The sequence below is a fragment of the Notolepis coatsorum genome, assembly GCF_963971535.1.
Source record: "Notolepis coatsorum genome assembly, chromosome: 8".
NCBI classification, from domain to species: domain Eukaryota; kingdom Metazoa; phylum Chordata; class Actinopteri; order Aulopiformes; family Paralepididae; genus Notolepis; species Notolepis coatsorum.
In genome coordinates this window covers 144212333-144284421 of record NC_140172.1, presented here as the reverse complement: position 1 = coordinate 144284421, position 72089 = coordinate 144212333, and the positions used below count along the sequence as shown (strand labels likewise).

Here is a 72089-nt window from a genome sequence, read left to right as displayed (position 1 = left end):
ATGTAAAATAGACCCAAAATGCTGATACTAAATTCACTTTGTCCTAAATAATGCACGTTATATATACCGTGGCGCTCGCTCGGTGCGATGTACACATTATGTGGTTATTTTAATTGTAACTGGGATTAAGATGTCTGATGAGATGCGCTGTTTGACGGATTTGAGAAATTGAATGAGCCGTTGACGTCACATTAATGAATGAGGATAAAGAGAGAAAACTTCATTCAAAATAAAGAATATTCTAAACACGGGTCTCTCGTTCATTAATGTATAAACAATGAATTTATCCCATCTGGCACAGTGGCGCAGCGGTAGTGCTCAATCCTGCCAACCCAGCGACCGGTGTTCAAAATCCTGTGTTTCCAATATAATTTTTTGGAATATAATATTAATGATTATACGCCAAAGTAGCCTAGTTGTAAGTTAAAATATTATAAATCTACATGCATTAAGGATGTCATTCTTTATATAGCTCTCAACGTGCACCAAATTGAATTATTCCTACATCGCAAAAAGAAGGAAAAGACCGGGTTTCGAACCCCGGTCGTCTGCGTGAAAGTCAAAAGAAGAACCCGTTAGACCACAGTGGATGTTGTGAAGGATCAGATTAAACCGAATATGTATATTTATTTATATATATATATTTAATTGTATTTGTATATAGTTTGATATCCCCTGTATATTCCTTGTACAATATGCATTGAATATCCCCGTTTCTACTAAACAGCCCATAATAGTTTCATTCTACCATTGGACGAGAACCTGGCGCCAGGTTGCCATACCCCTAGGTCCAAGTTCAATCGTGCCGCCTAACATGTCGAGGCAACCCCCGGTTCCGCGCAGTAATATGCCGGGCGAAATACGAATGGTACTATTTGTTCATAGCGCATATATATATGGCGCTCGTAAAGTAGAACTTTCTTTTAGTCCAGTTCTTTACCCTCCAACAGAGTGATAGACGCAAAAGCCTCCCCACGACGCACGTGCGGTGTAGTAAGGCCTACTTGGCCCAGAATAGGCATTGAGATATCGTGTAGATTAATAGTTGAATGGTCATAGTTTGGCACCATACCGTCGAGTTGGACGTATTCTATTAAGCTAATAATAGTCTATTTATGTATGGTGCATCGTTCGGTTAGAGTTCTACAGTTATCAGCACCCCCATCGTTCCTGACGTTATCTGGACGCTTAACCAGGCTGGTCAGACCCCTAGTGGTGATTGCATCCGAGGAGCTCCGGGTCAAGAGCGACTGGACCTGTATATTGGATTACTCTACCCTGACGACGGCGAGCCTTCCACGGCTCTTGGATTATGCTTTGTGTGCTTTGATTATTCCATGGATAAAGGCCAACACTGCCGAGTGTTGGAATTAACCCCCGGAGAGGACTCCAGGTGAGGCGGCGCTCTACACGTGAGGTCGCACCACGTCTCTCCGTTGTGGACCGGCAGATACCGTTCCACAGAGGGTCCAGCTGTATTCGTCTGCGGCCCGAGGTTCTGTGGGCACCGTGTCCAAGACTTTGGATTCTCCCAAGACACCGTCGGCCAGATGGGATACCGCCAGCGGCTTCTCTAACCCCCCCCTCCTACTGTCTTACAACCAGCGGGACCCCCCCCCCCCCTTAGTGTATCCAGCTATAATCATTTAAGTACCATCGCTATCGTTTCCTAAATATTCCAGGTTGTATACTTACTCCCTGCGCAACCAGAGATTGGACATTCAATGTTGATTTACCTACGAATACTCATTTGCCATAAAAGTGCATATTCAATATTTCAAATCATAAATGTAATTAAGTGAATGTTGTATACACCTTTTGCTGTATTAAATATTCGATTTGGTACATTTGTGTTGGTTCGTTTCATCAGGTGGGAAAGTGTTCATCATACTTATATCTTGTACTGGGTGGCCAGAAGTTAAAGTACATGAGGTAGTGGTATTAAATATCATATCTAACAATACAGTCAGGGAATTGTACCCCTCAGTTACAATTGGTCCTTCGAGCCGGAGGGTAACTAGTGTAATATTAATATAGTGTTATTAATATCGAAATGGCCTATGATGAACACTCCACGAAACGATCCTCCTAACCTAGAACGCCCGCGGCGCAGACGACAGACACCTCAGTACTTAGAGGCTTACACTGTCAGTCAACTACCTAGCGTTCGACAAACGGTAAACGTGGTAAAAGTAGAAAGTAAAATTATGTCTGACCTTAACAACCAGGTTTCCCCGACCACAGAGGCCCTAGTAGGTCCTAATGTAACTGACCAAGCCCACGGTGGGGACCAGGAGGGAATTGACATGCCTTTACCCCCCGCCACTACTAGAGAAGTAGTCCCCGACAAGCCCCGGGAGGAAGACAACCCTACAGAGAGAGAACTCTGCACGGAGGAAGAGGAGGAGAGCGCCGAGGAACTAGAGCTCCAGGACTCCCCAACGAGTACCCCCAGGAGCGGCTCACGCAGGAGCGGCTCACCTCCACTACCGCCTTCCCCCAACGAAGCGGAGAGGACACTACAACAGGCGTTCCTCGTCAGCCTGACAGCCTCCGCCGAGCGCGATCGGCTCCAAGCACAGATGCTTGGCGAGCGCGAACACCTCCAAGCGCAGCAACGGAGCGAAGAACAGCGCACATGTCTGGAGATGAGACGCTTCCAGATGGAAGAGAATATGGCAAGAGACCGGGCCGACGCCCAGCGCACCGCTGCCGGTGCCCAAAGAGACGCAGAGCGCGACAGACTACAAGCGCAACTAATAGAGCAGCTGATCAAAAGGACAACTCCCTCTCCCTCCGCCAGGGGCTCAAGGAACTCGTCGAGACAGCAGTCAAGAGCAGCGTCACCGCAACGAGCAAGCGACCCTGAACTTGACCAACAGACCGAGTCTAGACCCCCCGCAGACCCCCTTCCCATACCGGTCCAAGCGAGACCCAGCTACAAGGAAGGAGCGGCCTACACTGCGGAGAAGCTAAATAAACGATTACAGGATCTGGAAGATTTGATAGAAGAAGAAGAGGGAGAAGAGGAGAACCAAGCCCGACGACAGCACAGTACTCCACCGGACCAGGAGGTCCCATACAGTCCAGGCTATACCCCCGCGGCGCTGCGCTACAGACCCCCGACTCTATTTACGGGTGAGCACGACGCACGACCAGCCCCGAGGAACAGTACCTGGACCAGCGGGCCATGGTACCCTGCCAGTACCAGCCCACAGCGAGGCGCAAGAGGGGACTCGCCCAGGAGGTCTCTCCCCCAACGCTCGCCGATGTATCAGCCATCCACGGCGTCATACAACGCCACGCCGTCATTCCCAGACTTCGCCTATGAGAGTCGAGCACAGTACACGGAGCTCCGGATGTGCTTAGAGACAATGATGGTGGATGTCGCTGATGAACGCCACAAGTATGCAATATTATTGAAGCACCTGAAAGTACCGCGAGCGCACAATATAGCGCTAGCCTATGCTACCTCCTCGACCCCATACACAGCGGCCCTTGCAGCGCTGGATCAGAGATATGGACGTATATGGGATTACGTAATCCAGGAGATAAGGCATATTGACCGCCTACCCCCAGCCACAGACAATCGCTCACTAGACGACCTGTCAATCAAAGTGCAGTCCCTGGTGGGGATGCTGGGAGCTCAACGGGAGAAGGGCATGCATGAGCTGTACGCCAACTCTAACGTTGAGAGGATTTTGGAGAAGCTGCCACCCGCAAGACAGGAGCGCTTTCGGCGGCAGAGGGACTACCGAGATCCCGACGGCCCCGAGCCATCCCTCCTTGATCTGGCCGACTTCCTGGCGAGAGAGGTCAGCAGCTTACGACTGGACACCTTCGGGCGGAGCACGCCAAGCTCCAGAGAGGGACCCAGGAGAATAAGTGATGGAAGAAGATCGGTGACTGTCATGCACCAATCAGAGTCAGTACCGAGCAGTAAGAGTCACAGCACCCCCTCGAGAAAGGAGAAGTGGAAGATAGCGTGTCCCTACTGTGAGAAAGAACACTGGCTGTCACAATGTGACTCATTCACAAAGATGAATGCAGAAGAAGTGAGCCAATGGATAAAGTCCAACCGGCGCTGTTATCGATGTGCGCGGCCCCACATGGCAGCCGAATGCCGCCTAAAGAAAAGGTGCAGCCGGTGCGATGGAGCCCATCTAGATATACTACACGATAGTAACGGAAGACGGCCTATACCTGCACCACGGAGTGGCACCAAGGCAAGTGTCATGTACATTGACCCCGCCAGCAGCAACGGAGCTCAAGTGCTCTTAAAGGTAGTCCGTGTGACATTGAGCTACCAGGATAAAGTCATGGACACTTACGCCGTCCTTGATGACGGGTCAGAGAAGACCCTTCTGCTCGCCTCCGCTGCGACTCAGCTGGGACTGCGGGGGAGCAAGAACGAAATGACGATTCGGACAATAAGAAGAGATTTAAAGACGATAAAGGGCGAGAATGTCTCCTTCACTATCGCAGCCAACGGGCAGCCAGAGCGACGGTACAAGATCACAAATGCTTTCACCAGCCAAGAAATAGGACTATCGCAGTACACCTACCCTGTCACCAAGTTGATGGATAAATATGTGCACCTGCGTCAATTACCTATCCCGCTCATAGACGGCGCTACCCCGACCCTGTTGATAGGCTCCGACCATGCAGAACTCATAGTCCCGATTGACCGGGTCCATACAGGCCCCCGAGGCTGTCCTGCAGCAGTCGAGACCCGCCTAGGATGGACATTGCAAGGCCCCCTCGCTAAATCTCTCAACCGAACAGCAGCCACTAGCTGCTTCCACTCCAGAACGACAGAAGAAGACACCACTCTCCTGCAGCATGTCGAGAGGCTATGGACCCTAGAGACAATGCCCTTTAAGAACGAAAAGAAAGACATTCGCTCTAAAGAAGACATTTACGCCATCAACCTACTCGAGCAGGGGACAAAGAGAGTCACAGTCGGCGGAGTGATGAGATACGCAACTCCACTCCTGAGGCGAGAGGGAATGCCCCCCTTTCACGCAAAGAAAGACGCCACGGAGCGCTATCTACTGAACACAGAGCGGCGCCTAGCCAAAGACCCCGCTCAACAGAGTGTGTACCGAGCTGAGATTGAGAAGCTAATCACAGCGGGACACGTAACAAAGATTGACATTAAAGAGGCCGATCAGACGACCGAATCATGGTACGTGCCGCATCACAAGGTTCATCACAATGGCAAGGATCGCATTGTGTTTAACTGCAGCTACCAGATCGGATCCCAAAATCTGAATAAAGAGCTCTTGCCCGGCCCCACACTCGGCCCCTCCCTACTAGGCGTGCTACTGCGCTTCCGCCAGGACAAGGTAGCTATAAGCGGGGATATCAAAGGGATGTTCTTGCAGGTGAGACTAGTAGAGGAGGACAAGCCTCTGCTACGGTTCCTATGGAGAGAGAAGATCGGAGATGAGAACCCATCCATCTACCAGTGGGAAGTACTCCCCTTCGGAACCACATGCAGCCCGTGCTGTGCTACCTTTGCACTACAGAAACACGTCACAGAGGACCCAGCAGCAGATGAAGAGGTCCAACACAGTGTGAAGAACAGTTTCTACGTGGACAACTGTCTACAAAGCGTCTCGACTCAAGAAGAAGCCGAGGCTCTCCTAATCAAGTTACGCGCCTCCCTAATCAAAGGAGGCTTTGATCTCAGGCAGTGGGCCAGCAGTGACCCGCACGTATTGCGCAGCCTCTCCTCCGCAGACAAGGCTGCCAGCAGCGAGACCTGGATGGCGACAATCCCAGGAGAAGCCCAAGAAATGACACTAGGATTAGTCTGGCGCTTCAAAACAGACTCGCTCCACTATAGACACAAACCCTTGGCTCCAGAGCAAGGAAGGTCGGCGGCGATACCGACCACCAGACGGAGTGTGTACAGAACACTCGCCAGACAATATGACCCGTTGGGATGTATTCTACCTTACACCACCAGGGCAAAGATGATTGTACGAGCACTATGGGACAAGGACCAGGGCTGGGACGACCCAATACCCGCACACCTTGCCTCAACATGGAGAGAGTGGGAGACGGAACTCCGCTCACTCCCAGGTGTCAATATACGCCGCAGCTACTTCCCATCTACAGTGAGGCCAGAGACATGCGAGATTGAGCTACACGTCTTCAGCGACGCCTCCGAAGTAGCCTACGGATCGGTTGCCTATTTGCGTGCCCAAGAGATGGGAGGAGAGATACACACTGCTTTCATACTGGCCCGCTCAAGAATAGCCCCACGTAAGCAACAATCTATCCCACGTCTAGAGCTCTGCGCAGCCCTCGCAGGAGCGCATCTAGCCACGTTAATCCAACGTGAACTCACCATTCCGGTGCATAGAACAATCTTGTGGTCAGATTCCACGACAGTACTCACATGGATTAAGTCTGATTCATGCAGATACAAAGTCTTCGTGGGAGTCAGAGTCACCGAGATTCAAGAATTAACAGAAGAAGCAAGCTGGAGGTATGTGGATACCAAACACAACCCAGCTGACGTCATCACCCGGGGAATGTCCCTGGATGACCTAACCCGTCGCAACATCTACAGTGACGGACCAGCATTCCTCCAGCTCCCGGAAGGAGATTGGCCTACGCCCACCCCGAGGGAAGCAAGTAACGAGGAGGCTGAGAACAAGAAGCCTATGTTCTGTGGACTGAGCACTGTCGCCTCCACAGACCCCAACATAGATGATTGCATTACCCTAGAGAGTGCGCAACAAAGAACATTCCTGCGGCACCACCCAGAGATTCAGTCCACCACTGACATGTCAGCAGCTGACTACGAAGAAGCAGAACTTCTTCTACTACAACGAGCCCAGAGAGACTCGTTCCCCGATGAGCTAGACTGTCTACAGGGAGGAAACCCCGTCCCATCAGACAGCAGACTGATTCACCTGGCACCAGAGAGTGACGCACATAATCTCATCAGAGTGGGTGGTCGCCTGCGGAGAGCCCCCGATCTACCAGATGACATTAAGCACCCGATCGTCTTGAACAGCCGACACAAGGTCACAGAGCTGATCATAAAGAAATACGACGAGGATGTGCACCACGCAGGAGCAGAGAGAGTCTTCGCGGAGATCAGACGTCGTTATTGGATATTGCAAGGGAGAGAAGCAGTACGGCGCTTCCAGCGAACCTGTCTAGACTGCCGTAAGTGACGCACGCAGCCCAGCATACCACGGATGGCTGACCTACCCCCCTGTCGCCTCCGAATCGGCGACAAGCCATTCCACTCCACAGGCATGGACTGTTTTGGCCCGTTGTATATAAAGAGAGGAAGAGGCACCGAGAAGCGGTGGGGTATTGTATTCAAATGCATGACCACCAGAGCGATACATATCGAGCTCCTTCCGACCATGAGCACAGACTCATTCCTTATGGCCTTCCGGAGATTCATATCACGGAAAGGAAAACCGTCTACATTGTTGTCTGATCACGGGACCAACTTCAAAGGCGGAGAAAGAGAGCTGAGAGAGAGCTTCCAAGCTATGGGCCCAGAACTTAAGACCCACCTCGCTCCAGCCCAGGTTGACTTCCAGTTTAATCCCCCGAACGCACCCCACTTCGGTGGAACCTGGGAACGAGAAGTACGTTCTATAAAGACAGCCCTGTATGCCGTACTCGGAGCCCAGACTGTGGCAGAGGAAGTCCTAATGACAGTCCTCACGGAGATCGAGGGAGTATTGAACTCAAAGCCCCTCGGTTACGTCTCCAGTGATGTAGCAGACGTCGACCCAGTCACCCCCAACACACTCCTAATGGGGCGGCTGGACCCCGTGCTACCCCAGACAATGTACAGGCCCGAAGAAGCGAACGGCCGAAGAATGTGGAGGTACAGCCAAGTACTAGCTGACAAGTTTTGGAGCAGCTTCCTACTTCACTACCTACCGTCTCTACAGACCCGCCAGAAGTGGGTAAAAGAGAGAGACAATTTGACAGAAGGAACAGTCGTCATGATTATTGACCAGTCACTCCCCAGAGCTATGTGGCCGGCTGGCCGCGTAAGCAAAGTGATCACCGGTGCCGATGGCAAGGTCCGAGCAGCTGAAGTACTCGTCCAAGGGCGCACTTACACACGTCCCGTGGCGAGGCTCATAGAACTGCCCCGACTCCCAGATACTATCGATGATGACCATGACCCTATGACTTTGGGAGTTGACTGACCCTTACAGCGGACCTTGAGTGGAAGACAGTGCGGTTAATCTGTCTCTGCTTAGCTAATTAGGTGGGACTAATTAGGGGGCGGCTGTTGTGAAGGATCAGATTAAACCGAATATGTATATTTATTTATATATATATATTTAATTGTATTTGTATATCGTTTGATATCCCCTGTATATTCCTTGTACAATATGCATTGAATATCCCCGTTTCTACTAAACAGCCCATAATAGTTTCATTCTACCATTGGACGAGAACCTGGCGCCAGGTTGCCATACCCCTAGGTCCAAGTTCAATCGTGCCGCCTAACATGTCGAGGCAACCCCCGGTTCCGCGCAGTAATATGCCGGGCGAAATACGAATGGTACTATTTGTTCATAGCGCATATATATATGGCGCTCGTAAAGTAGAACTTTCTTTTAGTCCAGTTCTTTACCCTCCAACAGAGTGACAGACGCAAAAGCCTCCCCACGACGCACGTGCGGTGTAGTAAGGCCTACTTGGCCCAGAATAGGCATTGAGATATCGTGTAGATTAATAGTTGAATGGTCATAGTTTGGCACCATACCGTCGAGTTGGACGTATTCTATTAAGCTAATAATAGTCTATTTATGTATGGTGCATCGTTCGGTTAGAGTTCTACAGTTATCAGCACCCCCATCGTTCCTGACGTTATCTGGACGCTTAACCAGGCTGGTCAGACCCCTAGTGGTGATTGCATCCGAGGAGCTCCGGGTCAAGAGCGACTGGACCTGTATATTGGATTACTCTACCCTGACGACGGCGAGCCTTCCACGGCTCTTGGATTATGCTTTGTGTGCTTTGATTATTCCATGGATAAAGGCCAACACTGCCGAGTGTTGGAATTACCCCCCGGAGAGGACTCCAGGTGAGGCGGCGCTCTACACGTGAGGTCGCACCACGTCTCTCCGTTGTGGACCGGCAGATACCGTTCCACAGAGGGTCCAGCTGTATTCGTCTGCGGCCCGAGGTTCTGTGGGCACCGTGTCCAAGACTTTGGATTCTCCCAAGACACCGTCGGCCAGATGGGATACCGCCAGCGGCTTCTCTAACCCCCCCCTCCTACTGTCTTACAACCAGCGGGACCCCCCCCCCCCTTAGTGTATCCAGCTATAATCATTTAAGTACCATCGCTATCGTTTCCTAAATATTCCAGGTTGTATACTTACTCCCTGCGCAACCAGAGATTGGACATTCAATGTTGATTTACCTACGAATACTCATTTGCCATAAAAGTGCATATTCAATATTTCAAATCATAAATGTAATTAAGTGAATGTTGTATACACCTTTTGCTGTATTAAATATTCGATTTGGTACATTTGTGTTGGTTCGTTTCATCAGGTGGGAAAGTGTTCATCATACTTATATCTTGTACTGGGTGGCCAGAAGTTAAAGTACATGAGGTAGTGGTATTAAATATCATATCTAACAATACAGTCAGGGAATTGTACCCCTCAGTTACAGTGGAGATAAGTAAAAGATCGACCATACATCAATCAATGGGAAGAGAGCCGTATCGTTATTCTGTATAACAGTTCAACTAATTATTTTCGCTAGCAAGATCTCATTTGATTATTCAATCCAGCAGGCAAGTTTAAAGAAATATAATCTGATTGATTGAGGTAATGAGGGACTTAAAATTAGCCTATAGATAACGCATTTAACTTGTCGGCGAGGCGATTGAGCCGTACTGCAATATGTTACTAAAGTTTTAAATCAATTAATCAATCAATGCCGCTAGAGAATCAGGATCTCTGCTCTCGACACTTGCTGCCTTCTCGGCTGAGGCGGGCATGCGCACTTATCCTGGGTCTCAAGTCTGGCTTGAGTTAACGAGACTGAATCCACCTTCGAGGAACAGGAAAATCCCGGCTTCAAACATCGGGTTAACTGAATCTGGATAATGACATCTTGATCGACTTAGTTGAACCAGGTACGGGGAACGGGCCTGGTCTATATGACCAAAGAAAAGAGCATAAACATTTCTTCATTGTTTAGCCACAGTTTCTATAGGCTACTATCACCAAGCCTTTCACCCCAGGCATTACAGAGCACTGCTCGATCTAGCTAGCTAACGTTATACCAAGATGCAAACCGAATTTGCCTGGTGCCATTACCTTTCCTTTATTCTACTGTATTTCAATAATTTTATCTAATAGGTATTGTTTTCATATGCAGTTGAATGTGTTGGATCAGCTATAATGCATTGCATTCCAAATATATTGCCTTCATGTATTATGAATAATAATTAATGCTGTCAGGCGATTAAAAAAATGTATCTAATTAATTACAGGATTTTAAATTAATTAATCAAATTAATCGCATTTGAATCGCATAACCATTTTAGGCCTGATATTTTATCATTTGTAAATGTTTATTCTACGTTCTTATGGAATGAATGAGATAAAAAAAAAATTATAATAATTTTATAAATTGTTTTATTTTCTTTTAATACATTTTGAGTTTGCTGCTTTGCTGAATTAAACCAACAACCAACCAAGGAGACATTTACTCTGACCTGTTGTCCAAGAATACTTCTCTTCCCATGGAACTATTTCTTCTTATGAAATCTACAACAATAGCAACATAAGGATAGCAATAGAATGATAGCAACCCACGGGGTCATCCATCAGCCAATCAACATGCAGACCACCCACGGGGTCAACCATCAGCCAATCAACATGCAGACCACCCACAGGGTCATCCATCAGCCAATCAACATGCAGACCACCCACAGGGTCATCCATCAGCCAATCAACATGCAGACCACCCACAGGGTCATCCATCAGCCAATCAACATGCAGACCACCCACGGGGTCATCCATCAGCCAATCAACATGCAGACCACCCACGGGGTCATCCATCAGCCAATCAACATGCAGACCACCCACGGGGTCATCCATCAGCCAATCAACATGCAGACCACCCACGGGGTCATCCATCAGCCAATCAACATGCAGACCACCCACGGGGTCATCCATCAGCCAATCAACATGCAGACCACCCACGGGGTCATCCATCAGCCAATCAACATGCAGACCACCCACGGGGTCATCCATCAGCCAAGTTGTCAACTGGAGAGGTAAATGATTCTTAACTAGGGATGTTCGATGTTGGCTTTTTTACCGATATCCGATATACCGATATTGTCCAACTCTTAATTTCCCGATACCGATATCAACCGATACCGATATATGCGGGGTCCCCCCCCCCCCAAAAAAAAAGGAATAATTTCAGGTAATTAACATTACATATCTCTTGTTGATGAATTAAAACAACATTATGCATATTTTGACAATAAATAAAATAAGAATGTGTTACTTGCTTGCCTGGGTAAATAAAGGTAAAATAAATGTAACATTTTTTTTTTTTTTTTTTTTTTTTTTTAACGATACAGATATTTTCCGATATTACATTTTAATGCCAATATCGGCCGATAATATCGGTAGGCCGATAATATCGGACATCCCTATTTTTTAACCCTTTCACTACCACACTATAGGAGGTTAACCTTTCACTACCACACTACAGACGGTTAACCCTTTGGTAGTGTGGTAGTGATGGGGTTAACTAGGACAGTTTGGCATGGCCACATGTTTTCCCACTGTCTCTAGAGTCTAAAGCCATAATATGTGTGGTTCCAAAAGAGATGGTTTGCCTTCTTTTGGCTGTTCCTTTTCTTTTTCTTTTGGTGGTGAACTAGGCTATCATGTTCGAGAAAATGGGCATGTAGTAGAAAAAGTGTCCAGTCACCAAACACAAAACGTGTCACCACCAGGGAGGAAGGCAAACAAGTGAGAAAAGAGGTTTGTATGCAAAACATTGTGAAAATTACATCCAGAACCGTCCACATGTTCAGCAGATGTTTTCCCCCCTAAAAGGAACCACTTATTTTGCAGCCATGAGGCAATATGTTGACCGAATCTCGGTCGTTAAAGAACCCTCGTAAAGAGTAGGAGGCTCCCCGACGTTCCTGGCCAAATTCCCAATCAGGTCTCTGACATCAAGGCCACCTAATCATCCCTCCCCCCTTAATTGGCTGATATCAATCCCTGTCTCCTGAGCCGTTCAGCCATTGTGTATAGTGTGATGTGTGCCTGGTGCCAGTGTATGGTAGTCATTGTGTAGTGTGATGTGTGTCTGGTGCCAGTGTATGGTAGTCATTGTGTAGTGTCTTGTGTGTCTGGTGCCAGTGTATGGTAGTCATTATGTAGTGTGATGTGTGCCTGGTGCCAGTGTATGGTAGTCATTGTGTAGTGTCTTGTGTGTCTGGTGCCAGTGTATGGTAGTCATTGAGCCTGCGTGGCCCAAGGTTGGGTGCTACCAGTGGTGGTGAAGGAGGCAATTTACACCCTACATTGTGGGGGGAGCTTTGAGTGTCTAGAAAAGCGCTATATAAATGTAATGAATTATTATTATTATTATGTTGTCCATCAGTGTAATTGCATCGTTGGTCTGCAATCACGATACACAAATTTTTTTCTTCTTCAAATGTATTAATAGAAAAACAAATTAGTGACTCAATGCTGAAAATTGTGAATCACATGTTCTTCCAGCAAGTGCACAAGGACGAGGACGCACAAACCAGGGTTCCCACAGACATTGCAAAAGGAAATTCAAGGACTTTCACATACTTTTCCAATCACTATTTTTCATTTTAAAAGAGCATTTAAAATGATACAATTCACTTTTTTTTTATTGAAAGAAAATCGGATCCAATATTTATGGCTTAAAACCAATTTCCGACAATTAGTTAAATTTTTTCTTTTTAACGTAGTCTCACACCTTACACTTTACACCTACCCTCAGCCACCTGTACAAAAGATTATAAATACAAAAAGTGTGAGACATGAACTGAATTGTATTATATTATAATTGCATGTTCTATTCTATATTCTATTCTAAATGGCTTAATCTTCACTAATGATGAATTTATCTTAATATTTAGGTAATAGGGAGGTATATTAAAAACAACACGATGAGTGAAGTCTGGTGTCCTCTTTACTAATTTTAAACCATGCATTCGGAGCGTGCTCTGCTGGACAAACTGATGACGACATTTATAAATGTCCCCAAGCATTTGACTCTGCATCATGTTCTGTAAAAGAAAGTTGTAATATTGGCACCTATATCAGCCAACATATTGGCCGATACCGATATGTCTGATTAATCGGTCTTGCTCTACTGTCTGTATAGGTTTCCAATGTAATCAAGCCTGCTTCTTATTTTAAATACACAACTCACATTCATGCACATTATGATGGCACACTAAACACAGAAAACATAATATTATTGATTACGTAAAAGCACCACACAGTCGCCGCATAATGGTTAACACAAGGTCTCTCTACATGTGCCCACTCAGTACAACGAATTGGATTCACGTTTTCCCGAAAATGATCCTGTTTTTATTAAAATATACATCTAACAATCGCAGTCAACACTTTTCAAAACGGTGCTCAAAGCGATGGGACAAATCCCTACAAACGGCTTCCAACGCGTGCTCTAAAGAGAAGCACCTCACGCAGATATTCCAGTTGAGAGAGAGAGAGGGGTGTGAAAAGACAAAAGGCTAAAAACTGTTTAGACGCGGAGCGAGGAGAGAGAAAAACAGACACGGCAGCTGTGCTCCCGCTGACATACAGACCTGGGCCCTATTCCCCGTACCTGGTTCAACTAAGTCGATCAAGAGTCCCATTATCCAGATTCAATTAACCCAATGTTTGAAGCCGGGATTTTCCTGTTCCTCGAAGGTGGATTCAGTCTCGTTAACTCGAACCAGACTTGAGACTCTGGATAATTGCGCGCGGCCGCTTCAGTTGAAAAGACAGCAGGTGTCGATCACCGAAATCCTGATCTTTTAACGGCATTGATTGATTGATTGTTTTAAAACTTTATTAACAGATTGCAGGCGGCTCAATAGCCTCGCCGACAAGTTAAATGCATAATCTATAGGCTAATTTTAAATCCCTCATTACCCCAATCAATCAGATTATATTTCTTTAAACGTTCCTGCTGGCAGTAGGTTTATGGATTGAATAATCAAATGAGATCTTGCTAGCGAAAATAATTAGTTCAACTGTTTCAGAATAAGGATACGGCTCTCTTATCCATTGATTGATGTATGGTGGATGTTTTACTTATCTGCACTGTGGTGTGACGGTTTGTCCTTTTGCCTTTCACGCAGATAACCCGCGTTCGAATCCCCCTCCTTCTAGTCTTTTTCTTCTTTTTGCAATGTAAATACTTTGGTGCACGTTTAGAGCTATATAAATAATGACATCCTCAATGCATGTAGATTTATAATATTTTAACTTAAAACTAGGCTACTTTTGCGTATAATCATTAATATTATATTCCAAAAAATTTATATTGGAAACGCGGGGTTTCGAACTCGGGTCGTCGGGTTGACAGGATTGAGCACTAGCCGTTGGACCACTGTGGCAGACGGGATATATTCATTGTGTATCCATCAATGGACAAGAAACCCGTGTTTCGAATATTTTTCTTTTGAATTAAGTTTTATCTCTTTATTCTCAAATGCATTAATGTGACGTCAACGGCTCATTCAATTTCTCAAATCCGTCAAACAGCGCATCTCATCAGACATTTTAATCCCAGTTACAATATCACACAAAAACCACAATCCACGCATAGACACTTCAATTTTATGCTTGAATGAAACACAATCCGGGCGCTCCGTTAAGCAAATCTACAGCGGAGAATATATGAAACTAATCAGAGCCAAACGGCCGTTTCATTCATTAAAAATATCCCTGCGGGATTCACATTTGCAATGCGCCGTTATTAAAATAACCACATGCAGTGTGTATCGCGACTCCGAGCGCCGTATATGACGTGCATTATTTTATTTAGGACAAAGTAAATCTATAGGCTCAATATGATTTATTATCAGCATTTAGTTCTATTATTATACATTTCAAAAGCCCCCTCTAGGAAAACGAAGCACAAAAACATAATTCAGAATGGTATAATGGGATCTAGACTGTGAGAAATATTTCTGGAAGCGAGCTGGCATTTCTTTGCGGGGGCGTGGCCATAGTTCATCCAGCTAACTGAACTTAACCCTGCTCCCGACCAGGCTCAAACTTTTTGATCTGTTGTCATGGTGATTTAGACAATCGAGCATCGGGGAATGGAAAGGTCTGGCTTAAGTCAGGCTATGCTGGAAATTATCCGGCTAACTCAGTTAGCCAGGTACGGGGAACGGGGCCCTGCTGCACTGCCCTGGAAGGTCAGAGTCACATTGAGGCTGTGAGCCATGGCCCCTGTGGGCTGTGGCTAATCTCAAGTTCACCTCCTCAACCATAGCCTTATGTTAGTTATCAAGCTCATGTTTTTTTACTTTTCTTCTGTACTATAAATGTATTGCCTATATTTATGTCTTCTACTATTACCCTGCCCATACTTGTACCTGTGCACCCCCCCCCCCATGCTGCTTTGATGCCTGCATTTCCCCTAAGGGGATCAATAAAGGAATATCTTATCATCTCCACACATGACTAGAGTGTGGGTTGTGTGTGTGTGTGTGTGTGTGTGTGTGTGTGTGTGTGTGTGTGTGTGTGTGTGTGTGTGTGTGTGTGTGTGTGTGTGTGTGTGTGTGTGTGTGTGTGTGTGCATAGACGCCTACGTATAGGAGCAGACGATGCACGTGCTCCAGGACTATTGAACTTGGGGGAGCAAACTTGTCTCTTTGCTCCCTCACTTTTTGATCATATGATATATCCCCCCCCAATATATAAATATTATCTAACCATAACTACGTAATTTCAATCAAATTAATAATACGCAATGACACTTAATAGCAAGTTTTTAAGTTTCCAAAGATTGTGTGACCCCCCACTTTAATGGTTTGATCCAGTGCCCACGGGCCACGGTTCGTCGGCATGACGTATACGACATGTTGGGGGAGGCGGCTTTTTCGAAAGCCCTTGAAAAATTCAGGCTGGATATTGGATAACATTGTGAGGATTATTCTTCTGCGTTTACATCAAAATGGAGCAAATCATCACGTAAGTCGAACACTGTGACTGTATACTAAATGCGCAAACAGATTGAAACTGAATATTTCTCGTATGGTGAGCCTCGGCGCTGAACCGAGTGAATCCAGAGATACGGGATGGTGCGCACTGCGCAGGCGCTGTGATCACCCAACGGCGGAAATAATGCCGCTTTGAGCAGTTTATAAAAAAATATAAAAAATATTTATTAGCAACGCCGAGCTTTCAAACCATCCCGTATCTCTGTGCGAACCCCTCGTGCAACTGTGAGCACCTTTGTAATGTCTCTGTGATACTTGTATAACGAACGGTTCGGCCAGAACCAGTCCTTCATGGTAAATCTAGGTTGGTTTCCCATTGAGGAGCAAGTGACTGTGGATTCACTCGGTGCTGAGCACAGTCACGAAAGGGGACCCTGATGTAAACAAGACAAACGTCTTTCTCTGGTCTGCATCCCCTTAACAATTGTGTGTATTGAGCCGTACTGTATTGTACCCATTCTGCAATCTGTTAAATAAAGTTTTCATTCATTCAGCCGCCGCGCTCACTGGGGCTATTGATAGCGTCAATTAGTTGTTGTTGTTGTTTTGTACTGCCGCTGCGGATGAGAACGGGGCCGGAAGGGCTTTGGGAGGATGGGAAAGTTATTATTATTATAATAGTAATTGGCTATCATACGTGCCTAGCTAGCGTTAGCTAAAAGAGCCCTCGCAGTGAAGTTATTATTATTATAGCTATCATACTGCAATATAAACTGAGTTTTATAGTGAAAAGAGCAGCTTTATTTTGGTCAAGATTGAAGGCTCTATATTGCAGGAAATTGCACATACAGGTGTTCATTAAATGTAAAAAAATCTAGGTAAAAAAAAAGAATAAAAAAAAATCTTGCACCCCCACTTTCAACTATAACTAGGCGGCCATGTGTGTGTGTGTGTGTGTGTGTGAGAGAGCGTAAACCTTACAAACCTAGAGCCTATAGAAAATGGCATTTCTTCCAGAGATGTTCAGTTCAGAGTTTAGTTCAGTTCAGAGTTTTTATTTGCCACATGGAATCTTACAGTCAGAGTTTCTTCATTACACAATCATAAATATCATTCCATGGTCAAAAGGAGCAGGAAGAAGAATAAATCTTATAGTTACCTGCCCCTTATTCCTAAACTAAACAAGTATTTACTTAATGGTCGGCGTACAACCTAATTTACACAAATAATAATTTATACCATTATACAAGAAACACATAATCCACAGTTAAACAAGAAAAAATTAAATAATAATAAAGAATAAAGAATAAAAATCGCGTCCACAAGCTCCCCGGCAGGACACACGCAAGAACGGGGGCACACAAAGAGGAGAGAACCACTATAGCTCCGCAGGGACGGCGGAGCTATAGGCTAACGTCAGTGTAGTGGTCCCGACTGTAGCAGGGACGGCGGAGCTATAGGCTAACGTCAGTGTAGTGGTCCCGACTGTAGCAGGGACGGCGGAGCTATAGGCTAACTGTGATGCACCGAGTGGGCCACCATTGATCAACATGCAGCGACGTGTAGCTTGCATGATGCGTGTGCAGTGCTTTGCCACACAGGTCTGAGAAGAGGACCTGCACATGATTTTACTCGTTCCCCAAACTCCTCTACATGCCCCGATCTCAAATAGTTCACGACAGTAGACATAATGCTAACGTTAGCCAGCGCCATATATCGAGTAGTACTATGACCCGGACGGACATAAGGCATACGTTTTCCTGAAGTGACGTCACGGCCGTGCTAGCGTCTGATAAGCTTTTAGATTCGGCTCATTAATATGCACCTGTAGTGACGTCGGCGTTTGATAAGCTTTTTTGATTCGCGCGGGCATTTTATTCGTGCATGGACCTTTTTAACTCTTTCGGAGTAGCATTTCCGGTGTCAAATGGAAAAAAATAAATAATGAAATTATATACCAATGATGTAAACTACCCATAATTGATCAGTAGGGTTTAACCTGGATGTTGGGCTTTAAGCTCGCTATGGAGAGAATTCCTCATCATCATCATGTAGTTCTTCATCTGCGGACCTGTTGGGAGAACAGGTTCTGAAAAGTCATGTGTTATTAAAATACATTTGTTTTCAGACATATATGGCTGAATAATGGATCAACATGTAAACCTGAACGTCATGCGAGATCAACTGTTAATTAATTCCATACCTTTGTCTGCGATTCCGTGATACACCTGTGGGGACAAAAGCGTTTCAGTGTCTGTAATATCAAAACAGTTTAACAAAGGAGTTTATTGGATGTTATTGGATTGTTTGATTGAAATGAACACGTGAAAAAATAAAAATAAAAAAAATAACAAACAGTAAACTCTAAGAGATACTTACGTACCAACAACGTTATTGTGTCAATAAAGAAAAAAATAAATCAAGAAATTGGTTCAGAGGACAAAAGGTGGCAACGTGCCCATCACAAAAGAAACAACAACAACTAAGGATTATAATGGTCTGTGTTTTATAGACACAATGTATTTGATGGAGTGCTGAGCGCTCACGTCCGTAGACCTCTGTGGAGGACGTGCCTCAGGAAGCAGAGGACGACGCTCAGACACATTTCATTTATTTTTTCATTTCAACCTTTATTTAAAATCGTAAGCATCTGAGGTTTCCCTCATTTACAGAAACGACGATTGTACAGTACATAATAAAAACAATATTCACAGAAATGTAAACACCAGAGTAAAAAATTTTTTTTTAAACGTTTCAAAATAATTTAAAAATATCAACTAAAACAGTTACAGGTATAGTCACACAATGGTCTGAAATCATTTAAACATTCCAAGGGAAGGGAGAACCTCCTATTTCAGCGTGAGTTGAAGGACATTCCATGAGTTAGAGGCATCAAAGGAAAAGGCTGACTTCCCTAGCTCAGAACAAATTTGAGGAACCCTATAAGAGCTGTAAACCGCATGCGCACTAGCCCAAAACGGTGGGAACCGGTTGGAACCGGTTGGAACCAGCGGTGGGTGGGGTTCTCCGGCACTGCAGATACACCCTACCAGAGCCTTATAATGATTATTATAATAATATAATCTTTTAGAAGGCTCTGCACCCTCCTCCTGGGGTTTGGTGTCTGAACGAGTAGGGTATATCTGCAGAGCCGCAAGCCCAACGTCTGGGCGGGGCTTCGGGGCTTGTACTTGGTTTTACTGTGCGTGGGCGGAGCGTCGGGGCTTGTACCTTGTTTTGTTAGGCGGGGCTTCATAGTGCGCATGCCAAATGTACCTTAATGGTTGACTATAGAAACTGTGCCACTCTCTGTTAAGGGGAGAGACCCTCATTCATTGTTACACATTTATGTTCTGAGTTCCCAGACCACACAGGGTTTCTAATAAAAGAACAGGCGTACAACAGAGGTTCTGTATCGTTAGTGGCTTAGCTTGGCTTCGCCTTCTGCACTATCTCGCGTACGTGCACGCGTACTGAATAAACCACAAATGTACCTCTAATACCAGTATTAGTCTGACCACACCCCTCATCAGCTTACCTTCATAAGCAGGTGTGTGGTCACCTGCTCTCCTCCTTCTCGCTTTCACCACAAGGAAGAGGTGCCTCGGTAGATCCCCACACTTGACACCATGATGGAAGAAATTGGATTAGGAACAGCTTGGGAAACAAGGATACGTTGACATCATATCTTTATTTTCTCTCTCACTATTTTCGAGAAAATACGGCGATATTGTCTTCGTACTGGAGTGTCTAGAAGATGATGATCATTCTACAAACCCTCCACCGGTTTTCGTATTGGGAGCACGCCGCTGCATGCTTCTCAACTGCAGTTCCTTGCTGTGTTTGTTGGGGTGAAACCTGTCAGGCCACAGCTGAACTGTCGGACATGCCGCTGTTGTGAGGAGCGGTGCGTTCCAGGTTGGGTGAGTAGTGTTTGCTGGCGGGCTCCACTTGTCTGTTAGTGCTATGGGGGCTACTAGACAAAGTTTATGGAAACCGGCCCCAGGCTAGGGTCCTTTGTTTAGCCGTCTAGGCGACAGAAGGCCTTGGTCTGGCGACCATTATAGTTTTAACTAGTGGGCCGCGACCATTGACACTGGTGATCCCTGTGTGTTCTGGACGAGTGGATTCTCTCTGTCACCGTGTTAAGACCCCATCTTTCATATCCAAATGAGAGTATTCCTTCACGAGGGGATATGTGCATGTAATGTGCGATAGCGGCAGATTCATGTTCAAAGTCAGCTATACAGGCCAGTTGGTACTGTGCTGATTCCGCCGGACGTGTTAATGTCACCGTTGTGAAGCGGTGTTGACGTCTTGTTTTCTCTTTTCTCTTAAAAAGTGAGGAGGGTTCAGAACGGCGGCCTGTCTGGGTGAGTGTTATGTCATTGTTTACATGTTCATAGCTTACGGTTAGCCGGTCGGTGGCCTGGCGCGGGGTAGCTTAGGCTTCTCGCGCGCCGCCGGGAGCTCGCTCCTGATCGCGTGCGTCGTAGATCGGCGTCTCGCGAGCGGAAGCGATAGCACCAGAACGGTTGGAGCAGCCGTTAGCTTGATGCTATTCTGTTGAACGTGCTTTGATTTTTAACATGTTTTACACTCTTGACCACGACGTCATCTTTGACAGGGGATGTTCGTCAACCCTGCCTGAGCCTAGACGGGGATTGCGTCAACAAAGAGGGCTGTGTTCTACGGTGGCTTATGACTGCACTTCGCTGATCTGCGTTCCGGGCAGGTACGGGGTTGGCCAGACCCTCATAACACGTCTTCTGGTTTTACCTTGCTAAATGTATTGTGAATGACGGTGTTTTTTCCCAAAACGTGTGTTGTTGCAATGCATTTGAGATACGTTGCGGGTTGTGTGTGAGCTGTTTTTGTCACTGGCAGTAGCTTCTCCGTGCAGGTCGTGATGTATTGATCTGGTTGTTGTGTGAGAAACATCATGGTGTTTATGTGTACCGTGTACTCACTACTAAGGCAACTAACCTATGAAGCTATGCTTGGTGACGAGTGAGTAAAAGAATGTTCTTTCTCAGACTGTAATGACAATGGACAGTGAGTTCACACATTAACAGGTTTTCCTGTTTTAACTGGCCGTGTTGAGGGTAAAATAGGAGGATTGTGTTTTTCCCCCCCCGGTTCCCTGGGGACTTTATCACCTCCTATCAGACATGTTGTGCATTAATTGTGTCTTTTGTGTGGTAGGGATACGATGTAACTCTCAGCTTGATTGCTGAGGTTGTGCTAAATCTGCTGGAGAAACTTATTTCCTAAAGGGAAATTGGTTTGGTTGCTGTCGTGTGCTTAGCAAGGCCTGTGGTCGATACTAATCAAGAATGATGTATTCTCTCATTGTGATGATGATGGGTTGTGTGTGTCATGTGACCTACAACTGGGTTGTACTGGCCACAGAAGCACATGTGTATGTTGGACCGGGGTTCTTAGAGCCCTCTCTATTCTGTGTTTTTCCTTAGTAAAAATCAGATAGCAGGTTAGCTCGTGCGCTGTGTGGAGCTGTGAAACGCTTCATAGAGCTGACTATGACTGTGTCATATTCTCTTTTTGTCGTTACGTCGTATCATGGGTGTGGGGTCGTAAAGGGGTGAACTGGTAACCTTTCCTCTCCCCATTGTTCTGTCGGTCAGGGGTACACCCCCTGTCCTTCAAGGTTCCCGTCACGTGGCGGTTCGGCACGTTACGGGGGGGGGGGGGGGGGGGGGGGGGAGGGAGTTCCTGGTCCCACGGCCTGGTATATTGGGCGTGTGCACCGCAGGAATTCCCCCGCCATAGAGTACGTCACCGTGCGCGTCTCTGTTGGTAGGACTTCCGTGTGCTGTTCAGGTCCATGTGATGGATCTGTTTTCAGGGGGGGTGGTCAGGGCTCCTCCTCACCAAGCGCCTACTCAGGCCTTCTGTGAGTTCGGACTCCTTCTTCCATGTGATCCATGTGAGGAAGCCTCCATCAGAGTACAGAGCCTTCCTCCTCAGATTGTCAAAGTGAGTGGACCCTCTAGAAGGGTCCTTTTCTATTGTATGTATATTCGATTCAATTCGTTTATTGAGTGTGTATGGGTTCGGTGCCTCTTCCCCGGAGGCCCTAAAACCAGTTTTTTACATGGCTCAAGGTGCAATATATTCTTTTCAATCTGTACAGCTCGCGTGGGAAGTCTCTCTGGGGATCCCCGTCTCTTTCCTATGGGAGGGTGGTGGGATGTAAAAATGTGAACATTTTTTACCCCGGCTGTGTAGACTGGGATACATACTGTTGATGCTTCCTTCTTTCTATTCCAGAAGTGTTGGAGTTAGGGAGTGTCACACCCCTCTTGTCGTTCCCCTGGGCGCCTTGGGGATTCAATGGCAGGTCTAAATAGCCTGTTCATTGATGGGGGTGTGTCCCGACGCACGTATAGTGCTAGCTCGCTGTAAACAGGCGATTGACTGGCACGCCTTAGTTGCTTGTGGTTGAAACAGCGTTTTTATAAAGCAACTGAGATGGGGGTTTTTCCTCTTCCGGCGACCACATCCCATGACCTGGGTGGGTTGTCGACGGATCCTCGTTCATGTCTGGGGGATGATGACGGGATGGATCTGAACATATGTAGTGGGGTCTCACGCCCTTGGGGTGGGCCACCAGGCGCGGTTCGTCCCGACGTCTGGGTGGCGCCTTCTTTTCATGTTAAGATCAACACGCATATCTGCCCTTTTCCTGGGGCATGTCGGCGTGGTTAGGGCACGGGACTGGTTCTGGTCACGCTGGTCCAGATCAGTTGAACCCGTTGTCCGCCGGGGATGCAGATCTGCTGTTCTGGTACCCTGAGGGACTTGGGCTTTTTTCAGGGGGAAAAATGCCAGGTCGGTCTGGGTGTCACAGGGTTAAGCGCTATGGAGACCCTGGTTGGGTATGTTTTTACTCAGCACTGTCGTCATGGCTTACAGCCATGCCATTCTGTACGCGCTCGATCTCGTCGGATCTCGGCCGCTACACAGGTTGGTCCTGGTTAGTACTTGGTTGGGAGACCGCCGGGGAATACCAGGTACGGTGTGCTTAGGGGCTGGTTCTCCATTGTTTTTCGCTCCTCTCTCACGCATGGCGAAGAGGGGCCTGTGGGGGTGGTTTTTTGACCTCCTCTGGTGACCCTGTGCTTCCCGTACCGCCAGGCCCGGTCCGAAGTGATGTTTGCGACCCGTAGGCCTGGGTTAACCCTTTTTGGAAACTGAAACACTTGTACTGCGGTATAGCCGGTGTATACCCGCAGGTGTGTTTTGGAGTTTTTTCTTGAGGGGTTATAGGAACAACCACCGCATTGGGTAACACCGAGGTGGTTGGTTCCCTGGTGTGTTGGAGCAGTGTCAACTCCCGGGTTCACCGGTTGAGGGTGCCCCTGCACGTTCATGACGTCTGCCAATCGTGTCAGCCTTCTCTGCCTCGACCCCTCTGGGTGGGGGTTGTTAAATGGAGGCTTGGTCATGCAACACCGCCAGCTTACGCTCCTTCCGCCGGGGCGGCTGTGTTCAGCTGTCCCCTCTGGCGCCTGTCTCGTCCGCAGTCTCCAGGCTAGGGTTAACAGCCTGTTGCCTGGTTTTTCCCCGGTGCGCTGCCTGCTTCCATTGGTTAACCTTTTTTGTGTGCTTACGGCCATGCTGACTGCCTATTCTGCAGGGTCAGTGTGCCAGGCGGTGTACTATTGGGGGGACGGGGCCCGCTCGGCTTACTGGCCTGGTTGGTTCCGCCTGGGAATACCAGGTGCAGTAACTGAGGGGCCTTTGTCCGAATACGCTGGCGATGTGGGGGGCGGGGCACTACGTGCCCACCTGGTGGGGTCTTGATGCTGGCATCATGGACTTCTCCGGGCCCCCATTCCTGGGAGTCCAGTCCTTTTGGTGGGTCTGGGTCTTCCTTCGTGCTCCGCTGCTACGGCCTTGCCACGGGGTTGGGTTTGCCCTTGACCCCGTGATTCTGGGGGCAGTAACGAGGTTGTTCCTCCGTTCGTTCCCGGGTGGCATGCGGGTTGTGCGTGTGTGTAGTCGTGGGTCAAGCCACGGTCTGCTCACCCTGTGCGTTGAGTTGCTTGAGTGCCTCTTCGCACGGTCGGGTCCGTCGCCCTCCCGTGACGTCCCTAATAGGGGGGCTACCCTCCATTAGGGGGGGTCGGGGGGGCTCGGCCCTCCCTGTTCTGATGGTTTTGGGGGGCTGTCAGCGGGGTGTATTTGTCAGCCAAGTGGCTCCGCTTGGCCTCCCTTGTGCAGAAGGCGAAGCCAAGCTAAGCCACTAACGATACAGAACGTTAGGTTATGACTATAACCAAGTTCTGTTAGTTAGGGGCGATGCTTGGCTTCGGACGGCCGCTGCAGCCCTTGACCTCACCTTGTGGTGAAAGCTTGGGAAGGAGGAGAGCAGGTGACCACACACCTGCTTATGAAGGTAAGCTGATGAGGGGTGTGGTCAGACTAATACTGGTATTAGAGGTACATTTGTGGTTTATTCAGTACGCGTGCACGTACGCGAGATAGTGCAGAAGGCGAAGCCAAGCATCGCCCCTAACTAACAGAACTTGGTTATAGTCATAACCTAACGTTTTTGTATTCCCGAGATTTGACACTTTATTAAATAAAAACACTAAAAAGGGATCATACCCAACTGGACCAATCTAGACCAGGGGCGTTTTTAGGGTTAGAAAACATTGGGGGCTTCAGCCCAGGGGGGTGGAGGGGGGTTTCCCCCCCCCCCCCCCCCCCCCCTTTTTTTTTTTTTTTTTTTTTTTTTTTTTTAAACACAGTAATACGCAATTTTAGAGTAATTAGAGATGAATACTGAAGAACTAGAATCATTAGAGGTTCTCAAAGTGAGGTCCATGTCCATGAGAGGGATCTGGGCAGTCCCCATAGAAAATTCAAAGTTAACAGGACCAAATCATCAGTTTCTTATTTATTTATTTAACCTTTATTTAGCCAGATAAAACATTGATCTGGTCCAAGAGGCCCCAACAGGAGTACAAATATACATATATACACATATATATATATATACATATACTGTACATACATACACACATATACACCAATAACAAAATAAAAACAGTTAAGAATCATACACATAAGCAAATAAACAAACAAACAAACATATGCACAGCCTACACTCTTAAAAAAAATGTATTTTTACGGGACTTTCAATGTATTATTTTACAGATTACTTTTGTTTTTCTACTTTAAGTGTAAATCCCATAAAAATACAGGAAATTCCATAAAAATACAGTAAATAACCTTTAATACAAATATTAACCATTAAATAAAGGTTGTAATCTGTAGATTGATTTAATAAGAAATTATCTTTTTTTTACAGGATTATTCCATTGCTTAATTGTCTTGAATGTTAAATTACATGTAAAACACCTAGAATATACATCATTTTACTGTATGTGAAAATAAGGCAACTTTCTGTTTTTTTGCTGTTAAACTTTAAATGTAATGTTAAATAATGTTAAAAAAGAGAATAATATAATTAAAAAACAGTAAAAACCTTCAGTTATTCTACAGGTAATTCTTTTTAAATACATGTATTTGCTTAATTGTGTTGAATGTTAAATTACATTGAATTGTATGTAAAAACACATAAGATACTCATCATTTTACTGAATGTGAAAATAAGGCAACTTTCAGTATTTAAAAAAAATACGATCAAACTCCTTCAATAAAGTGACAGAACTTAAAGTTCAGCAGTGAAACACTGTTATTTCACAGGTTTTTCCTACATTTATGATGAAACACCTTCAATTAAGTGACATAACTTAAGTTCAGCAGTGAAACACTGTTATTTTACAGGTTTCCCCATAATTATTACAATCAAACTCCTTCAATTAAGTGACAGAACTTCGTTCAGCAGTGAAACGCTGTTATTTGGCAGGTTTTTCCTACATTTATGATGAAACACCTTCAATTAAGTGACATAACTAAAAGTTCAGCAGTGAAATACTGTCATTTGACAGTATTTTCCTAAATTATTACGATCAAACTCCTTCAATTAAGTGACAGAACTTAAAGTTCAGCAGTGAAACACTGTTATTTCACAGGTTTTTCCTACATTTACGATGAAACACCTTCAATTAAGTGACATAACTTAAGTTCAGCAGTGAAACACTGTTATTTTACAGGTTTCCCCATAATTATTACAATCAAACTCCTTCAATTAAGTGACAGAACTTCGTTCAGCAGTGAAACGCTGTTATTTGGCAGGTTTTTCCTACATTTATGATGAAACACCTTCAATTAAGTGACATAACTAAAAGTTCAGCAGTGAAATACTGTCATTTGACAGTATTTTCCTAAATTATTACGATCAAACACCTTCAATTAAGTGACATAACTTAAGTTCAGCAGTGAAACACTGTTATTTTACAGGTTTCCCCATAATTATTACAATCAAACTCATTCAATTAAGTGACAGAACTTCGTTCAGCAGTGAAACACTGTTATTCTACAGGTTTTTCCAAAATGATTACAATCAAACTCCTTCAATTAAGTGACAGAACTTAAAGTTCAGCAGTGAAACACTGTTATTTCACAGGTTTTTCCTACATTTACGATGAAACACCTTCAATTAAGTGACATAACTTAAGTTCAGCAGTGAAACACTGTTACTTTACAGGTTTCCCCATAATTATTACAATCAAACTCCTTCAATTAAGTGACATAACTTCGTTCAGCAGTGAAACACTGTTATTCTACAGGTTTTTCCAAAATGATTACAATCAAACTCCTTCAATTAAGTGACAGAACACAAAGTTCAGCAGTGAATTTTTTTTTACAGATATTTGCTATATATTCTCTGTATTTTTACAGCCCAACTGCTGTATACAAATTCAAATTACCTATTATTTGAAATCCCTTTAAAAGTATCTGGACAAGACATTTTTCTTTTTTAAATGTCAATGCACATTAGGGAAAATGAATGATGTTCAAATAAAAGCCCAAGTTCTAATCTATCGGTTTTCATTTCATGTTTCAATCTGCTCCAGAGGCTGATATAAAAGGTTTTATTAACTGACAATTCTGAAAATCTTTCCAAAAAACCCTAATTGCATAGGTTTTAATAGGAGTTTTTAGCAGGCGTTTTATGTCTAAATGGGTTAAGTATTCATTTTGCATGGTCTCAGCTGCACTCCAGTTCAACAACCCACAAGCAAGCACTCTTCTCAGTATATTTGGAGTACATACAGTTGATATATACAGTTGATATACCTTGTAAAAGTCAGTACAGTTAATGTGTCAAAAGTAGAAATAAGCATTTAAAAGCTCTATTCTCCAATGTGGATGATAATCTGCCAATGGTGAAAAGGAAACGACTATATCTAGCATACTATTGTATAGTGCTGAGAGATGAGTCGGCGGTGGTGTCTCGAAGGAGAGCGGTATTTATTAGCACAACATTTTATATGGAAATCACAACATTTATATGGAATGTCACTGTAAACCAGTGTTCATTTTGGCAGCTATTTTCATTTTAGTTTTAGTCTTAGTAATGTGTCAAGTGCTCCTTTTTCGTTTATCATATTTAGTCATTTTCATTTATTTTTTTCGTTTAGTCAGTTTTAGTCAACAAAAATGTCTGAGCATTTTAGTAAACGGATGACATTTTTGTCTATTTTTAGTCAATGGAAAAAAACTTGGCAGAAGTCAGAAATAGTCAACATGGAACATATTCTGATTTAAATTGCGTATTTATTTTTTAACCTATAGGGGAATCTGAGTCGGCGGCACAAGTAATAAACAGGAAGGGTGCAGCACTCACTGTCGATCTGTGAATGGAGAAATAACTTAATAAGACAGTCACATTATGGCCCTGTCCACACGAGAGTTTGGATTTAATATGACCGAAGTTTGAAAAAATAAAACTCCGTCCACACGGTGAACACAGGTGGACAACCGTGTATAACTGCGTACTCACGGGCAGAGCTGGAACCCAGCAACCGATACATTTAGTACAATGTAATACAATGCCAAAGCAGTAGGCGGCGATGTTGTTCAGACATGAAGGCCATTTCAACCAATCAGAAAAGACTGAACGCTCACTAAACTTCCTGTTGGGTCGCGATCTGCCATTAATTTACTGAAGAAGAAGAAGTAAACTTCCTGTTTAGAAGCACAGCTGGACCCTATTGATCATTTTGCCAACGGAACATATATTTTCAGCAAAGAAAGAAACTGCAATAAACAAACGGATACATTCACTGTGTTCTGCCTCTCATTTTGTTGATGAAACAAAACCATCAGCAACACAATTTACCACCAAGAGCGGATAGTTTAGTCTCACAAAAAAGATCTCCGGTGTTGTTAGCTACATGCTAATGTCAATGGCATTCTCTATGTATAGTATATAGCTTAAATGCTAACGTAATAATGTAACGTTAACGCTAGTATAATGAATGGATGCAAACGTTATTTAACACATTGCAGAATGGGTACAATACAATACGGCTCAATACAAACAATTGTTAAGGGGATGCAGTCTGGACTGGGTTCCTTATAACAATAACTTGACAACACATGAGTTTAGTTTAGCTGCAGCTACATGTTTACTCTGAGCGTCAACAGACATCAGTCGATCACAACACTCTTCAACACAGACGATACGTTTTTAACAAAAGTTTGTTACAATCATTTTCATATAACGCTACTTGGGACAGCTCTGCTGTAAACACTGGTGTAGTTGGCTCTGCTCTAATCTCTCTACCCCGCGGTCTGCCGTGAACATGGGGAATAATTGCGACAGCTCTGCTGTAAACACTGGGAATAACCCCGGTTGCTATGCCCACACGCAACTGCAAAACCGCACAACTCCACCCTGGCCACCGGTTTCAAAGACCGCGGTTGCAGTGTAGCAAATCCCCGGTTGTGTGTGGCCGAACAGTGCAACTGCGCACATACAATCACGGTTACATTAAACCCAGCGTTCGTGTGGACGGGGCCTATGTCTGGCCTTGCTCACCTGGCAGCGATTTATTTGAAAATATTAAATAACAGTAACAGCAGCCAGTGTAACAGTGTCAACAACACTAACAGGATACTGTGTTTTGTAAACAAACAAACACAGTAGTTGAACTTGAGTAGATAATAGTACAGTACAATAGTGTATAGTACACACAGTAGCAATCTGATTGCAATCTGCTTGCATAAACATAAAATGATAAATCACATTTTGAGGTTGTTGTGTAAAGTGCCACATGGTGATGGAAGGTCTGGTTAGGGGTTAGATTTAGAGGTGGTCTAGGTTTGGTTAGGGGTTAGAGTTAGAGATGGTCTAGAGGTCTGGTTATGCCTCTATTAACCAGACCTAGACCACCTCTGACTCTAACCCCTAACCAGACCAAGACCACCTCTCTGACTCTAACCCCTAACCAGACCTAGACCACCTAGGCTCTTACTCTAACCCCCAAGTTAAGTTTGGTGATGGTCATTGGTCAGTGCTGGGCTGCTGCTGGCAGCGGTTTATTCTATAACAACATGATACTGTAAACTAAACACAGTAGTACTAGTAGTACACACTGATTGCAATCTGCTTGCATAAAAATATACATTCTGAGGTCAGTGTACTGTTAAAGTGCCACATGGAAGAGGTCTGGTTAGTGGTTAGAGTTAGAGGTGGTCTAGGTCTGGTTAGGGGTTAGAGTTAGAGGTGGTCTAGGTCTGGTTATGGCCTCTATTAACCAGACCTAGACCACCTCTGACTCTAACCCCTAACCAGACCTAGACCACCTCTAACTCTAACCCCTAAGTTACGGTTGGTGATGGTCAGTGCTGTATTCTATAACAGTGTAAACGTCCGTGCGGAACCAAAGTGCTCAACCATAATATACTATAATGTGTATATGTACTGTATATCACTTTATATACATGCCAACACTAATTTATTAATCATATTGTAAATAAGCTGTGTATACCAACTATGGGGTGCTCTTTGCCATGTGTGTATGGATATATATATATATATATATATATATATATATATATATATATATATATATATATATATATATATATATATATATATACATACACACACATACATATCCATGGCAAAGAGCACCCCAGTTGGTGTACAGCTTATTATTTATAATATGATACAGTATTTATGGGATAAATATATATGCGTGTGTGTATATGTGTATGTATACAGTATATACAGAACAATGCTATAAACATCATGTATGAATATGTATCATGTATGAATATGTGCAGGTATATATGTGTATAAAAAATGGGAGTCTTCAGGCGTAGGCCCGGCAAGCTATATAGTGCTTCTCCCTAGCCCTTTTCGGACAATGCTGCAACAGCAGCTGGTAAAACTTGCGATTTATGACCATTGTCATGTGTCCAATATAAAAATTAACTGAACTGAAAACAAGAATGTTATTCATCCTCTTTCTTCCAGTGCTGCTGTATCTTGTTTCGCTTCATTTTAGTCCTGATGGCTCTGGATTCTCTGTAATACACACAAACAGAAATACTATTTCAATCAACCTCATGGAGAAATAAAGAAGAAATTGCATCAGATTGATGTCCAAATCTTCAGAATTTGGACATGAGACCATTCTGATCTTGTGAGCTCACGTTTCACTGCCCACATCATTCTGGCAAATCTCCATAGAGAGAAGTTTGTAATCTACGAGAAGAGGTGGTTTAGGTGTGACAACAGTGAGAAGCAACTGTTCATTTCAAAACACCAATGGCGGAGGTTAGCGTAGATGCTGCTATTAACATTAGTTATATCTGAAATGAAATGAGTTTCTTAATTGGAAGAGCAAAGAACAGCACTGAAGGTTTTCTTTCCTGTGGAAACTGTATTCGCTTTACTCCCGACCTTGTGGTGGAAAGAATTAGATTTACCTGAATAGAGGTTGATCCGATCACCTGCCAAATAGTTTTGAAAAAAGGGACATGAAATAAATCACAAGTAATCAAATGAATTAACAGCAAACTCACCAGTCATTCCAGCCAGTCGTGCTCTGATATCTTCGATATGAGTGACAGGACCTTGGGATTGACTGCGAGACACTTCTTATTGCCTTGTTTGTGGACTTTTGAGCCCTTGTCCGGATTTATCTTGAACATGCATCTGTAGAGGAGTGGTACATAAAAGGATTGACATCGTTATCAAATGGTGTACATTTACACAATTCCGTTCATTCTCACATTGGTGGGCCTTGGCTGCATACCGTGATACTGCTATAGCCTATGTGTGTGCTGCTCTCAATGAATGTTTGAAAGAATGGGCTCTGTCACTCATGCCCTGCCTTCTGCACTGCATTGATTCACTCTCAAACTGCTACAAGGACTTTATGATTAAAAGTTCATTATGCTGCGGTTAGGTGGCCGAGCGGAGATTGCGTTCGTCACCAACCCCGGAGCTGTGAGCTGGATTCGCCTGTTCGAATCCAGCTCGAATCCAGCTCACAGCTCCGGGGTTGTCACCAGCTTGGCTGGCCGTCTGCACTAATACAATTGGCTGTATTAGAGGGTGGGAGAAGCTGGCGGGGTGGGTCCGGGTCGTTGTAAACAGCGACTCCTACAGTTCGGTCGGGGCGCCTGCTAAGCGCGGATAGGACTTGAGGGGGATAGTGTGATCCTCCCACACGCTACGCCCTCTCGATGAGAATCCGCGCTGCCAGGTGAAAAGAAGCGGTGATTGGCTGGACGTGTGTCGGAGGAAGCACGTGGTAGCCTCCACTCTCCCAGATGATCTGACTGTGGGGGGTAAGTGCGCAGCGACCAGGAAGGGACTGGGAATTGGCATACGACTAACATTGGGATGGGAGAAAATCGGAGGAAAATGGAGGGGGAAAAAGATAAAAAAAAAAAAAAAAAAAAAAAAAGTTCATTATGCTGGTAAATGAATAAAAAGATGAAAAAAATATACAATTACCTTTGAAGAAACTCCATTGTTGCACCCAGCTCTACAGGATAGTCGATGTTGAGGGCATAATAGATCATGAACATGGCATTGACTGCTTCAGTGAACGTTGAGACTCCATCATTGACCACCACCTGGTCCACTGCTACCATGAAGACAGATGCAGTCAGTGGGCTTTGTCCTGTGAAGGTATGACAGACACACGCGCACACACACACACACACACACACACAGAAAAATAGACAACACTGAGCTGACAAGTTTTAACATTAGCCAAAATGCGGCGGCTAGGTGGCGCAGTGGGCAAGGCGTTCGCCACCAATGCAGGAGATGCTGGGTTCGAGCCCAGCTCTCGGCGTTGCTACCAGCTTGGCTGGTTGTTCATACTAATACAATTGGCAGTATTAGGGGGTGGGAAGCTGGTGGGTGGGGATTGGACATTGTGGACAGCGACTCCTACAGGTCGGTTGGTGCGCCTGCGCAGTAGAATCAGGAAGCAACGAGGGCGGCGTGTCTCTCCCACGCAGACCCTCGCCGCTGAGAGATCACGCTGTGCAGGTGAAAAGATGCGACGGCTGCCTCCTTGAGTACCGGAGGGGACACGTGATGCAAGGCTTCGTCCACATTGCAGCCGGCTTGTGGGAGGCATGGCCTAACAGCGTTCGAGACAGGGGAGGGTAGGGGGAAGGGTAGGGTAATTGGACAATACGAAATTGGGGACGGGAGAAAAATAGAAAAATGGGGAGAAAAAGTAGATAAAAAAAAACATTTATTTTTCGATAATTCACCGCTGTCATGGGCAACGCGCAATAATGACCGCTGTCAGGGGCAACAGAGCGCTATTGACCAATCACAATCAAGCATTTTGATCGCAGTCACGAAAGCTAAGCATTACCATTATGCACAACTGCACTACATCAGTGCAATCAAGTCCACACACCTGCCGGGTGCCGGCGATGACAGAGGAGCCACAGAACAACTGAGTCTGCATTTGATCTCATCTTGTCGATGGTGTAAAATGAATTAGGTATATTGTTAGTAAGTTAGCCATGTAATAAGCGGGATAATGTATAGCTATACTCTGTCAATGTCGCAAAATAATTGACCTTCACTGGGTTTAGAACACCTCGGCTGTGCCTCGGTGTTCCAGAACGCAGTGTCTGTCAATTATTTTGCGACAATGACAGAGTATAGCTATACATTATCCTTTACTTAACTTACCACACAGCAATATGCATGGGGTTGTGGGAAGATCCTGAGAGTTCACATCTGCTGCAAGATCGGTATCGTCAACATTTATGAGCATCTTGTTTTGGTCTTCTTTGAAGTGAGCTAAAAGCAGTAACACAGTCCCAACGGAGTCATCACAACCCGCAGCCTGGATTTGAGGTTGGAGTTTTCCTGCAACACTATCTCTTTCTGGGCGCAGACACTTGAAAAATCCCAGGACTCTTTTGTATTTTACATTCATGGCCTCTTGGAATTCTTCATTTATCTGGACCCCAGTCAGTTCATTGAAATGAGCCTTCAAGCCAGTTGTGTTGAAAAGATAGGGCCATTCTTTTTTCAAAGTCCGTGTGTCTTTCTCATCTAGGACATCTCTTCTCTGGGAGGCAAACGTGTTAGTCATCAATGCTTCTATTTTCTTCTCATCTTTCTCATTTTCCTCAAACATTTTATGTAGGTCCTCTTTCATCTTCCTCTGTGATTCGTCATTTGCAGCACGCAGTTGAGGTTCTGGGTTCACACATCCATAAGACATTTTCCTTCGTGTCTTTCCCTTGTCAACACTGCTGGGAGTCATCGTTGGTGGACCTATCCTTTTGTGGTTGTCCACTCTGCATTGTAGTTGTTTTGCTAGAGCATCGTAGCCACTACCTATGACTTGATCCTCAATCACATCCTTGAATGACTTAGGATACTCTTGTACCATCTTGCGGGCAATTTCATTCAAATGTTTCTTTTGAGGATGTTTGCAGACAACCAGGATTTCTGCGGAAATCAACCTGACTATTTCTCTTCTATCCCTCGTCGTTGGCCGCTCTTCATTCTCCAATATTTTTTGTATATTCGACGGCATGATGTTCCACTGTATCTTGAAACTGAAGTGCCAGTTATTGTCCAGTGCTGCTGTTCCCTTCTCACGGCTGATGGAGCACTCATTGGTGGAGGACAATGAGGACATCGGCAGACCTGGAATACAGTAAGCCATAATTAGCACAGATATGAGAGATTGGTTGTTTTGCCTCTGAGACAATATCATTTATATTTTAAATGAAACAATGAACTATGAGGTAAAAGTTCAGAATGTCTGCTTTCAATTCATGTGTTGTTTTTTAACATACATTGAACCATTTTAGAATAGTGCCATTCTGTATGACAGGTGTTTATTTTTTTTTAAACACATTTACATAGTCAGTAAGAACAGTTTTGGGCCGACCATTTACCAATTGAATTCAACATCCCCAACAGTATACATGGTAAATGTACGCACGTTTATTTGTGATGGGGCATAGTCTTGGCGTGAACGGAGGTGACAAGGAGCTTGTAGGCGAGCAGGAGTCAAACAGCGCATCCGCATTTCTGTCTGGAGTGTTGTTGGGAAAGTCTGTAGAGGGGTCCAAAATGGTAGTGAATGATAACGTTATTTTCAAAACAGGCACAGAGGAGTATTATCATATTGTTTGGACCACCACCTCTGCAAGTACACTACTCAGTGCGACCATGGTTGGATGTTAACAGTGAAGACGGCAACAAATTGAGCCCACAATATGAAACTCACATTTGAAGCTTAAATCAGTGTATTTAAGGGGGGTAGGCTCCCAGATTTCTATGTACTTTTTATTATAATCTCTGCATTTGTCATAATGTCTCGATGGTAATCAATAGATTATGATGATAGGTGCATTCTGGTTCGGCTTCTGACGCACAACTAGGCCGTCCAATTAAACCTGCTGGTTTGAGTTTTGATTGGGTGGAGGTAAATCTTCCCCTGACCCCTTATCCATTATGGATTTTGATTTGACATCATAATTTATTGATTACCATCGAGACATGACAAATGCAGAGGTTATAACAAAAAAAAAAGTACACAGTACATTTCACAGAGTAAATTCTACTCAAACTGAGTACATTTGACTCAAACTGAGTAAGATTTTACCCAAACCAGTTTGAGTAAAATGTACTCAGTTTGAGTACAATTTACTCAGTTTGAGTAAAATTTACTCTGTGAAATGTACTGTGTATATCTGGGAGCCTTCCCCCCCCCCCCCCCTTAATAGGAGAACCCATTAGAACCCTAATACTTGAACTCATTCCATGTGTACCTCATTAAGGCAGCAGCTAATTATGTAATGAGCACAGTGCAATCTCCTTTCTGGTCGTAACAGACCTCTCAAGTATTGTCATTTGAAAGGAAAGTGTGCACAATGGTTTTACTTACTGCTGCTAGAAGAAAAAATGCCTGAACTGGCAGGAAAGGCTGTAGACGGGCTACTGGAATCTTCTTCCGATTCTCTGCGGTTGTAACCTAAAGATAGATACTTTATTAATCCCATTTTGTTAAACAAAAGTCAGTTTGACATACACTCTACTATATAAAAATGAAGACATGCTCAAATAGAGTGACAGTCAATGTTTCACTTACGCTTGGCATGAGCAAGTAACTTTCTGGATTCCACCGGCTTCAGTACACCTTCAAGTTCATGCGGTTGCAAAAACTGTAGATCGTCCACACTAGTCACTCCGAGGCCGTCAAGTAAATCCAGTAGTAAAGGTTGTAGTCCAGAGCCTGGAAGCACGGCATTTATGTAACTGGCCAGGTCACCCATGACTACAAAGAAAGATAAACACAGCTTGAGCCCAGATTTAGCTAAAAGCTAGCAGGTGAAAAGATGCGACAGGCTGCCTCCACATGTATCAGAGGGGACATGTGATGCAAGGCTTCGATCCTCCCTACAACCGACCAGTGGGGGGCATATGCAAGCAACAATCAGGACAGGGGAGGGAGAATTGGCACAAGAGGTAAATTGGGATGGGGAGAAAAATCACAGAAAGGGCAGAAAAAGTAGAAAAAAAAAACAGTAATGAAAGCTGTTTAGGATGGTAGTTCAATGCTAAATAAATACGGCTGTTTTTATTGGCTCACCTGGGGTGGCATTGGCTGAGGGGCACAGCTGTTTGATGCCAGCTCCTCCTTGCAGTGTGTGGAAGTGTGTGAAGACACTGAACGCCAAACTGCTGACACCTATCCTGCCACTTTGCCTGAGTCTGTCCTCAGTGTGTGTGTGTGTGTGTGTGTGTGTGTGTGTGTGTATGAGAATGATTTGGATGCCTATACTACATGTTATATATGCCTCGTGCAGCAATTTAGAATTTAGAATGTATGTACCCAATCAATTATGAATCGAATCATTACTCCCAAGAATCAAGATCAAATATAACTGAGATTCCCATCCCCTCCCCAACTAATCAGCCACCCCATATATCGTCAGTAGCGAATTCAGTAAGCTACTGATCCAGAACACTGTGTTTAAGGGACAGGACTCTCATTCCACATAGACTATATGCAGCTAGTGGATAAAAGTCCAAACACTGTTCAGCATTGATGCAAACCATTTGTCTAGCTGCTTCTCCAAGGTTATAGAGGCCATACTCTGCCAGATAGGATGACGAGTGTGGTATCACCAGGAAGTACACACACTTGTTTTCCTTCATCAGAATGAGCTCAATTTGTCCAAATTCCACTGACTCTTCATTCTTAATGCATAGAAAATAGCCTTTCCTATACAGGGTACCCTTCCACTGCACTTCTGTGGACACCAACTCAGGATGTGGGAGCGAGCTTGCTTTAACCGCATCACGCACTTGGTCACTGTACAAGTCAGTGTGGTAAGGAAACATGTTTTTTACTTGCAAAGTTGCAGGAAAGAAAGAGCTGGAGTTCAGATATGACTGAAGCAGCTGATGATTGTTTGCAAGTGTCTTACACACATTTTTGAAGTTCTGTGTCCTCCTTATGCATCTTTTGAAGTATGAGTGTTTGCTCTCAAACCTCATTGTCCACAACCGTATGAGCGGACCAAGTTTCACGATCAAAGAGGGATAGTGGACGAGGTAGTGATGTTTTGGTTTGAGTTTCTCTGTGGGAAATAGTTGTTTCCTTGTTTCAAGATAATCTTGAATCTGAACATTGAGGAAACAGATTTGAGGTACAGATATCTTGGGGGCACAGACCAACTCACAAAGCTCTTTCAGCAAGATCAGTAACTGCCACACTGGATCCTTAGTATCCGACATCTTATCCCCAATAATCACTGGTAGAAGTCTCAAAAGACACCAATTCTCAGCCGCCTGACCACCAATCTTCATACCACTTATACTTACTTCACAAGGAGCAGAACCAGCATCAGAACCCACATATTTGAACTGTGCGATTCGTCGGTTCAGCTGTGTGTATGTGAACCATTTCTTCACCTTTACAAAATACCTCAAGTAAAGGGTAAGGTCATAGGCTACTACGCCTTCAAACAAGTCATGGCCTATGCATGGTGGGAGCCCTGGCTGGCATACATGGAAATACTTAAGAGAGTTGAAAACAGAGTCAAACTTGAGTCCCTTTACATGTGTTGCCTCAGAGTCCTGTAGTTGTCGCAGTGCTTCCTTGTAGGTCTCAACTGTTCTTACCGGAAACCGGTCTGTCGGGTTGTCCATTTTATTTGTAGGGACTAAGCAATACCTGCAGCAGTGACTTGCAGTACTGAAATTCTCAGTAAAGCCACCGATCGAGTGAGAGCCTAAATTGTCCCCCAGAATACATACGACTGTTGCCCGCACCACCTGGCCAGATGAAGTGACCAGTCCATGCCTCTCAAGTTCTCTAATATCTGACAGCATCCGTGCAAACAACTTTTCATGTGCAAAGTACTTAAAGTACCTCTCAGGACACAGAAGCAAAAGCTGCAAGTTGTCAACACTAGAACGATAGATGGCCTCGAAGTTGGCAAGTGTAAAGTAAACTCCTACAATTTTGTGCTTCTTCTTTGATAATCCAAGAGGGTTCACTACCTCAAATGCATCCTGGTACAAGATAAGCTTTAAGCTTATACCTGGCTCCATGAATAAGTCGTTGGACTTGAAAACAGATCCATCGCAAATATCAGTGAACACATTAGTAGAAGCAGCATTATTTTGTGGCTTCACACACTGTTGCCACACAACTGGGTCTTTTAACATGGATCGTAAAGTATCCTGAAGTGGGATATATTGTGCATAGCACTCCCTTCTATTCTCGTCTGTGCCAAGATAAATAGCCTGTGGGTGCACATATGAAAAGTTCTTTTGGAAGAACATCTTTCTTCTGTGCCCAGTGGAAAGGTGAGAGCTGCACAGCGAATGCAAATCTGCTTCTCCCAAAATACTCAAAACACTGTCAATATCAGTCTCAGACAAGTTTGTTTTAGCTCCCATTAACTTTTTGAATTCCTTCTTAGTGTACCGATGACACGCATCATTCAAACTGTCAATTTCTTCAACAATAATCTGTATTGTTGATGATGGAATGAGGCATTTAGCCTGCAGACGCATGTAAAAAAGGCATAGATTTTTTTGATACAGGGCTCTCATTTCAGTGTCATCTGGCATGTCGTCAGATGAACTTGCTACATGACTTTCATCTAAATCCCTTTGCACCTCAGCGGAATCCTGAGTAGACTGCGATTGTGTAGGGCCAGGGGTTACAAACAACTCTGTTTGATTAATATGCAACCGTGCGATATGGCTAGTGAATGATGATTTTACTTTATAGGTTTTGTCACAATTTGCAAATGGACATTTTACTGTCTCTTTTTTCAATATATGCAATTTCAGATGTGCAATGACATCCCTGAGATTAGTATATTGCTCCTGACAACTTGCGGCCTCGCATTTGAATGAACATCCTATATAATTTCTTTGTGAAGCAGAGATGGTCCTGTGGTCACGGTACATATGTTTTTTCAAAGCAGTATACTTCAGAAACTGATGTTTGCAGTCAGCCACACCACAAGGGAATTGCTTGTTTGCTTCATGTCTATGAAGTAACTGATGGTCAACATAACGTTTAAGCGATTTGAATGACAGGCCACAGGACCTACATTTACATGTATGACCAGGCATTTTTCAGAAGTTAAGTATTCCCTCAAATCTCATGTTACATCTAACAATTCCAGGAAGTTCTGTGTGTGCATGTGTATATAACCTGTCCTAAATCTGCAGATAGGCTAAATGTTGCAACTGATGAAGCGGAACTGCAATCCAAACTGTTGAGACAAAATAAGTGGAAGTGAAGCACAAATAAACTTCAAAAAAGGTTATTTCTAGTGCCGTCAGGCAATTAAAAAAATGAATCTAATTAATCGCATTTTAACCGCATAACCATTTTAGGCCTGATATTTTATATTCTATAATCATATTTCAAATTGCATGCGTCCGGATGGCAGAATTCAGTACTGTATCTACAAAACCTTCTGTTGTATTTTTGTTCAATAAACAATGTGGACTAGGCCAACAGTGACTTTCATGAAGAATGGGGAAAAAAAGTATTGAAATTGACCCAGTTTTAGCGTTTTTATCAAACATTTTGTCTGCCCAACACAATCACTGCACGTGCATATTTTAATCAATGGTTCATATGTAATCGAAATGATCGTCACAACAGGTGCAGGGCACCAGGGGGCGCTGAGAGTCACACACAGCTAGTGGCATGGCACTGATATATGCTTGCTACTACTAGCCGAATGAAAATGTATCTGTTTCACCTAACACTATTGCTCCGTGATTATAGCCACCCATCTCTAAAGCCACAACCACGTTACCATATTTGTAATAATGTAAATCATTGTGTCGTTGTACACATATTGTGTTTATAACTTAGCTAACTTAGCTAACATAGCTTAGCTTGGTAGCTATTGTGCTAACAAAATATCCCGACATCCGGCTCGCTGGCCGGCATGAACGGCCGACCCAAAATGGTTCTCTCCTCTCTGTACACCCCGTCCCCACGGGTACCCTGCCGGGGGGCCATGGACGCGACAACGGCGACAATGGTGGCAGCCTGTAGGGCATAGATATCTATAATAGAATATAGATGTCTATGCTGTAGGGTGCTCGAGCCCGTAAAGGCTAGTGGTTCACGATAGCTATGAGCTAACAACGGCCGCCGCTGTTGTCGCGTCCACAAGCTCCTCCGCAGGACACCCGCGAGGACGGGGGCACACAAAGAGGAGAGAACCATAGGCTAACGTCAGTGTAGTGGTCCTGACTGTAGGCAGCAGGGACGGCGGAGCTATATACTATATAGGCTAACTGTGATGCACCTAGTGGGCCACCATTGAACTAGTACTATGACCCGGACGAGCAAGGCATTTCCTGAAGTGACGTCACGGCCGTGCTAGCTTTTAGATTCGGCTCATTAATATGCACCTGGCTGTAGTGACGTCGGCGTTTGATAAGCTTTTTTGATTCGCACGTGCATGTTATTCGTGCGTGGACCTTTTTAACTCTTTCAGAGTGGCATTTCCGGTGTCAAATGGAAAAAAATAAATAATGAAATTATATACCAATGATGTAAACTACCCATAATTGATCAGTAGGGTTTAACCTGGAGGTTGGGCTTTAATCATCTTTAGGATAGAGGGGGGTATCATGCACCCCCCGGAAATATACTTCTAACCAGTGTTTCTAGATTTGAAAGTTGTCAGAGTGTCCCATGTATCATTTATATGCAAATTAAGGACATGATTATCAAAAAACCGCAAACAAATCTGTTTAATATATCTCAGCCAATATTGCAGATAACTGAACCAATTTGGACAAGTCAATCAGGGCAAGCTTATTTGACGCATATCTCGCCTAGAAAGGCTTTCGAAATAGTGAAATGCCATTTGATGGTAGAAATTCGTTTGTTTTCACTCATAAGATGGCGGCGGTCATAAGATGGCGGCGGTCTCGTAACAATAACCTGCAAACCATCCACGTGGTACATACATGTACATAGGCGCCGCTATACTATAGGTGGCAGTGAGATCCTGCTGTAACAACCTCTGTGGAAATATTATCACATTTAAAAAAAGATAAAATCTCCTAAGTTTTAACCTTAACCTAAACAAACGTATTGCTGAAAATATACACTCTATGACTGCTGTCATATACTGCAGAGAACTCTTTCATGGCAAATAAGTAATCTGGTCTTTCCAAAGACATGCGGGACACGTGTGCACGAATACACCTTAAATGATTTTCGAATATAATGCAAAGTTTTGTTCATATTGATTCTACCAAGTGTATACTTTTTATTTCTGAATTTCCCATTCTTAATTCTTACATGTGTGCATGAACACATTCATTGCTTTAGCTGCTTTGCACGAACAAACATGTACGCTAGCATATTGTTACGGTAAAATACGTGGAAATGTACATTTTAAGACAAGACGACAGTCGCAGATTTCTATTATATAATGACTATTTGAAAACAATGACTTAATATAAATGTCTTACTGGGTCGGGTCTTGCTGCTGTTCCTGTCTTTCAGGGCGGAAAAAGGTTTTTTTTTTGTGTAATGACGATTTATATAAGAACCTCCCATGCGCAGAACAGCTTGCATAGGTATCTGTGTCTTTTGCCGGTAGCTAAATGACAATGTAATTATAATGTGATTGATTGATTGATTGATTGATTGATTGATTGATTGATTGATTGATTGATTGATTGATTGATTGATTGATTGATTTAAAAGTTTATTAACAGATTGCAGAATGGGTACAGTGCAGTACAGCTCAATACATACAATTGTTAAGGGGATGCAGACCAGAGAAAGACTTCCCCCATTTTCAATTCATCATATGTACACGACTTACAGATAGACAGTACTGCTACATCTATACATTTATGACATACCAGATTTGCAAATACAGTACTGTTTGTGATACAAAAAGTGTCCAGAAAAAGAGTGTATATACATTTGATGTCGAAACTGTATACATTGGAGGAGGTTGGGTAGGTGGGGTGGGGTTGGGTGGGGTGGGGGGGGGGGGGGCTGTACATTGGAGGTGGGGGGGGGGGGGTTGGGGGGGGGGGGGGGGGGGGACAACTGGGTTAGGAAATGTTTCAACTCATTCAGAACGCAGCGGCCCGCCTGATCTCAAACCTACCGAAGTCGGCCCATGTCACCCCACTTCTTAGGGACCTGCACTGGCTCCCCATTGCTGCACGAATCCGCTTCAAGGCCCTCGACCTAGCATACCGTGCGGCAAAGGGAACCGCTCCCGCCTACCTCCGATCAATGGTTTCTAACTACACACCCTCAAGACCCCTACGCTCTGCATCTTCTGGCCGCCTCAGACCTACTCCTATCCAAGCTCCGGGAGGGTCATCAAAGAGAAGTCGCCTATTCTCAGTCCTTGCCCCACAATGGTGGAATGAACTATACCCACCCCAGTTAGGACAGCCGAAACACGTCCAATCTTTCGCCGTCGACTAAAGACGCACTTCTTCAACCATTATCTGAATTAAAAAAAAAAAATCTAACCCTAACTAACCGTACTGTCATGCACTTGTCCTAATAAACTAACCAGCACTCAACACTTTGATGAACATTGTTGCTCAGCTTGTGCCCTTCCTGATGGCTTGTCGTACAGAACATGTAAGTCGCTTTGGATAAAAGCGTCAGCTAAATGACTAAATGTAAATGTAAATGTAAATTTGTAGGGGCCATGTTTCGAATTGCAGTATCCCGTATAGGTGTTCTTTGAGGGTGTTTTTGAAAGTGGGTAGTGATTCACATTCCTTTACAGCTTTGGGTAGGGCGTTCCACATTGATGTGGCATAATTGCGAAACGTGTTTAGTTCATTGTTTGAGCCGAATCTGGGTTTAACATGATTTGTTGAGCTTCCTCTAGTGGTTGTGGTATTCACTGACCTTTGGGAAGTATTTTGACATGTACATGGGTACCTTAGTCGTATAGTGTATCTTGTAGACCAGGCCCATTGCAAGTTGCTGTACTCTGTCGTCTACTCTAAGCCATCCTAGGTTGTCAAAGTGGGCAGGGGTGAGGTGGGTTCTGGGGGTAAGGTCAAGTAGTAGTCTGACCAGTTTGTTTTGTGATGTTTGTAATTTAGATTTAAGCGCCTATGAGGTGCTTTGGTACCATGAGGTGCACGCATAGTCGTAGTATATTGAATGAGGGCTCCTGCCAGAGTCTTCAGGGTATTCTTGTTTCTTGAGAGGAGATCCGGTACAAGAATCTAGTTCGTTGGTTGACTTTTTTTATTACATTGGATGCCATTTTGTCACAGGAAAGATTTGCCTCTAGGATGGAACCCAGGTAGGTAATTTCATCTTTCCTTGTGACAATATTGTCACCCATGCACTGCAACTGAGAAGCCGTCGGTCTTGCTGAGTTTGTTATTTGAACCGAAGAGAATGGACTCTGTTTTGCCCATGTGTAATGATAGTTTGTTATCAGCGAGCCATATGCAGATTTTGCCTATATAGTTCCGAGCTGAGGGTTTTTTCAACCTGCAACTTGTTCTTGTCAGAGACCAGCATGGCTGAGTCGTCCGCAAACAGGAACAAGTTGCAGTCACAGGCTGACGACATGTCATTTGCATAAATTAGGAAGAGTAGCGGTCCTAGTATGCTTCCTTGTGGAACACCACAGCTCACTGTGAGGGGGGGGGGATAGAGTATACCGTTTACCTCTACCATCTGTTCTCTCCCCTCCAGGTAGGATTGCATCCAGCTCACTGATAAGCTATCAAAATCAATTGCTTTTAGCTTGTCAATCAGAATGGAGTGATTGACAGTATCGAAGGCCTTTTGTAGGTCCAGCATGACCATGCCGCAGTATTTGCCCGCGTCCACCTCTTGTTTGATGTGGTCGTTCAAATAGAGGAGGCATGTGTCAGGGAGCAGCTAGATATATAGCTTAGCACAAGGGCTGGAAGCAGTAGGGAGCAGCTAGCTATATAGCTTAGCACAAGGGCTGGAAGCAGTATAGGGACCAGCTAGCCTGCTTAGCACAAGGGCTGGAAGCAGTAGGGAGCAGCTAGCTATAGCTTAGCACAAGGGCTGGAAGCAGTATAGGGACCAGCTAGCATATAGCTTAGCATAAGGGCTGGAAGCAGTAGGGAGCAGCTAGCTATAGCTTAGCACAAGGGCTGGAAGCAGTATAGGGACCAGCTAGCTATAGCTTAGCACAAGGGCTGGAAGCAGTATAGGGACCAGCTAGCTATAGCTTAGCACAAGGGCTGGAAGCAGTAGGGAGCAGCTAGCTATAGCTTAGCACAAGGGCTGGAAGCAGTATAGGGACCAGCTAGCCTGCTTAGCACAAGGGCTGGAAGCAGTAGGGAGCAGCTAGCTATAGCTTAGCACAAGTTTCAAGTTTAGTTTCTTTAATAGTTGTCATACAGAAGTACAGAATACTTTTGTACAAAATGCTTCTTACTGTTGCGCTCCAGAGACTGTGCATGACAAGGTAAGTATGAAATAAAAACATAGTAAAAATTAGAAGTAAAAAAAGAGGTCACAGTGTTCAGTTTAGACATATGTACAATGTTCGTAGACGTAGTTACCATACAATATACAATACTGTGCAGTGTACTAATATACAATACTATATAGTGCAAGGCATAAATGGACGAGGTGCAGTTTAGGTACAATTCACAGTAGGTGTACGAGTTGTAGTGCAAATCCTTTATCAATAAATATAAAGTGTAAGTGTGTTTGTGTGATCTAAAGTGTGGAGAGTGGGTGCTGCAGTGTGTTGTTGTTTGAGTGAGTGTGTGCGTGTGGGTGTGTGTGCTGGAAGCAGTATAGGGACCAGCTAGCATATAGCTTAGCACAAGGGCTGGAAGCAGTAGGGAGCAGCTAGCTATAGCTTAGCACAAGGGCTGGAAGCAGTATAGGGACCAGCTAGCTATAGCTTAGCACAAGGGCTGGAAGCAGTATAGGGACCAGCTAGCCTATAGCTTAGCACAAGGGCTGGAAGCAGTAGGGAGCAGCTAGCTATAGCTTAGCACAAGGGCTGGAAGCAGTATAGGGACCAGCTAGCCTATAGCTTAGCACAAGGGCTGGAAGCAGTAGGGAGCAGCTAGCTATATAGCTTAGCACAAGGGCTGGAAGCAGTATAGGGACCAGCTAGCTATAGCTTAGCACAAGGGCTGGAAGCAAGCAACTATAGCCTATAGTTTAGCACAAGGACTGGAAGTAGGGAGCAGCTAGCGCTCTGTAAAAAAATTAACTCTGACGCACAGAGATGAAATTGATGAAATTGAATTGGGTGATGGTGTTGGAGGTCTGACCCCCCACCCTGACCGCCTGGGGTCTTTCACTCAGAAAGTCCAGTACCCAGGCGCTCAGGGCGGAGCTCGGACCCAGCTCGATCAGCTTGTCCACCAGTCTGGTGATGGGGACTATGGTGTTGAACGCTGAGCTGTATGAACAACAGTCTCACATAGCCCCCCTTCTGACGGTCAAGGTGAGAGAGGGTGCTGTGCAGTACCTGGGAGACCGCGTCGTCAGTGGACCTGTTTGAACTGTATGCAAATTGCATAGGGTCCATATCACTGGGGAGGGAGGCACAAATGTGGTCCTTGACCAGCCTCTCGAAACATTTCATGACCACAGAGGTGAGTGCCACCGGTCTGTAGTAATAACTGTGAATTGAACTTGCATTGCTGCACTATAGTCCATCCGTTGCAAGTCAACGCCCCCCCCCCCCTCCATCCATTAACTCAACTGGACTGTCACTGTAATATTTATGTACAGTTGTACAGTGTCCCCCACCCACCCCTCCTACCCAACCCCCCCACCCACCCAACCACCTCCAATGTACAGTCAGATTGGTTATTTTTGGTTGAGGTTGAAAAAGCTATGTTGATTCAATATTTAATTACAGATACCATTTCAACATTTGAAAAACTGTCGTTGAATCAATTTAGTAGATTCCCCCTCCCCTCCTCCCCCTCCCCTCCCCTTCGAGAGGGTATAGTCCTAAGCAACTCGCGAGACCTAGAAGATCTCACGGGACTTGAGGTATTCAAACACTTTGGCGCGATGGATGGTGTCTTCACTGACTGCTTGACAAATAGTCTGAGCCAAACTCCTTGGTAAGTCATTGACAATATTATGTATTATGCCATTCACATACCATAATCTTGCTGTCATCGTTTGACTACATGCTACTTTGTGAATTATTACCGTGGTGGCAACTAGTAGGCTAGAACGAAGCTTGTTAGCATTATTAGCTAACATGCTAGATGGTACTTAACTGGTAAGTGAGTTCTTATGGGAATAGTATGATTCTGTTCAGATACCATCACCGGGCTGTTATCGTTTGACTAAATGTTATCTCTGTGCCGTGGCAAATAGTTTGGAGCTTGTTTGAGCAAATAGTGATGCATATTATTATAGCTACTAACGTTAGCTAGCTATCATGCTAGCTAACGTTATTCTGCCATTTTGTTTCGTGATTAAAATGTACGTTTTTAATAGTTACATAAGCATTGTTGTAACTAGTGTTAACAAATACTTTATTATAGTTCAATTGTGTTAAACTTGGGACACAGCCATGGCTCTATTTTATTTCGTTTTGTATGTGAGGCATTTTAGCTTGCAGTTGTTGTGTTGCATTGTGGGTCTTCAGCACAAAGTAATCCCTTGCTGAGGGTAAGATGGTTTTCTGTCTGCTCAGACTCAGAATACTTAATTAACATGATCTGTGCTTCATAAAAAAACAGATATTATTTATCTGGTTTTGGTTATTTTGCACAGTAAATACTTATTCAGGCCTACCTGCAATTCAGAATTTAATCCAGCAGGGCGGCAGTGATGTTCATTCTGCCTTTTGTTATATATAAAAAATGGGGCTTTGAAAGACTGACATATTTGAACTTCTAGCTCCTGCTACTCTAAACATATATATATATAATATACACAGTCTTGATAAATTGCATACAAGGTTTTTTGAATATTTTGATCGTCTTCTTTTTAGAATTCGCTGGCAATCATCGCCGCTATCAAGGTGAGTTAACTAACACATTCTCAAATCATGTTTTGTTTTTACCACCAGACATGCGCTAGGTATATGGAGCTAGGTACACTTGCTACTGTAGGTTATATGGTGCTCATTGATAACTACTTTGATGGTGCTTATTTTTTCCTTATTTTGTTAATTATGTTGCTCTTTCTCTAGGAATGCCAATGTATAACTCCAGCCCCTATTACCACACTGCCATTGATTCAGCTCAGTAAGTATTATCTTTCAATTCAATATTGTCTGTCTCTCTCACCCCACTTCAAACTTCACACCTTTATCTGTGTTTTCATCTCTGTCTTTCTGTCTCTCTCACCTCGACCCCCTCCACTTCACACAACACCTACATTGCCAAAGCCTTTGTCATTTGATGACACAGCAGTGCTATGTCTGTCTCTCCCTCTATCTTATTATTCTCTCTCTCTCTCTCTCTCTCTCTCTCTCTCTCTCTCTCTCTCCCTCTCTCACTGGCATAACATTTTTATTGTCGTATTCAATATTTCAGAGATTCTTCGCCAGAGGAACTTGAAGCCATTCCTGAATTACCACCAGAGACCAGCAGTTGCACGCAGGCAGAGACTGCCTGTAGCGTGAGTTGAATTTTATACACAAGTTCACTGGTGTTTATTCTTATATAAAACGTCTCTAAAGACGTATGTTTACCTTTGCATTGATTGGCGGATTTTTGACTGAAGACATTGGATCTTTCCTGCTCTCCCATCCAAGTCCCAGGTTGTAATGACGTAATCATGACACTTAGTTGATTTTGAGTAGACAATTACTCGTTGCATCTGGGCTCATAGTCATAGCCATATAGGAATGACCGCTACACCGTCGCGCCAATAGCGGCCGAGGGAGGGAGAGTTAAGCGATTTCTTTGTCATTCAGACAGATTCTCCTATCTGCACCTATCTGACACGTATAGCCACTGATGGTGGAGAAGTGCTGTCCAATTAGCCATTTTGGGGAAATTCAGGCATAAAATAATATTCTGTTGTGTGTCACTGCTGTCAAACAATCCAATATTTCAGAGATTCTTCGCCAGTTGCGGGAAGTATGTCACCACCTGAAGACGCAGACCACCACCTGAAGCCCATGTAGAATTGTGAGTTGAATTTTATACATGATAGATCAGTGGTTCTCAAACTTTTTACACCAAGTACCACCTGAGAATGTAGCTGGCTCTCCAAGTACCACCATATGACCGGTGTTAAAATACAGTCTATTCAGCTATGCACAGTTCACGCAGGAGGCAAATGTATTCCTAATACCATTATTTATTGTTAACTTTTGTCAGACACAGCCACAATGTACAAAGGGATAGCACTAGAACTAGCAAACGCGTCCACACAACTCATACAATGCAAGGGCATTGAGAACATAATAACTAACATTCTCACATAGCAAGTGAGAAAATTAAGAACAACTGTATTTCAGCAAATGTACTTAATCTCTATCTCTCTCTCTCTCTCTCTCTCTCTCTCTCTCTCTCTCTCTCTCTCTCTCTCTCTCTCTCTCACACAGCAAGCAATTGTCCATCATTCTCTCTCTCTCTCTCTCTCTCTCTCACACACACGCACACACACACACACACACACACACACACACACAATTATTTTGTTACAAAAACTTAATTTCCTGCATTCTGGTGCAGGACTTTTTGAAATTTGACCCTTTAAATGCCAGTTTGTGTGATGGCATCACAAATTATTGTTAAAATAAACACACAAAGTAAAATATGTTCAATAGGATAGGAGCCCCGCATTTAGTGATCTAGGAGGCAAGTATTTTGTAATAAGATCAGATAGATAGAGCAATCACAAAATAAAGAAATGAGGCTCATCGTGCTCGCAAGCCACTGTCTAAAGTCTAATTGTGTTCTCAGAGGGATGACACTGGTGATCTACACCTCTACCAGAGGCCAGCAGCCAGAGGGGGACCCTGCTGACCACAAGGCCATCTGAATCATCCTATGCTGAATTGACATGGATGGCATCTCCCTTAAGCTGATGTGAGTATAACTTCCATGTACAAACACAAACACACCCACTCTATCTATATCTCTCTTCTAGGACATGTCATCATCATCAAACCTTTATTTAATTCTTGGGAGAACAGTAGGGTTGTAAAAAAAAGTGTAAACATCTTCAAATCATTATTAACACATCCACGCTGTAAAGGGTTATTGCCCGCCATGCTTTGACCGCCAGATCTCGCAAGTAGGGTCGAGCTGCAGACTCGGAGCCTCGGTCCAGATTGGAACTTCCGCTCGGAGCCTCGGTCCAGATTGGAACTTCCGCCCTGCCACAGGACTATTACTCCTGTGACAGGGCAATGCGCTGATTGGCGGAAAGTACGGAAGTATCTCGAAGTACGTCTGACGTATCTCGAATTACGTCTGACGTTTCTCTACGTTAGCGAACATTAAACGTTGTATTCATAAAATAATATAAATTCAGCAGCATGGGGAGGGCCGGGGGGAGGGGAGGTACAGGTAGTAGAAGACATAGAGGTACAGGTCACATAATTATAGTACAGTGGAGAAGTAAAAATAGAATAAAAAGGCAGTGGAAACAATATACAATATTATTAACTCTAATAATAACACGCCTCGCGGGCTCATTATAATACGAGAGCCGTGGGTCTGCATTGTATAGAGCGGATCCCCCGGCCGTATTCAAGCGCTGGAGCGCTTTGCGATGGATCAAACTGTATTAATATAGTAGTAATAATAGTAGTTGGCTAGTTGCGCGCTTCTGGCCACCTCCCGCAGTGCGCGCATACACACATACTGTCTGTAGCCTATACAGTACGTGCAAAATTAGTTGTCAAGAGCCAATCGCACAGGTTGCCTCATCTCATCTGGCTCTGCAAATAGATCTAGAGTCTGAATATCATATATAGCCTTCTGATGATCTCTCTCTCTCTCTCTCTCTCTCTCTCTCGTCTCAAATCCATTCTGAGAACGGAATGCAGTGCCCGCGACGAGGGTCTTGATTGATTGATTGATTGATTGATTGATTGATTGATTGAAAATTGTATTAACAGATCATGCTGGACCTACAAAACAGTACAGTACTGTTTCTCATTCCTGTACTGTTGTTTATACTCTGCTCCTGTGTTGTAACCCAACCCCCTCCAATGTACAGTAAATGACCAAGTATGGTTTTGTCAATATTCCAATGTACAGTTTTGCTTGTACAGTTGCACAGTGTCCCCCACCCACCCACCCCTCCTACCCGACCCCCCCCCCCCCCCAAGGCGAAAGTCTTTCTCTGGTCTGCATCCCCTTAACAATTGTGTGTATTGAGCTGTACTGTACTGTACCCATTCTGCAATCTGTTAATAAAATGTTCAATCAAGAATGGAGTGATTGACAGTGTCAAAGGCCTTTTGTAGGTCCAGCATGATCTGTTAATACAATTTTCAATCAATCAATCAATCAATCAATCAATCAAGACCCGCGTCGCAGGCACTGCATTCCGTTCTCAGAATGGATTTGAGAGAGATCATCAGCAGGCTATATATGATATTCAGACTCTAGATCTATTTGCAGAGCCAGATGAGATGAGGCAACCTGTGCGATTGGCTCTTGACAACTAATTTTGCACGTACTGTATAGGCTACAGACAGTATGTGTGTATGCGCGCACTGCGGGAGGTGGCCAGAAGCGCGCAACTAGCCAACTACTATTATTACTACTATATTAATACAGTTTTATCCATGGCAAAGCGCTCCAGCGCTTGAATACGGCCGGGGGATCCGCTCTATACAATGCAGACCCACGGCTCTCGTATTATAATGAGCCTGCGAGGCGTGTTATTATTAGAGTTAATAATATTGTATATTGTTTCCACTGCCTTTTTATTCTATTTTTACTTCTCCACTGTACTATAATTATGTGACCTGTACCTCTATGTCTTCTACTACCTGTACCTCCCCTCCCCCCGGCCCTCCCCATGCTGCTGAATTTATATTATTTTATGAATACAACGTTTAATGTTCGCTAACGTAGAGAAACGTCAGACGTAATTCGAGATACGTCAGACGTACTTCGAGATACTTCCGTACTTTCCGCCAATCAGCGCATTGCCCTGTCACAGGAGTAATAGTCCTGTGGCAGGGCGGAAGTTCCAATCTGGACCGAGGCTCCGAGTCTGCAGCTGGACCCTATTGGATCTCGCTGTACAGCGTTATTGAGATCAATATTGAATTTTTTCGCCATGGCATTCAAAATTCATATATACACCCATGGCCGCCTAGTTATAGTTGAAAGTGGGGGTGCAAGATTCTTTTTTATTCTTTTTTTTTATTTTATTTTTTTTACATTTAATGAACACCTGTATGTGCAATTTCCTGCAATATAGAGCCTTCAATCTTGACCAAAATAAAGCTGCTCTTTTCACTATAAAACTCAGTTTATATTGCAGTATGATAGCTATAATAATAATAACTTCACTGCGAGGGCTCTTTTAGCTAACGCTAGCTAGGCACGTATGATAGCCAATTACTATTATAATAATAATAATAATAATAACTTTCCCATCCTCCCAAAGCCCCTCCGGCCCCGTTCACATCCGCAGCGGCAGTACCAACAACAACAACAATTAATTGACGCTATCAATAGCCCCAGTGAGCGCGGCGGCTGGCTGAATGAATGAATGAAAACTTTATTTAACAGATTGCAGAATGGGTACAATACAGTACGGTTCAATACACACAATTGTTAAGGTGATGCAGACCAGAGAAAGACGTTTGTCTTGTTTACATCAGGGTCCATAGCCCCTTTCGTGACTGTGCTGCACCGAGTGAATCCACAGTCACTTGCTCCTCAATGGGAAACCAACCTAGATTTACCCTGAAGGACTGGTTCTGGCCGAACCGTTCGTTATACAAGTATCACAGAGACATTACAAATGTGCTCACAGTTGCACGAGGGTTTCGGACAGAGATACGGGATGGTGCGCAGGCGCTGTGATCACCCAACGGCGGAAATAATGCCGCTTTGAGCAGTTTATAAAAAAATATTAAAAATATTTATTAGCAACGCCGAGCTTTCAAACCATCCCGTATCTCTGTCCGAACATATACAGAAATAAATACAGTAAAAACATACATGACATCATGACATTTATGGCATAGGGACATACATGACATACAGGTATATACTGTAGTACTGTTACATTTGTGACATATACGATATGCAAATAATATACAGTACTGTTACCCAGAGATCCTAACAGAAAATATTATATATATATGATGGGGATGAGACTGTACATTAGGAGGAGGGGGGGGGGGGTGGACATTTACGGTGGCCAGTTTCGAATTGCAGTCTCCCGTAGGTGCTCTTTAAGAGCGGTTTTGAATGTGGGCAGGGGTAAAGTGGGTTTTAGGAGTGAGGTTAAGCAGTAGTCTGACCAGTTTGTTTTGTGATGTTTGTAATCTTGTTTTTAGTGCCTTTGAGGTGCTTTGGTACCATGAGGTGCAGGCATAGTCGTAGTACCCTTGAATGAGTACTGAGAGTACCCATGATTTTTGCCATTTTGTTATCGTGAAATTGGTATTAAATTTAATTCTGATTGGCATTAAAAAGTCTTAAAGCCTTAAATCTGACTGGGCTAAACCCTGGTTATTTTCAGCCCAATTTATTCATTTCACTGCAAACCATCTGATCAATATATCACCCATACTACATAAAGCATTTACTGACGATCACGTAATTATAAACGCCGCCCCCCCCCCCTTTCCTCCGTGCATGATGACGCATAACGTATACGATCATATACAGTTGAATTTTTTAATATAGCGTGTCTAGGGAATAAACGGCAATCGATGCATTTAGGTCTATAACTCACGTTCTAGGAATTACTACAGGAAATGATAAAACATACTTATATTCTAGAAGGTATTTTTGTATGAATGAAAAAGTATAACGTTCCTACATCCTGAACAATAGATAATCGATGTTGAATGCAGGCATTAAAGTGTTCCGTCTCAAGACGGATTTCCGTCAATTTGATTGGGGAGATCCGTCAATTTGATTCGCAGTCTAACGGAATTGACTACCTGGTATAATATGATTTGTAGATGCATACAGATTGAAACAAAATTGAGCCAATCAGAGGCGCCAAATATCATGAAAAGGGAATTTTTTCTACCGAGGCGGCGCCAAGCAGTCATCACTCAGGGACTCGAGTGGTTGCAGCTGGAGGCTATTGGGCGAGTGACATTTGCGAGGTCTGTCCGCCACATGGCAGGGTAACAAAATAGTTGTGTCCCCTGCTGTGGTTGTGAGTATAGTATACGTTTATTAGCTTAACTCCGTAGCAACATCACACAGGTGTATCTGTAGACAGTCTCCTCCCCACCGTATATATCTTTTTTCCTACCACCCACCCCCTCCTAATGTACAGTCCCGGACTTTCCAGTGAATCATAGTGTCCTTTTTTTTCATTTTCCCAGATGCACCATGCACCAAGGATCCAGCTGATTACTGCCAATCTGGAGGATTGTTCCTTATCTGCTCTTCACTTGTGCCACTGATTCATTGACCTTTTGTGGTGTGGTATGTTTTGATTTTTACTTAGTAATACACTGTATAGTTGGGATTCTGAATTAAACAGTATAATGTTCACATATATTATGGAGCCCCCAGGGGTCGGGAGAATATTGTGGAAAACAATATAAAACTGAAATGGTAAAGCTAAAAAACTGTAGACCTGACCACAACCCCCTCGGTTCAACAGCACAATATGTTGCTTTCTCCGCTTTTAAAAGTTGAAATCATCTGATGACATTGAAGGGATAGTTCAGAATTGTGGACATAAAGTTTAATTTACTACTTGGCCATTATGTTATGTTCAATGGACTGCACTTATATAGCAATAGCGCTTTTATCCAAAGCGCGTATGGCCTCTCATTCACCTATTCACACACATTCACACACCAATGGTGGCAGCTGCCATGCATATTGATCCATAAATAGTGTTTAGATTGTACTTCTATAGGTTTTTAACTTTACATACTGTATTTAAACATTATATTTGAACAAACACTGCAAGCTAAAGTTTTAAATCATTTGAATCTGTTTTATACAGCACACTTGCTTCCAAAATAAAGCAGTTTTACAATCCTGATCGTTTGTTAACACTTGAAGCTTTTTGTTTCTAACAATCTGTACAATAAAAGTGTTTCTCTGCTGAACTTTGAGTTCTGTCACTTTATTGAAGGAGTTTGATTGTAATAATTGAGGAAAAACCTGTGAAATAACAGTGTTTCACTGCTGAACTTTAAGTTCTGTCACTTAATTGAAGGAGTTTGATTGTAATAATTATGGGAAAACCTGTAAAATAACAGTGTTTCACTGCTGAACTTTAAGTTCTGTCACTTTATTGAAGGAGTTTGATCGTAATAATTGAGGAAAAACCTGTGAAATAACAGTGTTTCACTGCTGAACTTTGAGTTCTGTCACTTAATTGAAGGAGTTTGATTGTAATAATTATGGGAAAACATGTAAAATAACAGTGTTTCACTGCTGAACTTTGAGTTCTGTCACTTAATTGAAGGAGTTTGATTGTAATAATTATGGGAAAACATGTAGAATAACAGTGTTTCACTGCTGAACTTTGAGTTCTGTCACTTAATTGAAGGAGTTTGATTGTAATAATTATGGGAAAACATGTAAAATAACAGTGTTTCACTGCTGAACTTTGAGTTCTGTCACTTAATTGAAGGAGTTTGATTGTAATAATTCTGGGAAAACATGTAAAATAACAGTGTTTCACTGCTGAACTTTGAGTTCTGTCACTTAATTGAAGGAGTTTGATTGTAATAATTATGGGAAAACATGTAAAATAACAGTGTTTCACTGCTGAACTTTGAGTTCTGTCACTTAATTGAAGGAGTTTGATTGTAATAATTATGGGAAAACATGTAGAATAACAGTGTTTCACTGCTGAACTTTGAGTTCTGTCACTTAATTGAAGGAGTTTGATTGTAATAATTATGGGAAAACATGTAAAATAACAGTGTTTCACTGCTGAACTTTGAGTTCTGTCACTTAATTGAAGGAGTTTGATTGTAATAATTCTGGGAAAACATGTAAAATAACAGTGTTTCACTGCTGAACTTTGAGTTCTGTCACTTAATTGAAGGAGTTTGATTGTAATAATTCTGGGAAAACATGTAAAATAACAGTGTTTCACTGCTGAACTTTAAGTTCTGTCACTTTATTGAAGGAATTTGATTGTAATAATTCTGGGAAAACATGTAAAATAACAGTGTTTCACTGCTGAACTTTAAGTTCTGTCACTTTATTGAAGGAGTTTGATCATAATAATTTAGGAAAAACCTGTGAAATAACAGTGTTTCACTGCTGAACTTTAAGTTCTGTCACTTTATTGAAGGAGTTTGATCGTAATAATTTAGGAAAGACCTGTGAAATAACAGTGTTTCACTGCTGAACTTTGAGTTATGTCACTTAATTGAAGGAGTTTCATCGTAAATGTAGGGAAAACTTGTGAAATAACAGTGTTTCACTGCTGAACTTTAAGTTCTGTCACTTTATTGAAGGTGTTTGATCATAATAATGTAGGAAAAAACCTGTAAAATAACAGTGTTTCACTGCTGAACCTAACCTGTCAATTAACAGTGATTCTCTGTTCTCGGGTTCTCAAATAATAAACAGAATTATCTGTAAATTTATTGCTTTTCCACTTTATTTTAATTAGGGTATTTCAATGTAAATTTTACACTAATTCAATGTCCCCAAACTGCCAGACTTTTACCGTTTTTCTACCGATTTTTTTTTTACAGTGTATGTACAAAAGAAATAAACAGTTAATCTCTAGTCTTTACAGTTTTCTTCAATTGCATAAACACTCAAATCAAAAGTATTACACAATTATCAAAACATTACACTCAAGGAGCAAAACATAGGCCCAGATTTGCACCTCTATAAGCACAATGTCAGCCTCACACTTTTTGCAAAACAATACACAGAGCAAAAAAGTATCTTGCCAGATCCAGCTAGGCAAAGAGATAATGTCTAGTATTTTCTGTACTCTATTTAAATTTTTTCAAAATTGTTTTTGTTTTACTGTAATTTTAACCTGTAGGCCTACTGGATACAGTAGTTTATGTTTGTCTGATATTTGCTGAGCTTACAGTGTTATGCACATAGTAGCATGAAAACTGGGACATGTTTTGTTGTGATTCTCCATGTTGAAATGTTGACTGATTTGGTTATATGGCGAGAAAATTTATATTTTCATCAGTCTGCATCATTGATTTGGGTATATGGAGAGAAAATGTTTTTTTTCCAGCAGTCTGCATCATTGATTTGGGTATATGTAGATAAATAAATAATATTTTCATCAGTCTACAGCATTGGTCTTGTGTAGTGTTTGGTGAATTTATTGTATATTTGCACATTCTCTGCGTACTTCACTTACAGTACTCTAATCACTGAGAAGTAGAATAGCTAAATGTGTTTTAGGTTAAGCACAGCAGTGTGAGTAACTGGTTCAAACAGAATTAAGTCATATAAAACGCGTGTTTCATATAGTAACAAAATGTAGTTTTTTTAAATTAGTGTATGGTTTTGACAAGTGTTTAATTTAGCAAAGGATCTGAGGTGTTCTGATAATTGTGTGTGTGGTTGTGCTAATTGTGTGTTTTGAAACACCGGGCCCCGTTTTAAAAATCATGCTTAAGCAATCGAAAAAAAAAGTCTCATAAAAAAGATATTAGATTTTTGGGTATTTTCCTGCCTTTGGTCCGCTTTGCATTCACATCTCAAATGCAGGGTTCACTTGCAAGAGTGAATGAGCTTTCACACCACCCCAAACCAACCGGACTATCCGAGGAAATTAACCAGGGTTCGATTAAAGCTTATTATAGTTTATCACAGTATCATGAGCATGTCTTTGTCAGTGGACACTGGACATGGGTATGGAGGCTCCAGTGCTGCTGCGTTAAAGTGCACATCTTCAATACCTATCTGTACTATTTAAAAGCACAGTGCAGGACACACTCAAAGGTTATCGCACCTCAGAGATGGCAGTGGACATGTATGACAGGACAAAGGCCATATGTAATGGCATCTTGTGGCACAAGCTCAGACCTCAGCTCAGGAGATCAGCTGAGACAGAGACTGTTCTATCCAGAGCTTGAGAGCAGGTTCTCATGAGTTGGATAACAACTTATGAGAGGCATACAGGCATGTTATCCAGCCTCAGACCAGTTTCTCTCAGTGGAATTGCTGCAACCCCTCGCCACACATTACAATATCCAACTATTGCCAGAGAAGATCACAGTTGCAAAGTGTTTCCTGGTCAGGACAGGCAGAGATGCAGTCCCTACTATCCAAAGTGTCTTTTCCCTCCTGGATGATGATGATAATAATAATAATAATAATAATAATAATAATAATAATAATAATAATAATAATAATAATAATAATAATAATAATAATAATAATAATAATAATAATAATAATAATAATAATAATAATAATAATAATAATGCATTTGATTTATAAGGCGCCTTTCAGGACACTAAAGAAAAAGTCCACAAATCGGTGAATGAAAAATTATAGGATCAAATGAAAACTACTTACTAAAAATGTTTAAAAGTACTAAAAACCAACAAAAAATACCAAACACTAACAAACATTCAGCAAAGACAATGGGGATGCTGACATAAAAAAAAAAAAAAAAAAATGTAATTTTTTTTTTTTTTTTTTTTTTTTAGATCCGGGGCTAGGAGAAAAACATCCGGGGCTAAAGCCCCGGAAGCCCAGGGCTAACGACGCCACTGATCTAGACCACCATTACTAGTAATTAAAAAGAATATTGCAGACAAAATCAGCACTGCACCTCTATAGAGCACACACACAGCACTTCTAATAAATAGGAAACATCACTGCACTGCTGGATAGAATAAACAATAAAATAAAGCGGTCAGATGGCACAGAGGTAAAAAATGGAAACTAATTAAAACTCTAAAAAGGAAATTACTTGACGTACAGAGAAGTTAAAAAGAGGAAAAACACACACAAACGCACCACAGGTCACTTTAAACACACAAGAAAAGGACACTTTAAAAGAAGGAAAAGGACAATGGCAATGGTATGACAAGGTTTGGCACATGTTTCCACGAAAGCAGGATTAAATTTTTTTTATAAATCAACTCTGTAGATCATCCTCCATGTGTGTGTGGTTTTGCAAAGTAAACAATGGGAAATAGCGGTGTAATGGTATAAAACCACGGTTCGGTACGTACCTCGGTTTTGAAGTTCGGTACGGGTTTTCGGTACAGTGGGGGAAAGTTTGGCTTTCCATGTTCCACTCAGGGGTAATGTAGTGTGCAATAACTAATTGTACTTGTAGGGCTGTCAACGAATATTCTATATCGAAATGAATAATCGACTTGTAAAAGAGAAAGCATTAAACAGATCATCTGTCTAAACCTCGTAACTCTATTCGCCCTCAAATCTGTGTTAATTTTTTTATTTGCATACTCGTGTTCTGTGTCTTGAGTCGTACTCTATTGTATTCTGCATCTGTTAATAAAGTTTCAATCTGTAAGAGCCTCAAATTTCCATGTACATTTAATAAGTTGTCAGCCAGTTTCTAACCTGTAACATTCCTAAAGTAAAGGCCAAAGGTAGATCAATGTTGTTGAAGTTATGTAGACAATCTTTCCATTCCTGGTAACTGTAATGCATTCTATATTGTTGGCAGTATTTATAGTATGTGGAATCTAGAGATGGAAATATGCAGCATTGCACTTGATATACAGTCATTTCTCACATGGTTGATTATCAAAACAATCGCTTATCAACAGAAGGTAAACATTACTTTGAACTGTACAGTAATCCAGAACTATTTCATTGCACTGTTAATAGACTGATTTTATAGTATGTCACATCATTCATGTCTTTCACATTCTACTAAAACTGAATCAAACCATAAACAAGGTGGCCTGTTGGGATGTTAGATCCTAATGTGAAAAACTGATTGTATATGTCAGGAGAAGACTGGTACTCATCATCAGGTCCACAGACGGGCCTCGCATCTTCGTCTCCACAAAGTACTGGGGGGGTCTACTGTATGTGAGACATATTTCCTTAGTGAAAGAAAAATGATATATGTGAACAAGTATGTTGTGTGCCAGGTTTATGTGCAGTCATGGTAAAGTGAGAGGTGACGGGTGGACCACCACTTATTCTGATGTAACTCTAACCAGTTAACAGTCTCTCCATCTATGTAACTCTAACCATATTTGCATATCTTGTATGTTTGATTTGATTTGATTTTTATTTGTCTCGAACATAGAAACATAAAACAAGTTTAAAAAACCAAAAGGTAAATAGTCAAAGACTATTTCCATACAATAAGTGTTCGAGAAGGAACAGGGGGAAGTAAAACAACTTATCAAGCCCTGCCCCTTCCTTACAATATTTGACATTATAATTTAATAAAAATAAAAATAATATAACAAATAAAAAATTTAATAAAAGTAATTTTTTTTTTATATATCCAAATATCCAAATGAGAAAAAATAATAGGCAGTCACATTACTGCTCAAGCTCCTCTCTCTTATATGTGTCCATAAGTGCTTGTTTATAGCTACCTTTAAATGTATTGATAATTTTGCTTAATTTTATATTCGCATCCCGACCATTCCAGAGTGATACCCCACAAACTGCAATGCACATACTTTTAAGAGTTGTACGTACCGTAGGTTGCTTTAAAGCTAATGTCCCTCTAAAATTATAAACACTTTCTCTAGCCGTCATTTTTTTTTTAAGTTGCTTGGTAATTTGTTTTTTATTGCCAGAAACATAATTTGTGCAGATTTGAATTTGATTAAGTCCATGAATTTTTATGTTTGACTCCTTACAAACAGACTATTTGTGTGATCTAAATATCTACCATGATGTACTATCCGTATGGCTCTTTTTTGCAGTGTGCATATCTTTTGTAAGTTGCTTTTATAAGTATTTCCCCAGATTTCAACACAATATGATAGATATGGTACAATGAGTGTGCAATATAATGTATATAGAGTTTTCTGATTCAGGATATATCTAGTCTTGCCCAGTTTACCAATACTTCTCGCTAACTTTGAACACAAATATTTTATATGGGGTTTCCAGCAGAGTTTGTGGTCTATTAAGACCCCTAGAAACTTGTTTGTATATACTCTCTCAATTTTTACATTATCAATTTTCAGTTGAGGATCAGTGATTATTTTACAATTTCCAAATATCATGAAGTTGTTTTTTTTCAAATTGAGTGATAACTTATTTGTGTTGAACCAACCTTTTAATTTGTCCATTTCTATGTTTGCCACTTCTAAAAGCTGCTGAAGGTCATCCCCCGAACATAAAATGTTTGTGTCATCCGCAAAGACAAATTTCAATATGTCAGATACTTTTCATAATCATTTATGTATAAAATGAACAATTTGGGTCCCAATACTGACCCCTGTGGAACACCACAGGTAATGTTTAAGCATTGTGACTTGTGCTGACCCATCAGAACAAATTGCTGCCTGTTACTAATATAGATTTTCAGCCATAGAGCAACCCCTCTGACACCAAACCTGTCCATCTTTTTCAGTAAAATCTCATGATCTATTGTATCAAAAGCTTTTCTTTAGGTCAATGAATATTCCTAATACATATTTCTTTCTCTCTATACCATCCGTTATTTCCTCTACAAGCTCCATTAATGCCATGGAGGTAGATCTAGCTGTTCTAAAACCATGTCTGGCTGTCCATTAGGAGATTATGTTTTTCAAAGAAAGTGTCTAATCTTGCAACATATAGTTTTTCGAGTATCTTTGAGAACTGTGATAGCAGGGATACCGGTCTATAATTGGTAAACAAATGCTTGTCTCCAGCTTTAAATAATGGTATAACCTTTGCAATTTTCATTTTTTGAGGGAATGCTCCCATTTTCAACGACAAATTGAATATATGAGATAGTGGCTCCACAACTCCTTGAATAATATATATATATTTTTTTTACCATTTTATATAACAAACTTAAATGTCCAAACCCAACCCCCTCCAATGCACAGTCCCCCCCACCCAATCACCTCCAATGTACAGTTTTCCCCACCTACCCCACCTCTTCCAATGTACAGTTTCTTCCCCCTCAAATGTATATACGGTACTCTCTTTTTAGACTCTTTTTGTATCACAAACAGTGCTGTATATTTGTAGATCTAGTATGTCATAAATGTCTAGATGTAACAGTACTGTCTATCTGTATGTCGTGTATGTCATATATGTTATGATGCATTGAAAATGGGGGACCCTGATGTAAACTGATTTGCCAATACAGTACAGTTTGTGATACGAAAATAGTCCAGAAAAGAGAGTATATACATTTGACGTAGAAACTGTACATTGGAGGAGGTTGGGTAGGTGGGGGGGACTGTACATTGGAGGTGGTTGGGTGGGGGGGGGGGAGGTTGGGTAGGAGGGGGACACTGTACAACTGTACAAGCAAAACTGTACATTGGGATATTGACAAGACCATACTTGGTAATTTACTGTACATTGGAGGTGGTTGTGTTAGGACATTTACAGGGGTCAGTTTCGAATTGCAGTCTCCCGTAGGTGTTTTTTGAGAGTGTTTTTGAAAGTGGGTAGTGATTCACATTCCTTTACAGCTTTGGGTAGGGCGTTCCACATTGATGTGGCATAATTGCTAAACGTGTTTAGTCCCTTGTTTGAGCCGAATCTGGGTTTAACATGATTTGTGGAGCTCCCTCTGGTGTTGTGATCGTGGTATTCACTGACCTTTGGGAAGTATTTTGGTCTGCATCCCCTTAATAATTGTGTGTATTGAGCTGTACTGTATTGTACCCATTCTGCAATCTGTTAATAAAATGTCCAATCAATCAATCGGCTAACACGTGTCTGTTGCATTAGTAACACGTAGGGAGAGATAGAGAGAGAGAGCGAGAGAGCCCCCCCCCTCATCCGCATGCGCAGTAGTGCAAAACTAGGTACAAGCCCCGACGCCCCGCACAGTAAAACCGAGTACAAGCCCCGAGGACCCGCCTCAAACCGAGTACAAGCCCCGAAGCCCCGCCCAGACGTTGGATTTGCGGCTCTGCAGATATCCCCTATTGGGCTGAACACTCCCGCCGTGACGTCATTACGTGCGTTTGCGCGCGGCGCGTGATCTTTTTCCGTAGCCGCATTTCTCGGAGACGCTCTCTGATTGGCCGACGCCTGTTTCTACACGCACTCTTTCGAAGTTGGTTAAGGTTAGAGTTTGTCTTATAGCATGGCGATAGAACGCCAGGTAGTTTGCAGGCTGTTTGACGTGGAAATGGACAAAGACACAACTCGTCACGCGATTGGGCAAACGCGTCAGTGGCCAATCAGAGAGCGTCAGTCAGTGCCAATCAGAGAGCGTCTCCTAGAAATGCGGCTACGGAAAAAAATCACGCGCGCGCGACTGCTGCACTTCCGGACTCCTACGAGCCAGGTGGCGTGTAGCTTTATGCCAAGCAAGCAGTGCAAAAATTTACCGTAGTGGCATGCAGTAATGCGCCTTTCATTTTCCGCCGCCCAGCGCCCAGGTCGTGCGGAAATAGGCTGTCTATTGCCATTCTCTTTGACAAACTCTAACCTTAACCAGCTCCTTAACAACGCCTAAACTTAACCGTTCTAACCTTAACCAACTCCGAAACAATGCCTAACCTTAACCTTAACCTTAACCGTGCCTAACCTTAACCATAGAAATTATATTGCCATTCTCTTTGACAAACTCTAACCTTAACCAGCTCCTTAACAGCGCCTAAACTTAACCGTTCTAACCTTAACCAACTCCGAAACAATGCCTAACCTTAACCTTAACCTTAACCGAAAGAATACACGTTAAAAAAAAATCACGTTAAAAAATATTTTCGATGGGATTCGAACTCGCCAGCAAACAAGCCATAGGATCCACAGCCATGTGTCCTTGCCAATTGAGCTATTTTCTAGATACTGAATAAGGGGCGGTGACTTATATATATTGAGCTCCGCTCGTGTCGGATCTCATGCGCATGCGCGGGCACCTCGCGCGAGCACGCCGGCGCACGCACGCACCTGAGCGAGCACGCCGCCGCCGGTGCACGCACGGTAGCATTTGTCTGAAAAGAAGGGCGCTTTACCGCACTAGCGTGCGGTGACGAATGCGGAAGCATTTTTGCACTGCTTGCTTGGCATTAACGTACAGGCAGCCAGCTGAGCTGCGTTGCGTTACTCTCAGCCAGATAAACGCTTATAAAAGTTGTAATTCGTGTTTTAAACGTTATCTACTTGTTGCTACATGTCCCGTAAAATATTCCACTCATCCTGTGTACATTCTGTTCGGATCCAAGATCACTAAGCCACCTTTGTATTAGTTTAGTCTCGGAGAAAGTAGGCTAATGCTAACGAGACCGCCTGTTTGCTAGCCCCTGTATGGCTTGCTACTAGCTGTTGGCCATTACTAGCTAGCTTGCTACTAGCTTTGATTGATTGAAAAGTGTATTAACAGTTTGCAGAATGGGTACAGTACAGTACAATGCATACAATTGTTATAACTGTTGGCCATTACTAGCTAGCTTGTTACTAGCTGTTGGCCATTACTAGCTAGCTATCTGTAGCTACTGCTAGCTGGTGTTCTGCGAAATTCTACTACTTCCTCGAAAACTGCTGCCGTAGCGCGACTCGATAGACGCGTCTGCGTCTGTTAATAGACATATATATCGCTATCAAAGAATGCTCCCACTACAGAATCATTTTATATGACCTCACTACTCACTCCATGTATACTGTATGCATATATAACGGGTACGTCCTAGTACCCGTCACGAAACTTCGACCATGCCTCGAGTGGGAGTCGAACCCCGAGCGTCTGCTCCGGGGCCAGTATAGCAAACCGCTGCGCCAAGAAGGGAATTCCCCCCTAAGCGCTCGGTTTATCTGCCTCTGGGGAGTGAGTTTTACACACTTCTATGTGCCGTAGTCACACTATCGCGGCACATATCCGTTACATTCACCCCCCCTAAACTCACACCACCCAAGGCATCCGGGTCAACGGCACCAGTATAACGGGTACGTCCTAGTACCCGTCACGAAGCTTCGACCATGCCTCGAGTGGGAGTCGAACCCTGAGCGTCTGCTCCGGGGCCAGTATAGCAAACCGCTGCGCCAAGAAGGGAATTCCCCCCTAAGCGCTCGGTTTATCTGCCTCTGGGGAGTGAGTTTTACACACTTCTATGTGCCGTAGTCACACTATCGCGGCACATATCCGTTACACATATGGTGAGCTTATTTGTATACTCTCATAAAATTTTTATGTAAGATTTCTGGGGTAAGGTATTTCAATACACCAATATATCGCTATCAAATAAACTCAGAATTCAGGGAAAGAAACTGTTGCTTTTAACCATGGATTTATTTATATACACTCCATGTATACTGTATGCATATGTTGAACAAAAAAAACATTGAACAACATGTTATCAACATTCAAACTTATTTAGCAATGTACAGTTTTACACACTTCTATGTGCCGTAGTCACACTATCGCGGCACATATCCGTTACATTCACCCCCCCCTAAACTCACACCACCCAAGGCATCCGGGTCAACGGCACCAGTATAACGGGTACGTCCTAGTACCCGTCACGAAACTTCGACCATGCCTCGAGTGGGAGTCGAACCCCGAGCGTCTGCTCCGGGGCCAGTATAGCAAACCGCTGCGCCAAGAAGGGAATTCCCCCCTAAGCGCTCGGTTTATCTGCCTCTGGGGAGTGAGTTTTACACACTTCTATGTGCCGTAGTCACACTATCGCGGCACATATCCGTTACACATATGGTGAGCTTATTTGTATACTCTCATAAAATTTTTATGTAAGATTTCTGGGGTAAGGTATTTCAATACACCAATATATCGCTATCAAATAAACTCAGAATTCAGGGAAAGAAACTGTTGCTTTTAACCATGGATTTATTTATATACACTCCATGTATACTGTATGCATATGTTGAACAAAAAAAACATTGAACAACATGTTATCAACATTCAAACTTATTTAGCAATGTACAGTTTTGATTGTACAGTTGTACAGTGTGTCTCCCCACCCAACCACCTCCAATGTACAGTTTCTACGTCAAATGTATATACTCTCTTTTCTGGACTCTTTTTGTATCACAAACGGTACTCAAATTTGAACATCTGGTATGTCATAAATGTCTAGATGTAGCAGTACTGTCTTATCTGTATGTTGTCGTGTATGTCATATATGTCCTGATTAATTGAAAATGGGGGACCCTAATGTAAACAAGACGAAAGTCTTTCTCTGGTCTGCATCCCCTTAACAATTGTGTGTATTGAGTAGTGATGGCGAGATGAAGCTTCATGAAGCATTGAGGCTTTCCATCCAATAGTACCACACATGTGTTGAAGCTTCATGGTGTATTTGCTCTACTGTGCCATCAAGTGGACAATAAATGTAGAACAGGCAGAGTGATGATGATGCCAATAAACAAATAATAATGTGTCTGTTTTTCTAACAGAATGATGGCAGGGACAGAGGAGAAAGTGCTTGTGTTACTACAACATTCTATAATTTAATATAGTGTGTTTTTCTAACAGAATGATGGCAGGGACAAGTGCTTGCTTCATTAATTTTTATTCAGAAAAAGCAACTCAAAATCGACATGCCATCCTGCATTTGGATCATACAGATGTGATCAGATTAGGCACAGCAAGTTAGACATTACAGCAAGTTTATATGTAACAGAGATGATATCATATGGTCACCTTTTTTGCGTTGTGTTTAACTTTCTTCGATGCCCCGAGGGAGTTTAGAACCCGGGTCTGCCGTGACACGGGCGACAGGTGACAGCACAGACCGCTACACCAAGGTGAATTCACTCTTCATGACGTGTAAAGTAAAAAACTCCAACAGGTGTACGACATTTTATCATCTACTTTATACATACTTTATACATTCTGCTGCAAAGCCAATTACATGAAAATATTTACATGCTTATACAGTAATAAGTTATATGTATGTACAAATATGTTTAAGATATTGCTCACCATCAACGAGACTCAAACAAGAAGTTCGGCAGCAGAATATTGTAGATTGAAAACGCGTGGAAAAGGATTGTGGGTCATGCGCATGCGTGCGCAAGCGCAGGAGCGCTGGCAGCAGAATTCAGCAGGGAGTAGAATTTCGCAGAACACCGGCTAGATAACCCTCAGTGACCTATTTAGTTTAATGGGACATTTCGTAGTGAGCTAACTAGCCAACGGAGGTATCATGCACTACTAGACTATTGCTGGAGCATTTGTTGATATCAGGAGCTAACAGTAGCTAGCCGGCTAGATAATGTTAGACCAGTGGTTCTCAAACTGTGGTACGCGTACCACTAGTGGTACTTGGTGGTACTGCTGGTGGTACTTAAAAACATTTCCAAAAAAGCTAAAAAAAAAAAATGTTTACAGTCAGGCCACTGAACTTAGAAGCAGGCCAGGCCAGTGTTTCTGGTTGCGGTGGCGCGATAGTTAGATAATCTAAGTGGGGAACAACCAGGAGATCACTGTGACAGAGAGTAATGCAGTCTAAACAGTCATACATCTTTAATTCAACTTCAGCCCTGATCATAACCATTTATTTTTAGATTTCTTGTAATGTCAGATACAAAATGAAATACTCCCACTTTTCTGAAAAGAGTTGGTGTTAAATCTGACATTACAAAAATCCATCAAAATATGTGTTGCTGCTAATCATTTACACATACCTAGCCTGTAATAATCCCCCCCAGAAAAATTTACTTTGCATTTGATATATTGTAAATATTTTACTTTTTGTGTGTTTTTTTTAACAATAATTTGTGATTTCACACAAACTGGCATTTAAAGGGTAAACATTCAAAAATGTATTGAATATGTGTTTTCTTTTCTTTTTTACAATAATTTGTGATGCCCATCACAAACACTGGCATTTAAAGGGTAAAAATTCAAAAATTCCTGCACCAGAATGCAGGAAATTAAGTTTTTGTAACAAAATAATTGTGTGTGTGTGTGTGTGTGTGTGTGTGTGTGTGTGTGTGTGTGTGTGTGTGTGTGTGTGTGTGTGTGTGTGTGTGTGTGTGTGTGTGTGTGTGTGTGTGTGTGTGTGTGTGTGTGTGTGTGTGTGTGTGTGTGTGTGTGTGTGTGTGTGTGTGTGTGTGAGAGAATGACGGACAATTGCTTGCTGTGTGAGAGAGGGAGAGAGAGATAGAGATAGAGAGGGAATTAAATACATTTTCTGAAATACAGTTGTTCTTAATTTTCTCACTTGCTATGTGAGAATGTTAGTTATTATGTTCTCAATGCCCCTTGCATTGTATGAGTTGTGTGGAAGCGTTTGCTAGTTCTAGTGCTATCCCTTTGTACATTGTGGCTGTGTCTGACAAAAGTTAACAATAAATAATGGTATTAGGAATACATTTGCCTCCTGCGTGAACTGTGCATAGCTGAATAGACTGTATTTTAACGCCGGTCATATGGTGGTACTTGGAGAGCCAGCTACGCTCTCAGGTGGTACTTGGTGTAAAAAGTTTGAGAACCACTGTGTTAGACAATGCCTCATGTATTAAACTAAAAGTGAATAGTTGACTGGGTCATTTTGTAACGGTAGCTAACGTTAGCTCACGGAGGTCCCACTAGACTAGAGCAGTCAGCAGACTGCCCGATGCAATAGGCGCCTCTGTGTTTACGCAGGTTTGGGAGGGGGAGGAGGAGCAGTGCACTGCAGGTCTGTGTGCTTGAGACAGAAGTCAGCGAGTGAGAACTCCGCTAAGAATTGGATCATGTTTTTCGATCGGTTTTCACTAGGGATGGGTACCGAATTCGGTACTTTTGAGGCACCGAACCGAAACACGTTTTTTTTTTCTTTACTTTTACTTTTTTTTATGTCAACGTTCACACGCACAATATATGCTTACCTAGGATTTGACTTGATTCAACAACAAAGCAGTCGGAGCAATGACAAGCCGAAAACTGTCGAAATTGTAGTTATTTGAAGTTTGGATATTTTTTTTACGACTGAGGTAGGTAAATTAAATTTCTTGAGACTAAAGTACCGAAAAAAGGTACCGTTGGGTACCGGTATCGATTCACAGGTACCGGTACCGGTATCGGTTCAAATGTGAAAGGTACCCATCCCTAGTTTTCACCTGACTATTTGGTTGCCCGCCACATGGTGGACAGACCTCTCAGTCTCACTCGCCAAACCTAAAATCTGCCCGCCAATGGCGAGTGGCAGGCTCTAATTTCGTGCCCTGGGTGCAACCAATGTAAAAAGTTAGTCTGGAGCCCTGATTATTCAACAAATGCTTTGTGTGTTTACAGTGTGAAGTCTCTGTGACGGAACTCTACTGGACCAAGGCTTTCTACTCAAAACATCTGGATCAAAACCTTCTTCTTGTGAAAACAGACAGCAGACTGGACACCAACATCTGTAAGTACAATTATGTTTACTTTGTTTTCCTCTTATTGCTCCTCCTTGCAGCAGCGGCACTCGAAAGGAGCCTTGAAGTTGTACAATCCCACCTTAATTGTAAAAAATTACAAATGTTTTACATTTATAGTACTTTACCATCTCCATGGTCAACTGCAGCGACGTAATTTTCTTCACAATAAAAGATTACATTTCTCCAGATACATTTACATTTAGTCATTTAGCTGACGCTTTTATCCAAAGCGACTTACAAGTTCTTACAAGTCATCAGGAAGGGCACAACTCTCAGCTGAGTAACAATGGTTGAGTCAGCTGAGGGGCACGGTGGTGTAGTGGTTAACACTGTCGCCTCACAGCAAGAAGGTCCAGGGTTCGATTCCCGCTTGGGGACCAGGTTTCCATGATGCCAGGTACCCAGGTGGGGTATCTCCCAGGCCTTTCTGTGTGGAGTTTGCATGTTCTCCCCGTGCTCGCAAGGGTTTCCCCCCGATAAGATAAACCCAATGGAAAAACATGCACAACAGAAGATCGCTAACGCTGTTATGCATGACGAAGACGGGCAGGAGCACTTGGATTGGTCCCCTGGCGCGGCTCATGTTGACGCCTGTCTGCTCCCGGCTGCCCTTGGGGGGGAAGGACGACGGGATGGGTTAATCGCAGAGACGAATCGCATCGGCGATCCTACAGAGACAATGCATGCGTGTGCGTTCCGGTGTGTGTGTGTTGAGGATAATTGCATGCCAATTAAAGACCTCTGAGCAGGTCCTGCATTATTATATTATATGTTCATCAAAGTGTTGCATGTTACAGTGTAGGTTAGTTTATTAGGACAAATGCATGACAGTATGGTTAGTTAGGGTTGGATATTTTTATTTTATTTCTTTTATTTTTATTTCAATTTATTTTATTTTATTTGAGATAATGGTTGAAGAAGTGCGTCTTTAGTCGACAGGTTTCGCCTGTCCTAACTGGGGTGGGTAGTTCATTCCACCATTGTGGGGCAAGGACTGAGAATAGGCAACTTCTCTTTGATGACCCTCCCGAAGCTCGGATAGGAGTAGGTCTGAGGCGGCCAGAAGATGCAGAGCGTAGGGGTCTTGAGGGTGTGTAGTTAGAGACCATTGACCGGAGGTAGGCGGGAGCGGCTCCCTTTTGCTAGGTCGAGGGCCTTGAAGCGGATACGTGCAGCAATGGGGAGCCAGTGCAGGTCCCTAAGAAGTGGGGTGACATGGGCCGACTTCGGTAGGTTTGAGATCAGGCGGGCCGCTGCGTTCTGAATGAGTTGAAGAGGCTTAGTGGCAGTGGTCTGGAGGCCAGCGAGCAGTGCATTGCAGTAGTCGAGGCGGGAGATGACTGTTAATTGGACGAGGAGTTGGGTGGCTTCTTTTGTCAGGAAGGGGCGGATCCTTCTGACGTTGCTCAGGAGGAATCTGCAGGTTCTGGTTGTCGCTGCGATGTGAGCAGAGAAGTTCAACTGGTCGTCGAGGACAACACCAAGGTTCTTGGTGGTCGGGGACGCGGTCACAGCTGCATTCTCGACTGTGATGGAAAGGTCGGTCAGGGGGGAGGATTTGGCCGGCAGGTGGAGCAATTCTGTTTTGCTTAGGTTCAGTTTGAGGTGGTTGGTCGTCATCCAGGCGGAGATGTCGGACAGACAGGCCGAGATCCGCTCAGAGACGTGGATATCTGAGGGAGGGAAGGAGAGGAAGAGTTGAGTATCATCGGCATAACAATGATACAAGGTACCCGACGCTACCTCTGATAGCTTTATGTAGCTGTAAAGACATTCATCGTCCATAAACCACATCAACACTTCCGTTATTCTGAAATCATGGGAGAGAGCGTGGGGGGAGAAAATGTATGAATGTGGATGAGAGCCTTGACATAAGTGGTTGTAGCTATGGCTGTGGGGGTGCTGGAGACATGATTTATACGCCCGAGTCTCCTGGGCCCAGGAGTTCAAAACTTTTAATCACTATCTGAATGGATCAGATTTGTATTTTGGGTAGTTGAAAACCAAAAGACAGGATGAGGATCACTTTGATATCGGATCAGATCAGAAAATCAAATCCAAGCTTTAATCTGGATCAAATCTTCAAAACGGGTAGTTCAAACCGACAACACAGGAGTGGGATCAGTTTGATCCCAAAAAAGATGGATCTTGATCCCACCAGAGGGGTGGATTTCCAGTAGATTACCAGAGCAAAATGTACTATACAATCTATAAAAAAACATGTTTCAATATAAATAAGATGGCAAAGTTTGTTAACCTCTTTTTTTTTAACTTGAACTTGAGGACTGCATACTACTTTTGCAAACCAAAATACTATACTTTATACTTATAGCACATGCATGAGCCTGGTCTCTTTTTAAAGATGACATTCTGAAGTTTCTGATACAATAAAGACAATTCACTTTTAGTGCTAATGAAATGGAGTAACATAGGTCTGAACTTGAGTTGTAGAAAAACTTGTTACTCACGTTTTTCTGTAGTAGTTAGTAGTCCAGAAATAGTATTTAAAAAAAAATTGGTATGGCTGAAAAAACTCCTTGGGTCCAGAGCCTGACGTCTTGTGTAGTACATGTCCAAATTTCATAAAAATCTGTTCAGAAATGAATGTCATTTAGCTGACGCTTTTATCCAAAGCAACTTACACGTTTTGTACAACAAGTCAGCAGGAAGGGTAATAATAATAATAATAATAATAACTTCGTTTTATATAGCGCCTTTCAAAGGACCCAAGGTCGCTTTACATAACGGGGGGGGGGGGATGACAAATTGACAAACATAGTGGACAAACACAACATATACATATAAAGTGAGAAAGTTAGGGGTTGAAGGCCAGGTTGAAGAGGTGGGTTTTGAGCAGTTTTTTACAACCCTATCAGCTGAGTAACAATGTTCATCAAAGTGTTGTTGAGTGCTACAGTGTAGGTTAGTATATTAGGACAAGTGCATGACAGTAAGGTTAGTTGAGGTTAGATTTATATATAAAAAATAAAAATCATTTCAGATATTGATTAAAGAAGTATGTATTTAGTCGACGGCGAAAGATTGGACGGGTTTCGGCTGTCCTAACTGGTGGGAAGTAGGGCTGGGCGATATGGCCAAAAATGTTATCACGCTAAAATCACTCCATCCATAATTATCTCGATATACATGAAATTAGGGCTGTACCGAATGCTTCGAAGCTTCGATCATAATGTTGACATTCGAATTCTAAAGCAACATTCGAATTTTTTATTTGAAATAAAAAAAATTTATTATTAGGGATGTCCGATATTATCGGCCTACCGATATTATCGGCCGATATTGGCATTAAAATGTGATATCGGAAAATATCTGTATCGGTTTTCAAAACAATTCTTA

At 43.0% G+C, this 72089-nt stretch overlaps 1 long non-coding RNA gene across 1 annotated transcript; it reads left to right on the top strand.

Moving 5' to 3' along the window:
• The first annotated feature begins 46168 nt into the window (after positions 1 to 46168).
• On the top strand, positions 46169 to 53899 carry LOC311233224. Its single transcript, XR_014620013.1, has 7 exons — positions 46169 to 46274; positions 47159 to 47188; positions 47360 to 47414; positions 47706 to 47790; positions 48232 to 48305; positions 49086 to 49211; positions 53666 to 53899. It is a non-coding gene; the product is annotated as an uncharacterized lncRNA (long non-coding RNA).
• Positions 53900 to 72089: the final 18190 nt, after the last annotated feature.